The sequence below is a fragment of the Clytia hemisphaerica genome, unplaced genomic scaffold (genome assembly GCF_902728285.1).
Source record: "Clytia hemisphaerica strain Z4C2 unplaced genomic scaffold, Clytia hemisphaerica genome assembly, whole genome shotgun sequence".
Classification (NCBI taxonomy): domain Eukaryota; kingdom Metazoa; phylum Cnidaria; class Hydrozoa; order Leptothecata; family Clytiidae; genus Clytia; species Clytia hemisphaerica.
The window spans coordinates 45,793-117,881 of NW_027104011.1; the positions used below are offsets into that span (position 1 = coordinate 45,793).

The 72,089-nt window shown below is 35.3% G+C and overlaps 2 protein-coding genes and 4 long non-coding RNA genes across 6 annotated transcripts; 4 read left to right on the forward strand and 2 right to left on the reverse strand.

Moving 5' to 3' along the window:
• Nucleotides 1-8,434: 8,434 nt before the first annotated feature.
• LOC136811372 (uncharacterized) lies at nt 8,435-11,407 on the forward strand. The gene has a single exon (XM_067067972.1). The coding sequence runs from the start codon at nt 8,435-8,437 to the stop codon at nt 11,405-11,407; it is 2,973 nt and encodes a 990-aa protein (XP_066924073.1).
• A 4,902-nt stretch (nt 11,408-16,309) lies between these two features.
• On the reverse strand, nt 16,310-28,901 carry LOC136811373 (uncharacterized). The gene is made up of 21 exons (XM_067067973.1): nt 28,747-28,901; nt 24,599-24,791; nt 23,921-23,996; nt 23,618-23,735; nt 23,319-23,401; nt 23,025-23,120; nt 22,601-22,903; nt 21,478-21,660; nt 21,011-21,173; nt 19,630-20,183; nt 18,957-19,491; nt 18,613-18,742; nt 18,330-18,474; nt 18,124-18,201; nt 17,910-17,987; nt 17,691-17,807; nt 17,460-17,534; nt 17,189-17,269; nt 16,936-17,034; nt 16,774-16,812; nt 16,310-16,602 (listed from the first exon to the last, which is right to left on the reverse strand). Exons 2-21 carry the CDS (start codon nt 24,743-24,745, stop codon nt 16,310-16,312), a joined length of 3,393 nt encoding a protein of 1,130 aa, XP_066924074.1. The 5' UTR covers nt 24,746-24,791; nt 28,747-28,901.
• Nucleotides 28,902-47,938: 19,037 nt separating this feature from the next.
• LOC136811364 (uncharacterized) lies at nt 47,939-49,085 on the forward strand. The gene is made up of 4 exons (XR_010847236.1): nt 47,939-47,990; nt 48,404-48,445; nt 48,791-48,856; nt 49,012-49,085. It is a non-coding gene; the product is annotated as an uncharacterized lncRNA (long non-coding RNA).
• Nucleotides 49,086-49,170: 85 nt separating this feature from the next.
• Nucleotides 49,171-51,533, forward strand: LOC136811365 (uncharacterized). The gene is made up of 5 exons (XR_010847237.1): nt 49,171-49,442; nt 49,673-49,735; nt 50,050-50,153; nt 50,270-50,361; nt 50,650-51,533. It is a non-coding gene; the product is annotated as an uncharacterized lncRNA (long non-coding RNA).
• A 2,391-nt stretch (nt 51,534-53,924) lies between these two features.
• LOC136811366 (uncharacterized) lies at nt 53,925-55,862 on the forward strand. Its single transcript, XR_010847238.1, has 4 exons — nt 53,925-54,283; nt 54,460-54,658; nt 55,063-55,175; nt 55,454-55,862. It is a non-coding gene; the product is annotated as an uncharacterized lncRNA (long non-coding RNA).
• Nucleotides 54,426-55,113, reverse strand: LOC136811367 (uncharacterized). Its single transcript, XR_010847239.1, has 2 exons — nt 55,023-55,113; nt 54,426-54,633 (listed from the first exon to the last, which is right to left on the reverse strand). It is a non-coding gene; the product is annotated as an uncharacterized lncRNA (long non-coding RNA).
• Nucleotides 55,863-72,089: the final 16,227 nt, after the last annotated feature.

The window sequence follows — 72,089 nt, forward strand, 5'->3', positions numbered from 1 at the left end:
AAATTTCAGGCGCCATCTTGGATTTGGTTCGGAGCAAGAAAGCCACGGTCGCAGTAGAATCGGTTTTGTTTAGCCCAAATGCCACGATTGAATCGTGAAAAGTACTCTGAAATTTCAGAGTGTCGGCCATCAGAGAAAACCCGAGAACCTTTGCAGGTCTTCTTGCAGAACCATTCCCTTTAGAGCGCATGCGTGGAATGAGTGGAGCACGAAGAGCTGCTTGGAGGTTAGAAGTACATTGATTAAGTTATAGTTACAACTATATATGAGGAGAAAAAAGCGATAAAACACTGTAAGGTCAAGTAATCATCAGTATAAAACAGGATCTTTAGAGCCGCTGGGGGTGACAAAAAATGCCCCATTCGTAACAAACTTTTCAAAAATTGCTTGGAAGTCTGAAACTTTTCCAAGAAAACAAGCGGTTTCGCCGAACAAAGAATTTTTGTTGGCGTGGTAAGTTGTAAGCTTTGTCCCAGATGTCTTTTCTTTTGCCCACTCCAAGTATTTCAACTCTTTTTTTACATGCTTCAATTTTGGCATACAACTTTTCCAATTTGTTTTGACTATCTCGACTGTCCCCTGAAAGATCTTCGATTGTTAAATTAATATTGGGTAAAGTTTTTTTATACATGATAGTTTAAACTCAGGGTTCATGCAGGTTATGAATAAGCATGTGCCCCAGTCCTCTGGCCTCGGCTTAATAATATTTTCTGGAACATAGCGCCGGAATTGAGCATATGAAATTTCCTCGTCATCATTTTCCACTTCAAACTTATTCCATAGAGTTTTTATTGATGACAATCTGTGGTTCGATGGTTACATCCTTACTGACTTCATTTAACGTCATAGCTAGCGTGTCCTCAGATCTCATTATGGCGCTGGCATATCGTCGCTGTAAAATAAGAGTGCCTTATGTCCAATTTTTTCAAATTTATTTTTTTTCATTTTTAGATTCTGAAGGACATGCCTGAGTTTCATTTTAAAGAAAAATTTAGCTTATGTCCAGTTTTAAGTGGTTTATGTAATGAAAGATAGCCTGATGTCCAATCATAATAAAATATGGACATATGGCTTTTTAAGTCAACACTTTATTGCATTTTGTACTTACAAAATGTAGTGTTCAGGACATAAGGCTTTTTAAAATTTGATAGCTTTCTTCTCTTTTAAGCAATTTTCAGCAGGTTTAACATGATTTGACTTTGGTGATTTGTGTTTACTTTTTAATAACGGACAATAATATCAAAAGATGGCTTTATTTACTGAAGCATGATTTTCCATTTTTATAATATAATGGACATTTTAAGGCATTGCAAGGCATGGCAAGGCGTGCCTTGGTAGGTTTAATTTTGTTTTGTTCTGATTGTACAGATTGGGAGTGTGGAAAGACTATAAAAGGGAATCTAAAGCTAAAATGAGATTACTAAATAAAAGTTGTTTTGTTTAGAAGACAAATGAGCAAGAGAATAAAGATTAACTCCAGAGTCTCGACAGAAGCATGGAGATTTAATTGCACAGGAACTTCAGATCAGAAAGATAGATGGTCGTTCAATCACTTTGGTGTGAATTGGCGTAATGCGGGGGTATTTGGATAAGTTCTTGAAATGGTTGGAGAAAAGCTACTTGTAGCATGGGACATTGATGGTGAAAAGTCATTGTTCGAGACATCGGTTTTTCACAAAGAAAATGATAAGGCGAAATATCATAAAACAACAGATAAAACTGTACATGGAGTAGATTAAGAGGAAAATGATGCCAGATTTTTTATTACCAAAGTCTTAAAAGATGCCAAGAATTGGGAAGATTCGATGTTGATAAAAGTGTTCCTGGTGCAGCTATTTTATGGAGCACAAACTCTATCATCAAAATGCGATTAGCTGATTTGTCTGAGTCCTCTGGCACAGAATCTACACCACCAAATAAAAAAAATAATCCCTGACAAGTGGAAATGCAATATCAAAAAGAGAAAGCTGAATAGTGGTGAAGGCTATGAGCTTGAAGTGAAGGGGAAAATGGTTAAGAAACCTTCAAAGGTCATGAAGCCTCAATGTGGGGACAAGTGTCGAAAAAGGTGCACTGATGCATTCTCAGAAGAGGAACCCTTAGAAATCTTTCAAGACTTTTGAAAAACTGGCAGTGTAGACATACAGAGATGTTTTATTGTCGCCCATGTCCAAATTTCTGCAATGCAGAGAACAAGGAAAAGAAAATAATATAAAACTAAATGACGGAACAAGGAATTTGTGAGGTCATATGTTTTGGAGCATCCAAAATCTAGAGAAAAAGTACCAGTATGCCAACAATTTTTTTAAACACGTTATCCATCGATGAAAGGAGAGTCTAGTGCAATGGATCCTGACCTCAGAGGAAAACACAAAAAATCATTCAACATGTAAGGAGAGACAGGAGCAAGTTGCCGAACATATCCAAATGTTTAAAGTTGTTGATTCACATTACGTTTGCAAAGGTAGCAAAGTTGAATATTTACCAGACACACTAAACATCACTGAGATGCACAGGTTGTATGTGGAATGGTGTGCTGACAAAAACTATACACCTGAAGCTTATCCGTTTTATAAAAGAGTTTTTCAAGAGGAATTTAATCATAAATTCCAGAAGCCAAAGAAAAACCTTTGTGACAAATGTGTATGTGGTGAAGATCAGAGATCCGACCTCAAGGAGAGAAAGAGTTGAAAATACTAAATAAAATAAAGATGAAACATAAAAAGGGACTAATATGTTTATAATTATACGTTTTTTTCCATTTTTTGAATTTTTCTAAATATATAAATCAGACAAATGTATATGTGGTGAAGATCAGAGATCCGACCTCAAGGAGAGAAAGAGTTGAAAATACTAAATAAAATAAAGATGAAACATAAAAAGGGACTAATATGTTTATAATTATACGTTTTTTTCCATTTTTTGAATTTTTCTAAATATATAAATCAAACCAATCAAACATTCTGTCAGGAAATGAGAATTTTATGCGAAAAAGAACCAACAAACCGATAGACATAACGTTTAAAAAGCCAAGCAGAAAAACAAAACAGCAATCACATAAACACAAACACCAAAAACCACTCATTTATATTTGTAAATATCTTCAACATGAGCCCTGATCAATACCTGTTCGGTACTTACACAATCATCCCATTTGATTTTCATTATGGGACGGAGGTGACGTTGTTGGAAGGTACGGAGTTATCGAATTTCATGAGAGTAAAGAGTCCAAGTCTCACTCCCGTACAGAAGAATTGGTAGTAAACATTGCTTGTACACTGCGATTTTAGTTGGAGATTGTCAAATCGTGGATATCAAAGACTCTGTGTCTAAGTCTACCAAAAGCACTGGATGTGAGTTCGACTCAAAGTTTACAATCTTTGGTGACAAAGCTGCCAAGGTGCTTGAAAAGATCGACATTTTGTAACGGGACTTCATCGACGTAGAAGATTGCTTCTGGACCCATACATACAACTTCAGTTTTGCATGCATTGATCTTAATAATCAAAACCGTTTGGATGCAGCATTGTAAGCATCGAGTAGTTCTTGTAGACCTTCGGCCGAGTCGCTTAGCACTGCGATGTCATCTGCATATTGTGCCTCACGAATAAATTCGTACATTACTTTGATTTTGGCCTTCAAACGCCTCAAGTTAAAGAATTTTCCATCAGTGCGAAATCTTATCATGATTGAACGTCGGTGTTTGACATCTTTGAAAGAAACAAGGAGAAAAACTGCTGCATATATACCAAACAGGGTTGGGGCAAGCTTGCAACCCTGTTTCACACCGCTGTTGTATTCAAACAGTTTCGATAACTTACCATTCACAATCAAACGAGCTTTGACACTGAGGAATATTTTAAACGACCAGACTTACAACGAATTACATTATGAGGGTCAGTATCATTTAGACGCCTATATTCAAGACTTTGCAGAAGAAGAAGAGATAGCTTGTGTTTAAACAGAAAATAATAATTAAGTATTTGACAAAGTCAAAAAGGAAAGAAGTTTAAAATCCAAAAGAAGGGGAAACGAATGTGCACGAAAATCAGAGAAGGACATTATTCTAAGACCTTGCTTCTGGAAAACAAGAACTCGTTTAGCATGAGTAGTTTGACGTTTGCCCCAAATTTGGGATGCATATGAAAGATGACAATGGAAGATAGAAAAGTATAATGATGTTAAGGTTTTTTAGTTGACATGATGTCGAAGTTTACTCAGAGCCCCATTGGCCCTTTTTGATTTGTTACATACAAAATCAGCGTGATGTTTCCAGTTCAGATGCTCGTCAATATACACATCAAGATATCTCACAACTTTGCTTGGCCTAAGCCGATGTCCATTGGTTTTAATTTTAAAATCGTACTTGATTTTTTATCTGACTGGACGAAAGATCATAAGCTCAGTCTTTCTTATATTCAGAGGTGTTTTGTAGTTTGCCTTCAGCCAATTCATCAAGAGTTTTAGATCAATATTGGCTTGGTTTTAAAGGTTCATTTGAAAAAAGAATTTGTTCCACCATAGTAGAAGATTACGTAGTTTGCCAAAACTGATCAACTTGAGAAGAAATACAATGAAACAAATGAGAGAATCGATGTTATTACTGCTAATATGGCAACAATGGAAGGTAATGTGAATGGAGTCGTGGCATCTACACAACTAATCAGTAACAAATGTAATAAATCGAAAAAACCCATCACTGAACTCAAGTTGTTAAGGCAGGCAACCTTAAATTCTCAAAATCTCAGAGTCCCAAACAACACTCCCACCATTTTTCACAGTGTCATTTTCTGTGTCTTCATTTGTTTTTGTCATGTTTGTTTACATTTTTCAGTTTGGTCTGCAATTTACACACTTTTCTACCACTTTTGGTATTTTTCTTTAGTTTTGTGAAATTTATATGTTTGGTCAGTATTTTATTCATTAATTTATGTCAATTCAATATCTACTTTGCATTTTCACTAATTTATTTCATTTTTTGTCAAATTAATTTTTGGTCTGTAATTTATGCATCTGTTCTGCAGAATGCATAAATAGAGATCATTTCAGCCACTTGCCTCACTTCAACAGAGACATTCAAGGAGTCAACATCAAATTAGTCTCTTATCAATACAAACTTAGTCACTTTTCATACACTTGGTGTTAGTCCAACACACCCTGTGTACATGCTGCCTACACAGCTTTCACATTCAGGCCAGCTGGTGAGTTTTTCTCTTTTTGCTTTCCCTTCCTTTGCCTTTTGCTTTCTTACAGTGGCTATTAGGTTTAAGATACATTTTTCATTACTTATTTTTCTACTAGCATTCAATTATACTTAGCTTACACATAGAACTTTGTCATTCAAACTTCAATTTTACTTTATTTTCATATATACATTAGGACTTAGTTTTTGTTCAATTTTCTATTTCAGTTTGAACATATCCAATGCACTTTACAGTGTTAACCGTTGCAAACACGGCTTCCGCCTCCCTACATTGACTCCTGTTTGCTCATCTCTGACCCCACATTCAAACAGAGCCGCTATCAACCGTTATCAACATAAACTGATGCATCACCACATCACGCACTGTTCAATCAACATTCACCGACCAACCGCTGTTTGGTAGATGAGTTATAACTTGAGACCGAAAAATCGTTTCAACTTCAAGACTTATGGAAATACTGAGAATAAGACTCAACTCAACTCAACCGTAAGTGATACAACTCACTTGTCGTCCGACTCAACTCACTTGTCGTCCGACTCAACTCACTTGTCGTCCGACTCAACTCACTTGTCATCCGACTCAACTCACTTGTCGTCCGACTCAACTCACTTGTTGTCCGACTCAACTCACTTGTCATTCGACTCAACTCACTTGTCGTCCGACTCAATTCACTTGTCGTCCGACTCAACTCACTTGTCGTCTGGCTTAACTCACTTGTCGTCCGACTCAACTCACTTGTCGTCCGACTCAACTCACTTGTCGTCCGGCTTAACTCACTTGTCGTCCGACTCGAATCAATTGTCGTCCGACTCAACTCACTTGTCGTCCGACCAACTTCAACCGTCGTCCGACCAACTTCAACCGTCGTCCGACCAACTTCAACCGTCGTCCGACCAACTTCAACTGTCGTCCGACCAACTTCAACTGTCGTCCGACCAACTTCAACTGTCGTCCGACCAACTTCAACCGTCGTCCGACCAACTTCAACTGTCGTCCGACCAACTTCAACTGTCGTCCGACCAACTTCAACTGTCGTCCGACCAACTTCAACCGTCGTCCGACCAAGTCATCCAAATGGACGGTAAACCAGAAGTTAAAGCATTGTTGTTCTCGCTCATTGGCTATCAAGATGAAATCCTTGACATCATTCAAGACTTTGCTCCACCTCTAATCAAACAATCGACTGATGTCATGAAACGTTGCATCACTGACATCCAGGCGCTCCGCAAGAAGTACAGAGATAAAGATAGAGAGCTACGTTTCTTACTCCAAGACCATCAAGACTCTCTGGAAAACTACGAACAAAAATATGGTAAGCCATACTCTTCAACAATTAATGAGGTTGCTACCTATGTCCAAATTATTCAGAAACAAATTCAAGATATTGATCTTACCACTACCAAAGAGACTCAATCTGTCAATTCTCAAAAATCAACCTTTATCGCTGAAGAAGCTACACGGGCAATAGAATATCTCACCAAAGTCTTTACCGTCACCATCACAACTGTTACAAATGATGACTTGAAATTACGCAAAAAGCAACTACAATCACGCATGTCAGAAGTTAGCACTATCTCAGAAAACCTAAAGGAACTGATTGAACTCAACACCAGTGCAGCAGTCTATGGTCCAATCAAGACAAACTACGATACACTTCACAAATCTGCTCAACAGTATGAAAAGACCATAAACGATGAAATGAAATCTCGAGAACTTGATAAACTTGACTCTTTCAAAAAGGTTCAACTAAATATCAAATTGCCCAAATTCATTGGTTACGAAGCTGAGATTGATATTTACACATTCATTGACAACTTCAAAAAACTTTATTCTGATCACGTACCAACATCCTTACAACCAGACTTTGTGAAAAACAATCACCTTGGAAAACATGCGTTTGAACTTGTTAAGAACGTAAATGACATCAATGAAATCTGGCTTCGACTCAAGGACGCCTTTGGAGACCGAAAGCTACTACTTTCGCAAAAGCTCGCAACCCTCACATCCATTGATATGAAGGTTAAAGACTCAACCAAGATCACAGAATCGCTCAGCAAAATCGTCAATACCATGCGAGATTTGATGCTTCTAGCCTCAACGCATCACATCGAGAATGAATTATACTATGGGGATGCACTTACACACCTCTCAAACAAGTTGGGCCAAAGCAGACTGATGAGATGGCTTACATACAGCTGTGACAATCCGAGAGAGGGAAAATATAAATGGAAGCTCATGATCGACTTTTTGGAGAAGGAGATCAAAATCCAACAACAAGTTACCATCCTTCACTCAAATGTTGGCACCACCCCAGGGAAAGACAAGGATAAAGATGGAAGGCAGAAAGGAAGAGGATCATCCTACTTTGGTCAACAACCAAGACAACCAACACCACCTCAACAACCATCATTGTTAACATGCGTCATTTGTGGTGCCAATGATCACGTTCCGACCAATGGCCCGAAGAACACCAAGCTGATCCAATACTTTTCGTGTAAGACGTTCGTAGACATGACAGCCGACCAACGTCTGAAGTTCCTCAAAGACAACAGCCTGTGCCATCAATGCCTCTACCCTGGAGCGAAGATAAGCACAGGCAAACACAATGAAGGGAGATGTCAACACAGATTTATTTGTCAACATCCGTCACACGCTAATGAAAAGATCAAGAAGCATATCCTTGTCTGCGACGAACACAAGCTGGAACAAGTCAACAAGGACATCCTGGAACACTACAAGGACGTTTGCATCCGAAAACATCCACTACCAACCTATTCAAAGGACATCAGGATTTATCATAGTACATTCAAATCAAATCATCATCAACAAGTGGATGACTCAAACAATGCTATCTTTATGCTACAGTCAATCTGCATCAACAAGCGAACGTACACGATCTTCTACGACACTGGCTGCAGTGACTTTGTCAGTCGCTTCGAAGCAGTCAGACACCTGGGACCCAACGCTGTCAAACACTCATCATACGAAGTCGAAATGAATGGTGTTGGTGGCTCAAAGAATGTATCAAGACGTGGTATCTACAAAATATCAATTCCACTCAGCCATGGATCACAAGCCGTGATGATTGGCCCATGTATGGATCGTATCACTGAAACCTTTCCACAATATCCACTACAGGGAAAAGTTTATGATGACATCAAAGATTGCTACATCAAGGAAGGTAACAATATTCAATTCCTTCCTAGCGTTCCTAAATCAATCGGATTGGGATGAAGTACAATCGCTATTTTCCAGAACCTGTCTTTCAACTACCATCCGGACTTACCATATACAGATCACAGTTCGTCAACACAGATGGTTCATTTGGCATCATCGGGGGACCTCATGAGGTCTTCAACAGGATTGGTGCAGCACACTTATCAACACACTTTGTATCAAACCAACTTCGTCTTTTTCACAATGGGTATAACGTTAATCCAGACATTCGTTTACTCGGTTATCTATCACAAATTGGTGACGTCTTCAACAGTAAGAGTAATCATTTTGATGATGAACAATCAACAATCAACACCTTCAACGAAGCAGAACGTGCTGGGAGTGAACAAACTTTTCGTTGCGTCAGTTGCAGAGGATGTGCCAAATGCAAAAACCTCACCAACGAGATCATGAGCATCAAAGAAGAAACTGAACAACAATTCATAGATGATTCCGTCACAGTGGACATACAAAACCACCAGTCAATTGCTACTCTTCCACTCATGGACAGTCCAAGCAGATTATCTCCAAATCGAGGCATTGCTCTCAAAGTGTATAATCAACAGCTTCACAGACTCGTCAAAAACCCTGATGACAAAGATGACATCATTAACTCCGAACACAAACTCCAAAAACTTGGCTACGTCGACTATGTCAAAAATCTCCCGAAGGAAATGCAACAGTCATTGGCGCAATCAAATCTACAAAATTACATCCCATGGCGCGCTGTTTGGAAAGAATCATCAGTATCAACACCATGTCGGGTGGTATTCGATGCATCCATGACCACCAACTCTGGATTTTCGCTCAATGACCTTCTCGCCAAGGGAAGGAATAACATGAACCGTCTTGTTGACATCTTCGTGCGGTGGAGGTGTCACTCCGTGGTTTTCCACACAGATGTTCAAAAAATGTACAATTCAATCAAACTACATCCAAGCCACTGGGGTCTTCAGCGTTACCTTTGGCAAGATCAGCTCGACTCTACAAAGCCACCAGAAGAAAAAGTGATCAAAACCCTCATATATGGAATCAAATCAAGTGGCAATCAAGCAGAAAGAGGATTGAGGGAAACTGCACGACTGTTCAAAGACGAGTATCCACAAATCCATCAAATAGTTTCAAATGATGTGTATGTCGACGATTGCCTATCAGGAGCACCAACAGTCAACTTGGCCCACAAACTGGCAGACGATCTTGAAGTTGTCATCAGTCATGGTGGTTTCAGTCTAAAAGGGTTCACTTTCTCTGGACAAAGACCACAAGAATCACTATCAAATGATGGAGAAACAGTATCAGTGGCTGGACTTAGATGGTTCCCTCATGAAGACGAAATCTCACTTGATGTACAACAGCTCAACTTTGCCAAGAAGTCACGAGGGCGAAAACCAACACTGCAATCTACAATCCCAAAGGATCTAACTCGACGTCAATGTGTTGCCAAAGTTGCAGAATTATATGACATCACCGGACTTATCACTCCAATTGTAGCAACCATGAAGTTGGACCTCCACGATCTGGTCAAAAGAAAGATGGATTGGGATGACGTCCTTCCAGATAACCTCAGAAGTCTCTGGATCAATCATTTCGAGATGATGGATGAAATCAAGAAAGTCAGATTCAAACGTGCAATCATCCCAGACGATGCAGCAAACTTGGACATCCAGACACTTGAATTTGGTGATGCCAGCAAATATCTTGTCTGTATCGCTATTTATGTCAGATTCCAAAGGAAAAATGGATTGCATTCGTGTCAACTCATATTTGGTCGTTCAAAACTGATTTCACAAGAGTACACCCAACCAAGGGCTGAATTGTTTGCTTCAATGATAAATGCTCATTCAGGACATACCATCAAACAAGCCCTCAAAGACAAGCACAAGTCTTCCATAAAATTCACAGATTCACAGATCACATTATATTGGATTAGCAATGACAACCTGAATCTCAAGCAATGGACAAGAAACAGAGTTTCAGAAATACACCGATTCACAGATATCAATGAATGGAAATACTTAAAGTCCGAAAACATGATCGCAGACTTGGGCACAAGAAGATGTGAATCAATCAAAGAAATATATCAAAATTCTCACTGGATCCAAGGATATCCATGGATGAATCAAGACGCATCAACATTTCCAGACCAATCAGTTCAGGAAATCTCACTCAATGCTCAGGAGAAACAACTCATGAAAAAGGAATCAAGGGATGATGATCGAAAAGAAGTTATCAATTGCTTCATTTCCTCCACAAAACTAACACTTCCTGAGGCTATATCAGACAGGTACAAGTTATCATGCTACTTGTTGGATCCCAACTTCAAAAGATTTCAAAAGGTCATCAGAATCATGGGATATGTCATCAAATACATCAATGCTCTTCGAAAGAAATTTACCATAACTTCTAAAATCAATCCTCTAAATCAATTACCATCTTTGACCGATGAGGATATCAGCAACTCCAGACAATACTTCTTCAAGAAGGCAACACAAGAGGTGAAGCACTTCAACGATCGATCAAAGTTCAAGAAGATCTCAGAGGAAAAGGATGGAATTCTTTACTTCACTGGACGTATCCTGCCAACCGATCAAATCTCTACACTTGGAAAGGCAACATCCACGATGAAGGACCTCACTGCTTCAACCTTTTGCGTCCCACTTGTCGACAAGAATTCCCCATTGGCATATTCAATTATTATGGACATTCATTGGAATCACCCCACCGCTATGCACTCAGGAGTGGAAACAACATGGCGTTACGTTCTTCAGCAATGTTATATCTTAGAAGGACGATCACTGGTCAAGATGGTCAGATCATCCTGCCCACGATGTCGCTACCTGCTAAAGCGGAAGTTCAATGTCATCATGGGTCCTCTCTCAGAGGATAATCTCAAAATTGCACCTGCTTTCTACACCACAATGACTGATCTGGCTGGTCCATTCTTATCATACTCCCAGCATCACAAACGAACCACAGTCAAGATTTAGCTGGTAGTATTTTGCTGTGCAACAACGACATCAACCAAAATCAAGGTCATGGATAATTATGACACTCTTGCTTTTCTTCAAGCATTTACAAGATTGGCATGTGAAGTGGGCTATCCAAAAAAGCTACTTGTGGATGAGGGAAGTCAACTAATAAAAGCATGTGAAACCATGGAATTGAACCTCGTCGATATTCAACAACATCTACATTCCAAGCTCAACATTGAATTTGCCACGTGTCCTGTTGGAGGACATAATGTTCATGGTCGGGTTGAGAGAAAGATATCTGAAATCAAGAAGTCAATTGAAAAATCTATCAACAAAGAACGTCTATCCATATTGCATTGGGAAACACTTGCATCAACCATCTCAAACACAATCAACAATTTACCACTAGCTGTTGGAAATCATAAACATTTCGAGATGTCAGATCTACTAACTCCAAATCGTCTACTTCTTGGGCGTAACAATGAAAGATCACCGACAGAACCATTATCTGTGTCTAATGACTACGACAAGATCATTAGAACAAACAAAAAGATTTACGACACTTGGTTTGAGTGCTGGCTCACGGCTCATGTACCTAACTTGATGAGTCAACCAAAATGGTTCAACAACGACACAGACATAAAAACTGGAGAATGGCTAGAGAAAAAGAAAACTCGGAAACCAAATGTATCAAATCTATTACTTGACCTCTAAATGCCCATCCCAAAAATGGAGTCTCTTATATGCCATAAGTGCAAAGAAATCTGCTTAGATAAATCAAAATCTTCAATGAAAAACTTAAGAACCTACTAAACAAACTTAGCAAAGAAAAAAAACAACTTGTCTTGATGGGTGACTTCGACATTGATTTACTTAAGGTTAAACACGGATAAACAAGTGAGCACATTGATCTCCTGAAAACGACGAAGCTCGGTAATGATCCACTTTCCAACATTAGAAACCTAAACCAAAGTATGTACTTTGGATACCTTATTGCTTCCCCTCTATCTTACATCATTAACAAATCTGTTAAGCAAGGTATCTTCCCTAATGGTGAAAAGCATGACATATCCAACTATAGACCTATTTCAGTTCTACCCGTTTTTGACAAAATCTTTGAAAAGGCCATAAACCACAGATTAAAACGCTTTCTTATTGACAAAAAAAAATTATTTAAGAACCAATTTGGATTCCAGGTAAGTAAGTCAACATCTGATGCTGTATTAAAATTAACCGATGAAATCCATGCTGGCCTGCTGCACAATTTTGCTTGACCCTGCCAGAGCACTTGACACCCTTAATCATGAAAGTTTAATAGGAGAGCTCAATGCTGTGGGGATAAGGGGTCCGCTTAACGATTGGTTCAAAAGCTATTTAGCAAATTGGAAACAACTAGTAAGCATTGGAAATGAAAATTCAAGTTTGATAAATATGGAATTTGGTGTGCCCCAGGGGTCTTCTGGGCCCTACCCTAATTCTTATTTACATAAATGATCTACCATTACCATCAAATAAATCACGTCCCTATTTCTAAGTCATGAAGATACAGCCACCTTAGAGAATGTAGTCAACAATGAATTAGAACTTGTAAACCATTGGCTGATCAACAATAGATTGTCATTGAATATTAAAAAGTCTTGTTTTGTTCTTTTTTCAGGGAAAAAACATGTACAAAATTTAATTATATCGTTAGCAGGAAATCAGGTTACAAGGTTAAGTTTCGGAAAGTATTTGGGTGTCATGATAGGAGAGAGTTATATCGGATTGCCCAAAGTTACCTTCATTTTATTTTTTTATTTTTTTATCCACGGATCGCTGATAGTCACCTTTCCGGGGGTTTTGTTGTTTGGAATTGATTAACTAACAGTTAGGTAGGGTCAGGGTTGCTAGTAACGGCTTGTCACTGTGCCGGGCGCATACTCGGCGCCTTGGGCCCCGCAGGGTTGCTAGTAACGGCTCGAATTTCAGCCAGGTTTAAAAAAGGGGTACTTTTATCCATATTATGATAACATTACCCCCGTCTTTTGCCAGTTCGGTATAATATGTTATGAATTGCGTGATTTTTGCTGTGAAGGTCTTTCTTTGGTGGTGGTTCGAATCCCACTCGGTGCGAAAATTAGACTGGTCGAAATTGATGGACAAATGATTGACAGGTATGAAAACTCAGTCAGAAATGAGAAACTAAGTCTCAGAAACTCAGACAGTCAGAAAAGAGAAAGACAGGATCAGAGGGCGAGGACTTTGGGCGATCCGATGTAACTCTTTCTGTCATGATAGACGAAAAGCTAGACTGGCAAACCCATATCAATCATGTCGCAATAAAGGTAAAACAAGGTGCAGGTCTTTTAAATGAACTCATTTGAAGCTCAACTTTCGTAAGGTCGGATGTTTTGGTTTCTCGGGCGCGATGTTTGCGGGTAAGATAGTTAGCGGGCGTTAAGAAAAATTTTTTATCATGGTCACACGGACCGAAGTGTTTTTTTCAGCATTCTCTTTTTAAGAAATGTGACCACGGTTACGGGTAGTTTTTACACACCGAATCAAGTCTGTAGATTCATAGCACCATTTCACGTATGTGAATCTTGAATTTTCCTTTTCTCTCCCGTACGAAGTAATCAACCTTTTTAATGGCGGATGAATCTGTAAAGGAGAAGAATTTTTTTGATGCTGATATATCCTGGAAAATCTTATCATTGAATGCTTGACAATCATAAAGAATCTCAACCAAAGATGTTTCAATGTACACTCTGAGGTATGTGGGTCATATTTTTCTTAAAAGAATGTTATTTATTGATAATTTACCCCAACAAAATGAGTGACTATATGAGACCTTCTGAGTGTCTGACCTCTAGCATTTTATCTCAAGAAACCCTAAGTTGCCCAGTTGTTCAGTCAAAGAAAGAGGCTGTATGGACCAGAATAATTGATAAGTGATTTGGTGATTTACATCATACTAGATGATATTTTTATGAATATTAAGAAGGGCTTTCATTTTTGAGATGGAGGCAAAAATACCATAACATTAGCTGGAGGCAAGCAAGCAGTTTTTTTTTGTTTGACAAAGTTTCTGGAAGGACTTTTTTGAAAAGGAATTTAAGAGAGAGATGTTTATAGGCTTACTCGGTATCCAGACGGTGTCACTGAAACAAATTGAACGCTATATCAATTGAACGTACTTGAACACAATTTGATTGTCAAACGCAATTGAACCCGAACAATCGAATATTACTCAATCAATCAATCCACCGTTCAGTTGAGATTCGATTACGTTCAACAAACAAATCACAATTATTCGATCGTGTTCCATTACGGTTTTTTTTCAAAGTTGTTTGATTGACACCGTCTGGCTGTATTCATAAATTTTGAAGGGATGACTGGTAGTTATCAAAAATTTTATTGATTTTTCCTCGCCTCCATATAAATTTTAAGTCATTTGCCTACAATAATCAAGCACAATTGCCTACCCACCAGCACCCACATCAGTGTCAGTGCACCCATGCAAAATCAAAACATTGAAACCTGTCTATTATAGATATAATTTTGTACCTTGATTAGCCCAGGCGTAGTTAATCGATATAATCGATAATCTTGAGTAATCGATAAGTAATCGATGGATTAGATATTGATTAACCGATAGAATCGATAGATAATCAGACCTTCAAAAAATCTTGAGTATCGATCAGCGATCGATTATTCTTATCGATCACATATCGACTACATACAACCTATCGATTACTTATCAATCATGTATCGACTGTTAACAATCATCGATTACTTATCAATTATTTACTTACCTTCGATCACGTATCGTTATCGATTATAATTCGATCTTGACCAACTATTGACTACATTACCGGCCCTTTTTACGCCGGCCCTTATTCCACCAACTAGCCCAAAAATAAATAAAAATAAATTTTGTTTTTAACTTTTTTTTGTTCAGCCTTTCACAGGGTTTGAGAATGCTTCAGCCAAAATTTACCGTATGTATGCTTTAAAAAAAAGAGTATAGTAGCTTTTCTAGGCCCCATGCTACCAGGGGATTGGATTCAATTCAGTACATCCCAATCGAGATCAGCGAAAAATGTTGCTTTTAATTTCGCGAAAATGGCGAAAATTCGAGAAATCAAGAAATTTAATCGCGTGAAGGCGAAAGTTAATCCAATTAAAGTACCACTCCCTAAAATCTGATAAATAATCGATCACAAATCAATTTTTCGATATGTAATCGATTAAAAGCTGTTTGGTCGTGAAACTTTAATCGAATACTCAAAAAATTGAACTTATTGAACATTTTTATAAAAGAAACTTAAAATCTTTTAACGCCATAATTTTTTCGTTATGTAACGATTTTAGTTAATTTTACTTATCACATCATTGGGCCTCCAAGCAGTTGGAAAATGCTGAAGTATATACTACTGAAGGACAGCACTGTATTTTGATTTCATAAATCTTTTCTCTCTATCTTGTTCTAAGCTTATAAAATAAATTAGAAATTAAATTTAAGAATTTCTATTGCCTCATATTTTTAAATAATAATTTAAATGCTATTGATTTATTCTGCAAATCAAGCTGATTTGAAATAATTAATTCAAGTTGGAAATTACAAATGGAACTAGGAAAGTGATATAACTAAATGATATCATGTATATATGTTCATAAAAAAAATTATAGAAATTAATAAGTCTTATCTTTGTAGCATAAGAAAATATTTTGCTTGCTAATTTGATAAAATTCAAGTAAATGAAAATGAATATCACTTAAAAAGTGATATCTGTGAATATCACTTAAAAAGTGATATCTGAGATATTGTGTTGATTCTTGATTGTTGTATAAACCAGCAGATGAAAGAATTACTAAATATAATAAATAATATTTAGAACTATTTACAAAAGTTTATAAAAAAATAAAATAAAAATACTAAAGACACTTTTGTAAACACCTTGTGTACTTCAATTTCAATTCGCTATCATCCTTGTTTTCTTTTGATGTTGGCTTTTGGAGTACTCCAGTAAGATGCATTTCAAGCAAATTCAACTTCACTTGAACTTTGGCACATATTTGACCGTATTCTTCTTTGTACGAGCCCTGATCAGCTTGAAATTTCTTTCTAACATCAGCAAATTTGTTGATAAGATCCTCATCTGGGAACAGTATTTTCAAAAGTTGCACAGTTTTTGATTCTTCGCTGCTCTTTGTTATGGATAGGAGCCCTAAAATTGAAACAATTGAAGGACTCTAAAACCCTATGTTTAAGTTCTTGCAAATCTATACATTATAATAATTTGATCCCAAATAGATTTTCTTTCTTCCCATTTTTTATAGAGCCGTATAATATTTCGCTTGAAAATTCTAATATAAGTGAACATTTGGTATTTACTTACTTTCTTTGGTCTTTTTCTTTGATTTTGGATTTTTGGAACCTAAATTATAATTGATATTATTAATAAGGATTCTGAACTGCATCTGAGGAAGGCATACATCCCTCCCAACCCTACTTAGCCTGGAGGGCCTTTTAAGATTTATATATAATGTGATTACTATACCTCTTAGGGATTGCTGTGATGTTTCGATGTTAGATTGAGCAGCTGCTGAATTGTTCATTAACGTTAGTGTTTCTGCTGATTTATCAAAAGCATCATCACCTGGAATGTGGTAAATAAAATTTTATTGTATGTTATTGTTTTGAACCATTTTTTTTCATTTACTGGGTAGAGGGATTATTATTCAAGCATTGTTGAAGTCAGTGAGTTGTAATTCATATATCATCCAAATAAACTCCTATAAGTTTTTTTTTACCTTGTATAGCTGATTTGGACGCACAAGGAATCGATGAGTCGGATTGTGACGAGCAGGATGCCCTTAGCACAGGAGTTGATGCTGTAAAGGTAAAAATTCAATGTGACATTTTTTACTGTTTGCAAACTTTTTCCTTTATGAAATTACACAATACAATAAATTTTATCCTCAAAAATTATACGTTTTTATAAACAATTGCCAATTGTTTGATAGAAATTTAAAATCTGTCAGTACTGTTTTTAAACTATTGAATAAATGTTTCTAGACTTACACATGCTTTTGTAACATGGCTTGGCAATTGAAGGTGGATGCCACACGCCACACACTGGTTCCTGGCACTTCTTATCTAAAGGTATGTGATTTTGTTATTGTTGATGTAACTTTAGAAATTTAGCTGAAACTTCAGTCTTTCGCACTCAGGATTTGGTTATTTAAAATGATTTCTCTTTCTGAAATAAAATTTCTGCTTTATAAACCAAGAATAAAAGTATTCTTAGGATACCTTTGATACAACTCATATTTGGTGTGGATAGAGTCAGTTTGTTGAATGGAGTTGTAGGCGTCTTGTTGAGTTGTTTTGATGTAAACATAGATCTTTGTAAAAATGGTGATTGTTTTTCTGTAAATGTAAATTTTAATTGTAAAGTTACTTTGCTTTTTCTTTTATTAGGCATATAGGAAATATAATTAACTCGATGTTACATCTGACATTCATACTCACTTGATTTTTCAGGTGATATTTCAGTATTGTTACTGTTTTCATTACTTCCAGTGAAATCAACTTCCATCGTTCTTTGTCCTAAGGTAAGAAGTTATGACTTGAAAATATGTCTTTGAATTGAAAAATTCAATTATAAAATGATATTTCAGCACATATGCAATATTACTTTCCACCTGTTAAGATCTACCTCTACACTTGAAACTTAATTCTTTACCTCCTTTCTCAGGTGATGTTTCGATCTTATCAGTGCTCTCGCAACATTCAGCAGAATCAATTTCCATTGTTGTTTGGTCTAAAAGGTAAGAAATTTGATATTCCTGTTACAGGTATTTTAAGAGCCATTCTATGGGAATTACAGTGAGTGACTGCCTTTAACTCTTTGATGGGCTTTGGAAGAAAAATCAAATGTCAATGTTGTACCGTTTTCTTTTGATTCTGAGACATCAGCAAATTTGAACAGTCCACGTTTAGCCCTAGAATGTTTGTTCCCCGCTTGTTTCTTGCTTGCCTTCTTCGTCGTGTTTATGTTGCTTACTGACGTTTGCTTGTTGCTTGCTTTCTTTGACTATAAGGATAAATTTAGGCAAATAATAGTTTGGTTGACATTATTTTCACAGGAATTCGATTTTGTCGATCTCAGCTATATAAGTGTATATTCAGTTTGACTGCTAGGATGAAACTTGAGAAAATTCATTGTTTTTACCAAATCTTTCCCTTCATATGGATTGGGTTTGTTTAAGCTTGAAACTATTCTCTTCTTTCCATCTTCTTCCAACCTCAAGAATGCAGGTAGTTTTCTGTCCTCCAATTTGCTCCATTTATCTGCAAGATACCTAATTAATAGAAAATATAGCCTGATTTATTGATAATTCCAATCTTGGTAGACTTTTTGATTGAGGGAGGGTGCAGTCGCAAAAACTCATTAAAATGGCATTGTTTGTTGTTGCCCATCATTTATATTAGAGTTGGTTAGTAGAGTAAGACTAAGACTAGATTATTTTTCATATCCAGTCGTATACCGTATATTTCTGATTTTCTCATACTCACTTGTGTTCTTTTTCTGTGGAGGAGCTTCTGAAATGATGGATCGATGGATAGGTTTTGTGGTGGGCTTTTGACAAATCGAAAAATTCAATACCATTGCGTTTTTCCTCCCAAACGTCACATTCAAGGAAATCGCTGATTCTCTCCAGATGGGCCTGCCAATCTGACACGTTATCCTTGATTAAATCAAAAGGGACAACAGTGTTAGTTCTTTCCTCTTTCAGTTTTTGACCATGTTCACTGATTGAATTTTTGCCTGTGCTTATTTTAGATCCAAGGTGCTCTTTCCAATCCTTTCGAACTTGCCATCTGGTCAAGCAAGTCTTGATGACATTGTCAGGAAGATGGTTTGTGCATTTTTTGGATACGTCCTTGAAAAAGGTAAACGCTCTTTCCTCATTTTCCGTATTGCAAGATGTAAGCGCTACCAAACGATACTGGATCGCAGCCTCTCTCACAATATTGTGTTCGTATTGACCGTAGAGTTTTCTCGTAGTCAATTTTTTACCGATCGGCATCAATTTCTTCATCATCATAGCTAAAAGTAAATAAAGGGACTCTTGCTGCAAACCTATGTTATTATTATTTTCTTATTTTAACGTCACTTTGAAAAAACTTAGAAACATTAGAACAGGGAAACCATAAAACTAGCCACAGAGTACATCTTTATACTGACCATGCATGAATGTAACGTTGTGAAATCGTAAAATTTTCACTATGTCACGGTCTTTATCGTCAGCGTAGGCGATTTCTTGGATTTCAGCAATTTGTTTCATTAATTCTAAGAAATCAGGTTCAATTTTTGTTTTCACCAACTGTATGACATCAATCAGGCTTTGACGATAATCTTTAGCTCGTTTGACTTGTTTTGATCCGAAGGATGCCTTTACTGCTCTATCGAATAAATCTTTTTCATTATCTTTCAGGTGTTTTGGAATCTCCAGATATATGTTTTTGATATGGCCACTGATTCCATGAAGGGGCTCAAAACCTAACACTTCATAATCCTCAAGTCCGACCGCAGCGAGCTTTGTTTGTTTGCTTCCATACAGCAAAAATGGAAGATGGTGGATTCCATGATAGGCTTCGGCTAGCATTTTACGATAATCATCTGCTTTTTCATCACCGTACAATTGAACATCTCGATCCATCAAATCGCGAACGACTGCATTCACTTTCATTCTTTCAAGGACATCGATGGATTTATTGGCAACGCACCTCCTTCCATGGCTATAATAAATATTAAGAATTTGTAATTTAGAAGTGAATAATAAACAATGTACAGTTTTTTTGAAAGATATCTTTTCTTTGGTACAATAAGAACAGGGTTACATGTCCTGGGTGGAAAATTTTTGAAAAGAAGGCTAATACAGCAGAATTAGGACGAAAGAGGGGAACTTTCAAAAACATTTTCCCAAAAATTAATAAGCGGGGGGGGGGGTTTGGAATAAGAATGTCCTGGGTGAAAATTAATTAGCGGGGGAGGACGGCTATTAGGTACCCGAGAGTACGTCACGAAGATCCCTTGCCTCGTTTTCAAATTATTGAAATCAACTCCCAGCGGATTTTATCAAAACCACTTTCTACTGATAAAAATTTCTCAAGGGACATAATTTTGTGATTTTGGTCACTGAATTCAAATTTTTAATAAAAAGGCCATCGTATCAAAACATAACAGAGGGAATGGGTACCAATGAAGTATAAGCCCGAAGGGCTAGAATCGAATCTCTGACCTTTACCAGCCAAGAAAAAGCGAAGCCTTCGAATATGCGCCTTATCTTTGACGACGGATTGAATCTAGTAATTGCAATTTTAAATTTTGCAATAAATTTTAGTTTCAATCTGTCATTTGTGTAAAAATTCGAAATTTTGCGGTGAATTTTAGTTTCAATCTGTCATTTGTGTAAAAAACAGGCGGGCCGCGCAACTTCGGTAGGATTTGTTGGCTTTAAATCCCACCAAGGAGATTCGATTCTAGCCCTTCGGGCTTATACTTCATTGGTACTAACTCAACTCGGGTCTCGGACTACAGGTTTTGAATAAATTTATAAAACTACCTGGTCGCAATCAAAACATCAATCCGATCCTGTAATGTCTGATGTTTTGCTTGAAGTGTATGCCCGATGTCAGTATTTCTATCAGCTTTGACATCACACGACCAGCAAAAGTAGTGACCACCTTTCTGATGACCTGCTTCAACTTGGCAAGCAGGAGCATCTCCTAAAACAGAAAGAAATGTGTGCTATTCCAGGCTATCAAGCAGGTTTCTCCTTATTAATGGCGTTTTTATTGGACAAAAATGTCCTTCATCCGTCAAATTTTTCAAGCTAACCGCCAAAATTTCTTCCATTACAAGTAGATTAAATCAATAATTTTAAATGCAGCACGAATCTTAAGACTGCAATGTTTGAAATGTTCGGAAATCCCATTTTAATTTTTAGGCTTTCAGCTGGGATGAACTGCCTTATAAAGAATCTTCGAGAATTTGTAAATGCGTAAAGGTAACAACAATTTCAGGATGTACCTTTGAAAAATCTTATACGATCGACAATATTGACTCCAAGAACTTTGCAATCATGCTTGTTCCAAGCCATTACGTCTTTGAGTCGAACATCGCTATACATTAACTGTTGTCCACTAGATGGGCAGCGAGCCAAAATGTAGGGAATTGGCATCTCTACTTCAGCCTGGACAGATGTCTCTTCTCCTTAAAAAAGTAAATTACTCTTTTAAATTTCTTATGCTTCTTGTATTTTTTGGTAACACAGACGAGGAAAATTTTTCAGCCCATCCTGCTGGAATTATTTTCCGTTGAACTTTCCGAAAAAGAATTTCAAAAAAAAAATCTTCCGAAATTTTCTGGAAACCTGTTTGTAAGTTTACTCTAGACAAATTCGGCAACGAATCGCTGAAGGTTTTCTTTTGAAAAATATCATAAAAGCTCCTTTCACTAATTCCCACAAAATGATATTTCATACCTACAAAAATTTTAAAATACGAAAGTACGAATGCGACATCTCAGGTACCTTATCGGGGAAAACTTCGTCGGGGAAAATTTTCGTCGGGGAAAAATATTCGTCACTTGCTGGTAGTTGGTAAACGCATTTTAAGGCTGGGGAAAATTTTCGTCGGGGAAAAATATTCGCCACTTGGCCAAAATTTCGTCACTTTTCCCCGACGAAGTTTTCCCCGATAAGGTATCGTTTACTTTTTCCGAGGCGAAAATATTTCTTCAAAGTGCTCAAATGGAATTTCATCCCAAAATCTTCGCTTACAAGCCTATGCCCTATGCGGTTTTTTTTTTCTACGAAAAAAATCCTTTGTCCCAAAAAAGCCCTTTCCATGAAAGCTTTTTGTCAGCAAAACAAATCTTGGTGATTCGAGAATTTTAATTCCAATCTCACAAATGGCTTAACGGGAAAACTTTCTGATTTTAACATAGTTTTAGACTTTAAACTGTCGAAATACCCAGTTGCTTTTTAGACATTTGTGGGGGAGTTGAAGTTAGCGGGATGGAAATTTAAGAATGAATTATAACAATTTTATTTGATTTCAGTAAGTATATTTCACGGAGCATATTTGGATTCAATAGCTCACGCAGCATGTTAATATGTAAATGGTAAATATAATCTAAACTGTAACTCTACCTGTCTCTTTAAAGTACTCGTCGTCTTTCAAGAATATCGCCGGATCGTAAATAGCACAAAACATAACAAGCAGATGAGATGCATTTGAGATAGGAGATCCATCGTGCCAACAAGCGATGGTGCGTTGTCTTTGAAGAATTTTCAGCTGATCGACACTTCCAATTTGTTCTTGCATTCTTTCAAATTCGTTCGTTCTCGTTTCGTCGGACAACGATTCGTAAAATTCGTCTGGTTTCAAGCGGAAAAAATTTCGATGTGCTTTATTCATCTCTTCTTTGACCCAATCGATTGGAAATTTTCGTCCTTTAAGGAAAGATAAAAGCTATTTTTGAAAACAGGGAAGAGGGCGAGGGAGAGAAAGAGAGAGAGAGAGAGTTTATAAATACACAAATATCCTTTTCTCGAAATTTTTTTTTCAACTGACCTGATACTTCAAAGGTTTTGATTTTGATTTCATCGCCATCCATTGTCATGATTTCGAACGTTTGCGGAACAATCATTTCCCCGCAGCGTAACGACCCTGTAAAAAAAGAACCGAAAATATTCAACCAAGACACAGGAACCAGGACACACTGCATCTGCTTCTAACAAGCCCGTGTACAAGAGAGCCTCTGTGTTACTGCAGAAATTACATTTTTAACACTTTGAGGAATAAAATGATACCAGGTTTATTTTTTTACTAAACCATCAGGTCTCTAGTCTATACTAAAAGAGGTACTTACATCCTCTATCATTTTGTCAAGGTCTTCTTTCACTTCTTTATTGGAGGGTGCAACTGGAATCGATACATCGTCGGGCAATCTATAAAAGTATCATTTTAGCATGTGGCTTTCATATTTTTTATGGAACATACGCTATCTAAAATTATAATTAAGTGAGGCTGAAAAAAGTATTTTGTTAAAACGTACAATGGGGCTCACAGAAATTTGTGATTTGTATCTTAAAAGAATTGGTTATTTTTGTGTTAAATTGAAACCCTAATCAAATATTGAGCTTAATTAAGTTGGTGATATATACCGTAACTTTGCCTTCCTTATCTTTTTACCACCGCCGCGTCTTTCAAAACCAGATATATCAATATCTTCATGTTCAAAATATTCTTCCAACACTTGCCCTCCATTATCAGGGAATTTACCTAAAGTAAAATAAGTAGGAAGCAAGTTTTGAATTGGGAAGGGAATAAAATGTACCAAAAAATTTTGTATTTGGTAAGAAGGTAAGAATATTATAAATGTTAGTTAGGAACACAGTGCACAATTTTTTATCAAAGCAAATGTTCTGTTTCTAAAAGCATAGAGAACATTACAAAAAATGTTTTACCGCTACTATTCTTCATTTCATATTTTCTTGCCATATTGTGGAGGTCGAGTTTTGATCCGGCTGGTAGAGATTTAAGCTATTTAAAGAAAAAAGAGTGCATGCTGATTAACTAGACATCGAAATCATCACCGCTCTTACTCTTACACACACGCCCGGTCACTTTCGAAGGCCTGGAAAATGCCCTACTAGTGTGACAATGTGTGCTAGTGTGACAATGTGTGCTAGTGTGCTTTTTTAATATACGGCTAGTATTGAAAGTCTTGGGCTTAAGTGTCGAAATCCGACGATACAAGCCCATAGTAATATCTTTCGGGGTTCAAAGACTATCAAGCATGCTTAGCTGATATAAAATGCATAAAAAGGTCTAGTATTGAAAGTAATGGGCTTAGGTGTCGAAATCCGACGATACAAGCCCATAGTAATTTCTTTCGGGGTTCAAAGGCTATCAAGCATGCTTAGCTGATATAAAATGCATAAAAAGGTCTAGTATTGAAAGAAATGGGCTTAGGTGTCGAAATCCGACGATACAAGCCCATAGTAATTTCTTTCGGGTTCAAAGGCTATCAAGCATGCTTAACTGATATTCTCGACTGGGTATTTTTCTTGCCATATTACAAATACTGGTTCTATCCTTACAAAAGGTGTGCGAGCACAAGAACGTAAGTTTAGATATCAAACCTCTTCAACGCATCCATCAAAATCACAAGTGTAACTATCAAGATTACCGACGTGGTTGCGAGCCCGTTTTAAACCTTTGGCAATCTTCGTCTCATTCAAAGCTGTACGTGAACATGCTGCCGGATAACTTTCAAACCCATTTGTCATCCGAACATCAGCTCTTGAACTTAGTGAATTGGTACCACCATATGTACTATGGAACATATTTAAAGATATTAATACTTGTGTGACATTTAAAAATTTCCAAAACTCTAATTCTCATTAACTTGAGCAAATTTTAATCCGTTCAATTATAAACCTTAAAATCTTAAAATCCATTGTAATTAGCATTTTCCTAATAACCTCAATAAACTGACCTCAAAACAGCTGTCTCCTTCCAAGCTTTTTCAGTTTCTTTCTTCACACTTCTAGATTGTTGCTGTCTGGTCTTGGAGTCTTCCAGTTTTTTCATTCTGACTAGAGTGGCCTCAAAACTTGTGTTGTATTTCTCCTGGAACTCCTGGTTGATCACTGTAAGTGCTTCCTGTGCAGCATTTGAAGCTTCTTTCTCCATGCTGATCAAACCAGCCTTTAAAACTCTTTGATGGGTAACTTTATCTCCTGGTATCCTGGTGTACAACTTACCCAAAAACTTTTTGTGTTTGTTGTTGCACCCCTTACAAAACGAAATACCGTGCATCTTCCTTTCATCATCCCTCATCTTTACCCAGCTGTCTTTCCCAAAATGACTTGTCACTATTTCCTTAATTTCTCTGCCTTTTCTCCTGTTCAAATTTTGCATAAATTTTTTTGCACGATCTTCGTTTTTACGATACCACAGGTAATCAACATCAAGATCACAAACTTCAAAGAGTGCCAAGAATTCACTAAAGTTCTTTTTCAATTTTTCGCTGACATCTTCAACTGAATGTTTCTTGCCTTTTAACTGGGTTGATATGCTCAGTTCAAACAAAATAACTTTTATGAAGCCACAACTGAATGGATCACTGACACTTTTTGATTTTGAAGCCATACTGTAAAAAAAAACATAGTCTCATTACTACATAGACACCGAACAATTAAAAAGCAAAGATTTTTCAATTTTTGAAGGGAAATTTCAGAAATGGGGTACTTGAGGATTAAAGACCTATCCATGCTAGGGCAAAAGACTGTTAATCAAAATTTTCTTCAAGCCCCTTACAAGAGCAGCCACCGGCTAGGAAGTATGAAATATCTGTTCTTGAGGTCCCTTTCTCCTGGAAAAAAAAATATCTGTTCTGTATCCTGGGCTCTCCTGGATTATATATCTGTTCTGGGGGAAAGAATGGGATTCCTGGAAATGTATATATGTTCTCTAGAAATATTATGCTCTTGGAAGAATATAACAGCTATTCTCTAAGTAAGTTAAAATGCTCCTCCTAGAAAATGACACCTTTTAAGAAAACTATGAAGCTCCCTGGAAAAAAAACTGACTTTATTCATCAGGATTTACTAGGTCTTTAAATTCAACAAAATTTACTATAGACCGACCAACTGACAGAATATGAAGAAGTTTTATCTGGGTCCAAACATAACATAATATTGATGGTCAACTAAAGCATAAATATTTTAGTGATAAGGCGAAAATAAAAAAAAGTGTTTCCGGAATGCATGTTTTTTTTGCTATTTTTTGATAACTTAAAAGTAATAAGATCATTGAAATAGAACTTTAGATAACTTTTATGTACAAACAGTATACAATGTAATAACTACTAACAAACAAAACTTGATTTACAAGTGGGAATATCTAACTTATAGCTTGAACGGTCAACTTGATTTTCTTTACGATGAACGGTCAACTTGATTTTCTTTACGATGGTCTGCGGTCGGGTCAGAAAAATTTTCTACCCGGCTGGTTTCCAGAAAGACTACATTTTTCTATTTTCCCCTCTAAAATATCAACTAATGTAGTAAAAACAAGTGCGCCAAGATTAGAAAAAGGTTTTGAAAAAATGGAAACTTTGGAACCAACTGAAAAAAAAATTCTCAATCAAAAGGACTTTTACCAGACTCTTTGGGACCATAGACCTTTTCGCCTTTGCGTCCGCCATCTTGAATTGTATGCAAAAATACAGGAACGAAAATGCCATGGTTGGATTTAGTTGGAATGTATGCAAAACATATGCAAGTTTACACAAAGATTAAAAAGACAACAAAGCATCTTATAAATAAATATCATAATCATTAGAACAATAAAAGATGGAATTTCTTAATCCAAAAGGATATATTTACAGAACAACAAAAGCCTTTTAGGAATTTGTTCTTAAAGACATTGCATATTCTGTTTTCATGCCATTAAAAAATTCCACGAAGACGGAGTACACACATCAAACTTTCAAAACACGCAAACTGAAAGCAGTAATTATGACGTCACACTTTATCAATGTTTTGATTTGATCATTTGGCGGCTCTATTCCCAGGAGAATAATTTGCCGTCAGCCGAATAAGGATTATTTTTTACCTTCGCGGGTGATTTTTCAGTTTGAGTTTCTGTCTAATGTTATGGTTTTTTGAAGTGCTTGTTCTAAGAGATGAGTGAATATAATTGTTTTTAGTTTTCAAGAGAAGCAAATTTAATCTTTCTTCTACAAGATTACACTTTAATATAATGCAAATTATGCATGTAAGTTTTTATTTAATACTTTCTTTTTGCATATGTTTTGCATACTTTCTAAGGAAATTTCACCACGGCATTTCACCATACAATTCAATATAGCCTGGGTATCCAGACTCAAAATTTCAGAAAAAAAAACTCTTACCTCAACATACAAAGTTTCTAAAATTTTAGAGTCTGGTGCAACTAAAAAAGTCTGATACAGTTTTGAATGACACAGTCTGTGAGTAAACCCTTGTTGACAGAATCTCAAAACTTTGGAAACCCAGGCAGACACACATAATTACTTACCATAAAACCTCTTTTACAAACTCAATAAACTTTCAAAACCACTTTAAAGTACATCAAAGCATCAGCCACATTCATAAAGGCTCCTTTCCAGCGGCCATTTTGTTTAGAAATGAACTTGTGTTTTCTTTTTCATTTGTTTATCTTTTTTTGCAAGGTCAGCTTTTTCCATAAATTATGCGCGCGCATCGAAAAATATCACAAACCCCGCGAAAATTCTGCTCAGTGACTGGGCGCGTACTGACCAATTAGAGACACTTGCATATGCAGGGACAGATATCCCTGTAGACGAGTTACTTGAACCAGACCGTAAACCTGAGACAAGATTATAAAAAACTAGACGGTGAAATAGTTTACGGTCTGGATATCCAGGCTAAATTCAATATGGCGGATGGAAAGGCGAAAAGGTCTATTCAAAAAGTACGTACGCACTAAATTGGTGAAAATTGACCACCCCCTCCCCCCTTGTACGCTCTCGTACGCTTTGGCATTACCACACCCCTACGTGTACGTACGCTTTTGAAATGATCCTCCCCCCTCGAAAAAAAATTGAGGTCATAATAAAAATGTCTATACAAAGGTAAATTAGGGGATTTTGAGAAACATTAAAACAAGTTCAACTTCTCTTTGTCTTTGTTGATGATATAACCAGAAGATCTAACCAAACTTTGACTGAAATTTTGGTATTGAAAAATGTCAAAGTAAAGCTTACACGTCCCTTTCTATTTTATATACCCCTCCCCGTACGCTTTCAGAAGCTTTTGGTGGTAACCCCCTCCCCCTCACTCACAACGTACATACTTTTTGAATGGTCCCTTTCGAATGTTTTTATGGTTTATATATATAATAATTTTTTTAATCAAACTTTAATCGTTCGATGAAGTTCAGTTAGTTTGACTGTTCGATTGGTCCAACTAATTTGTTTGATCAGGTCTGGTATAGAGGGCTTGTAATAATGGTCTGGTATAGAGGGCTTGTAATAATGGTCTCACATCAGATATGGTTCAATGTTGTTTTTTTTATTCCAGTTCCCGCACTAAGATCCCATGCCGGTTTCAAGGGAAAAAAACAGTTGGGCAGTTCTGTAAGTAAGCACAAGATTTTCCTACCCACAAACAAACAAATCTTTTTCAATCTTAATTCAATATCAATACTAAAGATTTTAGAATAGGCTTGGAATAGGCAATAAGTGTTAAAAACATCATAGAATAAATAATTATGTTTTTACCTTTGTTGTTGTTGTTCTGTACCTTTACTTACATGTCCATTTCTTCAGTTATTCTCCATTCAAATGATTATGAAAACAGACCAATCATAGATAATTACCAAACAGGATCAGGGTGATAAAATTACAATCAAATCAGCTGGAATATACCATCAAAACACTTAAAACTGCTCTATACCAAAAAAGGCAAAACAGCCTTGGCAGCCATTTTTCAGTGAATAAAAAATTTTCCCGCCTCCCCGCTTCAAAATTTTCGAAGTTCAAAAACATAAAATTCCGGTCTGTAAAATACGCCCAACACAGGTCCGCCGCCTTGCAACCAGCCCACGGATGCTTTGTTTAGGGGTGTCTGTGCTAGAATGAAAAATGCACGTTCTTCCCACTGGAAACCTTCCAATATTATTGTTTTCATCGAAAGGCAGATAAATTTGCTACAATTTCCTGCCCTGTCACATGTCGCAGGGACCTTTTAACAGGCTGATATGGGCACTGAAAGTGCAAACAAGGGGGTTTTAAGGGATATTTTTTACAAAAAACAGCACTTTTGAGAAAAATGAACCATCTGACAGGGCTGATCACTATGCAGAAAGGTCTTGCCGACCTAGAAATACAATAATATGGACATGCGTTAGGCAAAAAAGTTTATGCTAAACGCCAAAAACCGTCTAAAAATATACTCGCTAAAACAACGTTTTTTCGCACTTGATAAGTGTTTCAGTCCTATAAACAAGCATTTTTCATTTAAGAAAAGGTTAAATCACAAAACAAAAGGGTTTTGAGAACTCTGTGAAACATAACATTTATGATATAGATTGTCAAAACACCCTAAATTTAAAACATCGAAAAACACGCAATTTTACCGCCCGCGCCTTATGGGCGTTGAGAGTTCATAATGTCATTTGATTTCATCATCACGTATTTCTTCTCTTTATTATGCTTTAGTAAATTCTCACTTGCAATATTGTATTACCTCTTCGGGTTATCCTAATACCAAAAGCATTGGAAAATTAAATACCGTAATTGATAAATTATCTAATAAAATCAATAAAGTATTTGATAAAAATAAACTGGGGAAATTTGAACCATTAAAAATATCAATTTAAAAACTAGAATGTGGTAAATTAATCTACAAATACGTAGCCTGGATATCCAGGCTGTAAATTATTTCACAGTCTAGTTTTTGATATTTTACGTTCTGGTTTACAGCCTACAGAGATTTGCATTCTCCATATGAAAATGCAGTCCGCTTGCTTGCGCTCACTTCGCTAAAGCCGTAAGGACCAATCTACACGGCCTGGAGCAATTCTGAAGCAAAAATAGGAAGTTCTCGACTTGCTAGTGAAGATAGAGCTTTCTGTTACATGAAAAGGAAGAAAACAGAGGCAAGTTCATTTTCCAAGAAAACATGGTCTGATGGTTGGCGTAATAACTAACCAATAAAGGGATCACTCTTAAGTCAAACAATGAATTATATACCTGGCATCTTGGTATACCACCACAATGTGTGTGTTACGAAGATATTGACAGATATAATCAACCGCCGGAGGCGGTTTCTTCCATAGTGGTACGCTAATCTCGTTTTGCCTTGGCTCGTTACTTTGTCTACCATTTACTTTCTTTTTTTTAACTAGATTACCCAGGTGTTTCTCTTTTTTTCCCTGAATGTCTTTTATTCGGAATTGAATAATCGAGTCATGAAAAATGACTATATTGTAATCTCAGGCAAATTAAGGCATGTCCAAATGATCATTCCAGTGATCTACACTCCAATACGCTTTTTTCGATGTATGAAGTGATATGATATGACAAGTGGAAACGGTGATAAAAAATTAAGGTAAATTTCAAAAATCTGGACAGGCCTTAATTTGCCTAAGATCTATTGAAACCTAAAAACTAAAATGTACTGGAGATGACATGTACGGTAAGTGTAAACCGCAGGTTACAGGTTGCAGGTTACAGGTCACAGGTTACAGGTTACAGGTCACAGGTCAGTGTTGGTCAGCTTTAATTACTGTAAAACACAAAGAAAATGTTTGAAAAACAGTTGTTAATGTCAAAAATATAATTCCAAAGGTATTTTATTGATCTAGAACTATTTTAAAGCTAAAAATCTACCCACGTGTTTACCATGTGATTTCGCGTTTTATGCCGTGTATAACACGGACCTGTAATACTTGTATTATATATTACATCTATGTCACACATGTAAAAAAATTATCTTTTCAATGTTATACACATGTTACGTATGTTATATACAAAGAATAAAGAAATATTCGAATATCGATCTCACCTTTGCTTTAAACAGCCCCCTAACAGGAAAATAGCTATTTCACAATCACTATGTCATATCTCATTTTATCTCCTGCATCACCTTGGGTATGATAACAAGAATTGATGAAAATAGCGTCAATGGGATTATATTTTATAAATGTTTCAATATTTTTATCCCCTGCTTTGTATTTATGGTAAAATGACGTCACCTTTTTCATCTCTCTAAAACAGCTCTCTTGGAGTATTTATTGTTTTCAAAACCTGTCGATCTATATCCACTTGCAGCGTCAGCATCCTATTATGCATGAAGAATATTTTATTGTTAATTGGCGTACAAAACCTCATACTTTGAGATAACATCATTATTTAGATAATTTAATTGTCATTTGTTGTCAATATTTGGGGTTGATGATTTGTCGTTTAAGTCTTCTAAATAATATTATTAACATATTTTGATATTACATTTCCATTTTACATATAATATTTTCAGGAACTTATGTTATGAGTTGTATGTTATGAATTGTATGTTACGAGTGCGTTACAGTTTTCCGGTCTTTGTTTTGTTAACCTGTAACCTGTGACCTGTAACCTGTAACCTGTGACCTGTAACCTGCAACCTGTAACCTGCGGTTTACACTTACCGTGACATGTAGGCCTTAATAATGTGCGCACGCTCTTTCGCAAGCGTGATGCGTGATGCCCTTACGAACTCCAGGACATTTCAAGAGCATTTGATGGGCATTACAAACACATTTCATGATATAAAATCTCTTTCATACATTTCAAATACAATTCAAAATTTAAGATAAAAAATGAAATGTCTTTGAATTGTATTAAGCACTCACACCAGATACATTCCAAATACAAATCAAATCTATGATCAATGAAACGTGTTTGGAATGTACGAAAACACATTCCCCTAGTACATTCCAAATACAAATCAAATCTATGATTAATGAAACGTGTTTGGAATGTACGGAAACACATTTCCCTAAATACATTCCAAATACAATTCAAATCTATGATTAATGAAACGTGTTTGGAATGTACGAAAACACATTTCCCTAAATTCATTCCAAATAAAATTTAAATCTATGATTAATGAAACGTGTTTGGAATGTACGGAAACACATTTCCCTAAATTCATTCCAAATACAATTCAAATCTATGATCAATGAAACGTGTTTGGAATGTCCGAAAACATATGTCCAAGGGTGCTGGTGCAATTTATGATGCACGATCATTGCAAAGTGCGAATATAATATGCAGGCAGTCTAAACATATTCTTAAATATATTGCAAATGCAATCCGTGTCCCAGAAAATATTTCCACACTCTCAAGTGAATTTTCTCAATAAACTTTTAAACAAATCCTTCTGCATTGGAAAAGAGTAAAGGTAAGCTTTAACTTTAATATTCACCCTCAAATTTGGTTATTTCCTAATAATACCTTAACCCTCAATCAAAGTACACTATTCTTACTAAAAACTTGTTCTTAAGGGCTCTGACCATAGTTAATTTTTTAGTTGATTTTTCATACTTGTCATGTACAAGGTGTCTTTTTCTGACTAATCTACGCAGCAAAAGTAAATGAATGATGAAAAAATTTGATGAAGAAGAAAATGAAGAGTTTTGCAAAGACAAGTGTTTCAACTTTGAGGACAATATTTTCGGACAAGAAAAACCATTTTGAAAAAGTTTTTGCGCTAGATGATGTATCTTTAGCCAAACTAAAAATTGATGTTCGGAAAATTTTTGTTAAAGATATTTCGTCTCAAAATCTTGAAAATAGTGAGTTTTGATCATTTTTTATTCCAATTTCTCATAAAAAAAAGAGTCCTAACTTTTGTTACATCAATTTAGAAAATAAAATTTTTCAGATTGTTCAATCTTCTGCAGACAATTTAAAAATAATTTGAAACATAGGAACTGAAAACAAAAGTTTCAGTATCGAATTTGCGAAATTAAATTCCATCAAAATGCACAATTTCACGAATGGCCTGATTTGCGAAATTTTTTTAGGAAAAGATTTCTGGCATTAAAGTAGATGACTTACCAGATTTGATGGTCCCAGAGGATAACTTGAAGATGATGCTATCATCAGCTGGATAACAAAGTAATTTGTGTGCAACACCAATCAGAAGAATTCAGTGACAAAAAGCAAATACCAACAGGTACAATATTTTACAGTATCAAACAACTCGACCAAATTATCACTTGACCATTCAATCATTCACTTGATGAACAATATAATAAAAGTCATTCCATCAATACATGTTCATGTTTATCATACTTTTATTGTTTAATTATGTCTATAATGAGAGTAACATTAAAAGGGCTTTTTATACCGGTGACTTACAAAAGAATATTCTACCGGTAGAAATTCACACTGCACTCCCTAAAAATTCAAACTGCACTCCCTGCGTTTTTAATGTTTTTTCAGTATAAGGAGACATACTCATAGATATACCGGGTTTTTAAATAAGAAACCCGCCCTCGAATGTACGCCTCTACAAAAACGAAACGCAAAAAAAGTTAAAAAGGAGTCCAGACAGACCATTCTTAATTTTTCTTACATTATCTCATTATTTTCAGCTACAACACTCGAAAAATGCTAACTTTGCAACTAACAACAAATAACATAAATTTAACAAACAAGAGGGAGAGGGAGAGGGAGCTCGATAAGACTAAAACTTCTTCTATACAAAGCAAACAATTTCTCAACAGCTATCAACTAAGTGCATTCTGTATATTTTTCTTAATCACTTTCATTGCTGTTTACCAAGTCAATCAAAAAAACAGCATTCTTCTTTGGCAGACATACTTGTTTACCAATGATGGTGTCTATCGCAATCAAATTGTTACCCCTAAAAAATATTCATAAACGATTTAGCAACTCTGACTGTGAATGCTTTTGTAACAAGCATTAACAGTGTATAGGAAAGGAAGGGGGCCAACCCTCAGGGTAGCATTGGTAGGAATGGGTGCTTTTTCCAAAAATATACAATGAGTATCGGGGTAGTTATTCAGGTAAGTGCATAGAATTATTCTTGATACAGTAGGCATCTATATGTACATACCTAGTTCAGTTGTGGGGTACTTAACCTACGGACTGGGTAAAATTACAATTTGTAAGTGCATCCAAGTCTGTAGGACAATAATCAAAATGTGTACCACGAAAAGCAACGTTCCAAAAATTATCACAGTTGATGAGATCTTTGAAACCCCTAATTATCCTTGCTTGAATGAAATATTTTACCTTTTGAAAGATTTAATATGCATCACATCAAATGTTTCATTTCCTATCTTTATAGTCGGAGCATCGTTAGTTCGTGTTAGCAAATCAATAATGGCCAATAATTTATTTCCATTTACCTTGAAAGAAAATAAACTTTAAGTCACACTTAATTCTATTTTGTTAGATCTACCACTGCAGATGGTTATATTCCGAAAGGCTTTTGCTTAAATGAATAAAATAAAACTAGCCAGTACTAGCTGTGTTTCTAAACGCATCTAATAAATAAATGAAACGAATATATTGCTCAATATAATGAATGTTTTGTTTTCGTAAAAATAATTTTTGTGAGAACTTTTAAGAGCCTTTTTCTGAGAAAATCAGACCAGGAAGTGATACCCTCAGATTTTGCTCATTTTCATATGTTTTGCTCATAACCATGACAAAAGATTCCAGTTAAATTTTTTCAGAAAAGTTCCTTGTCGATACAGAGATATGGACCGTCGAAATTTAGCCCAAAACGGTCATTTTTTGGGATTTAAAATGAAAAATGACTTTCAAATCAAAATTAATGACTAATCAGGTCTGACAAAAACATTTTTCTTGATTTTTCAAACACGCGTTTACCTGTAAAAAGTATTTAATTAATCCATATGCATTTTCGTTATTGTACGTGAAATATACAGCTTTGTTATCTCTTGAAGACGATCTTGTGTAGTTTTCCGATTTCAACAAAAACTTTGGAGTTTGTAATTTTTGAAACTCCAGCAAAATGTCTCTGATTTGAGAAAAAGTTATGATTAGATTGGACAAAATCACAAAAACAAAATCAAAAGATAAATACTTGATCAGTCCAGCAAATAGCAAAAAATAGTGTGCACTAAAATATGGAAGACAAACAAAAGAAAGAAATTTTGACAAAAATTTTCCCCGATTTGAACTACCCACTTTTGCTTCTCATGCTGATAACTAATCTTACTGGGGTTTTAGCAATTTTAATAATGCAAATAAACCCCTTTATACATCTTATTCATAGGCAAAAGAACCTACGTACTAAGTTTATTAAGGACTTGAAAGGTTTGGATGACCTGCACTATTATATCTCTTACCCTGGTTGAACGAACTCTTGAAGGTGTTGCACTTCATCAATTTCCTTTACATGAGTAAATGGTCCATAACATTGCAGTCTATTTTCAGAATCTCTACACAGGTAAAAGTAAGCATACACAAAATATAGTTAAGTTTAATGTCTTTTTCGTTTTCAGTGAAAATTGTCTTGTTATCCATTTTATTATATTTGGCTTATCTTTCGTGTAATCAGCACTTTTCTTTTATGAAAGAACAGAAAAGCTTTTTCTAGTTGCAAATTTCACAGGTTGCCCTAATGAACTTGTGCTCATATGAACATGAGATTACGTCATTCTTTGATTGCGCAATTAGAGTTGAGAAAGGTTTATGAATCATTTGAATTTTTTTGCTTCATTTTAAACCCACCTTTTCCCGGTCAATTTGTTGTAAAAATTCCATTCCGGAGTCAATGCTTCCAAACTGGAAATTAATTTTGGGAGCCTCATATCCACATTTACTGCACTGATAACCTGGGCATAAAATTTTTAAAAATAATTAGAAAATTGCTTTTTTTAAAATGCTGATTATTCTTCTGCTACTTATAAGTCTTTGTGATTAATTGTAGGGGTGGGGTCATTTTCCCTTTTTCCAACCCCAAAATCACTTTATAATGACCCCCCCCATTTTATGACTCCAATATCCCTTAATTATGACCCACCCATTTTATGATTTTCCTACCTGAGTGTCCAACCCCCTGCTTAATCAACCCCCTACCATTAAGCCGAAAAAGTACAAATTCCTTTTAGTATAAAAGTATAAATGGATTATGATGATTTGAGCCATTATAACATTTATATATAACATTATTCATCCCTTACCAATGACACTGAATGATAATAATAGATGGAAATTACCTGTTTTTCTATATTTTGGGTTCCATGAAAACAATATTTGAAATTGCCATTCCAATTTTCATAGTTAAACCCTGACATTGAAGCCCAGAGTGGCCCATTTATCCTGACTTGATTAGGGTAATGCTCTATGTTGTGAAAGTTGGCTTTGCACTCTGTTTTACCTGAGGGTAGAAAAGATCATCATAAAAAATAATCAAAAACATTAAAAATTTCCAGTATTTGCAGAACTACTTACACAAAGCTAATTATCACAAACGTCTCTTCCAAAATCAAAGCCCTCATTCAATAAAACTAACCTCTGTTATAAAGTTTCAAAATTTTTAAACCCCATTTACAATGAATACTGAAAACATTAATACCATAAACTTCCTTCATGTCTACTGCAAATCTTTTGAGACATTTTTCTGCAAATTCCAACTCGGTTTCAGTAATTTCTTCTTTTTGAAGTATGAATATTCCATTTACAACAAGGAGAAAATGGCTAAGAAAGGAAATAAAGTATTGTGTATAGGATCGTGTGATTCAACTTGGGCAAAGAAATTAATTAGAGGAGGACGCTTATTAGGTACAAAAGCTATTACGCAAAAAACTAATTCGAAATCAGTGTGTTCTTACCTAAAGTAAGGATCTGGCAAAATTCCATTTAAGATCATAGGGGCATAGTAGAACATCCAATTTCGACACTCATTTGCTAAAGAGAAAAAAACGAATGTTATATTGTTGGATCATCAACTGGACTTGTGAGATGCAAAAACTGCCATTTCAAGCTACCTTTCAAATGAATTTTGAGGAAGATTCAAAGAAAATTGTAGTATGAGGACAAAATATGATAATATAGGAAAAAGTACTCAGTAATTAGGAAAAACAGGACTTTTTTCAAATTTCTCCAAGATTAGTACATTTAGTAAAATTAGGACGTCTAGGAGCCCTGCAATAGATTGTCTAAATGGGTTTTCATTTCACCTATGCGAAAACTTATAAAAATTACATACTTTTCGATTTGAATCAATCATAAAAAAATGTCAACAAGATGAAATGAGTTTTTTGGGTTACAAAATACCTTTAAAATAATTGCGATGTGCGACCAAACTTCGTGGCAGTCTGGTGACTTCATCAGGTGGTCTCAATGAAAGCAGTGCCTTATCAATAATATGAACGTCCTTGCCAAGATACCATGGTTCTTTTGAGTGTGCAGAGTCAAACCATAACCTATTTAGTGATCTAAACGAAATAATAAGAACTCTCTATGCATAAAAACGCCAAATTACGTCATATACCAAGTGATTTCTCTCAAATTAAAATTGTACAACAGTGCTTAAACCAGTCCCCATCAGTGTGCTACCAGTGTCTACAGGTTTACATCTTTCAGCTACCAGTTTCAGCACCAGTAGAAAAAATAAATACACCACCAGTACTAATCAGTGTAAGAGCACATGTGAAGTATATTGAAATGGTTTGGCATGACACAAATAGGTAATAAACACAAAATCTTTGCTCTCAAATAATTTTTATGTGATCCATTGTCTTTACTTGAAAGAAAACAGCAATTATTCAAAAATTTTATATTTTCTTATAATCATTATCCAATCTAAGTTAAAAGTAATTGCATCGGTCAGAATTCAAAATCACTTACTTCGCTACACCTTGAAATATGCCATGCATATAGTCGTACGGTATATTCCAAATTATATCAATAAATGGCAGTTCACCAAGGATCGAGTATCCACGTATACCAAAAACCTGAAATTCAAAGAATTTCTGTCCAACTATCTTCTATCAGGAGATTTGGGTGGCAGAACAGATTATATATTGTATTATTCGAAATTCGAAAAGTTCAAAATTGGATCAAAGTGCAAAAATACAATCAAAACAATTTCGGAGCCAAAAGGGTCTTCAGACGGTAAAGTGAGAATTTTTTGAAAAAAAAAACTTCGATCTTAAATGAAATTGTCAACAGTTTGCTAAATATTGATTTCTGCCAACTATCAATGTTTACCCCTCTGGAACGTTCCAGAACGTTTATTTCATTGTTTTTCTTTGGAACGTTCCAAACCATTTGTATTTAAAATCGCTTGTGATGACACATTTTTTCCCAAACAGACAAAAAACAATACTAACTGTTTCATTTGTTTCTAAAGCAAGCATAGCTTGTCCAAGTGTTCTCAGTTGACTTCTTTGTTCTTGATTTTCAACGAAAGGAAAAACTACATTTGAAGCCACAGCCTCTCCCTCAATTTCACAGCAGCTGCAACCATGGTAGCCGTTGAACTGAACCGTTTCTTGAACCAAACATTTTGCTAAGAGAAATTCCAGTTTCATTTGATTTATATTATAAAATTAAGTTTGATATCTGAAACCTAAAAAGAACTTCTGGAAGCACTTTTTTCGGTTGAAGGGTTCTTAAAATTCATAAGATCACTATTTTAAATTTTAATAAATCTTGTTTAAAAATAATACAAGAACTGGTATTCTGATTTTTACACTCATGTTCCATTAGGCAAAAAAGAGTAATCCACAGAATAATATATACAAATTCACCTGGTAGATCGAACAGTCCACCAGTTATTGCCATCTTCCCCTCCATTTTTTTGCCACTTTCTTCCTCAATCATTGAAAACCCTAAGAGAATGACAGTACATACTCAAACTTTTACCATCATTACCTGTGTGAGAGGACAATACTTGATATAAACAGAATTATGCAATCAATATGTAGGGGCTGAAACTCTGAGTATGAAATCTTATTATGATAACAAAGCTCAATATCTTGTGACTTGGTTTCATGATATTTTTAGGAAAATTTTGAAAAGATTTAGTTGTACACCTTAGCATTGCACATAATTTTGGTATTAGTGTATTAAATTTTGTACATTTCCAAGCCTCTGCGCGAAATTGAACAAAAATTAGTACGCGCAAAAATAGTACTTTTATTAAGGTATAATTCATATAAAGCTAAATAGGAGTAAACCTTCAAATGTGAGCTTCTTCATTTCCTCAACTAATGGTCGCAAAAATGTCCTCATGTAAGGCTTGTTATAACCAAACCAGAGCCCAGCAAAGATTCTGTACTTTTTTGATTTCCTAAACAAATAATATTTACCTTTCATTATAAATGTTGAAAATTTATCTATTAATAATCTTGTACACAAAAGATTTTCTTATTGAGCAAAACAAATTCTAGGCTACGGCATATCTCCTTCATTCTGCTTGAGCTTCTCTTCTGGATATACGCACTGCCACTACCTACCTCACTATTGTTTTTATCAAGCAGATTTAAAAAATACAAACCTAAATATCGTTCCTTTAAAAAACAATTACACCGTAAAATTTGGACTATAGAAGAAATCTATGGGCTCTTTGAATTTCATGATAATCTGGCTATCCCTTTAAAAGTATACTTATTATATACCTCATTTTAGGTGGCAGTTCATTGATACGCAGATAAACTGGCCATACTGAAAAAGAACTACTATTGAAGAGGCTGACGCCATCAGTGTTCATTTGACATGTTAGGCTCAATTCTTTGTTGAAATATCCAAGTCGAATGAGTTCTTGGTAGGATTGCCCATCATATACATCCCTGTAGACTTGCTCTGTTTTCAGAGTAGGTTTGTGAAGTGAATCTCTGACGCCAGGTTCTAAAAATTGTCCAAAGGTAAAAGAAAAGAATGTAAGGTAAATTTTTCTATATTAATTTACAACTTTTTTCTGGTCACAAAAACATTAAAAATTTATTTTCATTTGCCAACACCACACAAAACAGCTTATACCCAGTGGCGGCCTGGCAGGGGGTGCAGGGTGTGCAGTGCACCACCCAGAAAGATCTGATAGGGGCGCCAAAAGAGCTTTTTAAGGGGGGCGCCAAAATTTTGTTGATGTTTAATTGGGCAATTTGGCGCCCTTCGGCACGTTTATAGCGCCTTTTATGAGTACAATGTTAACTTTTTTCGCCTGCGGCGCTTTATTTTACCCTTTTGCATCCTTCCTCTCTTGAATTTTTTCAAAACTTCTATCAATATTGAATCCGAAGTAGAGAAGTGTTGTGTATCCATCGGGGTTAAAGAGAATGCTCACCCCCAAAATGAGAGATTGCCAAAATGATCAAAACTTGTTGATTCTTGCTGTGGTTTTGTGGTCTTATACTGACTAACTTTCTCCGTTTTAGAAGATCTCTTAAGCTGTTTGACCTTTCTTACACCAAATTTTTTTGCCTGCGGCGCCACAATAACAAGGAACCCTTCCTCCCAACTTCTGAATTTTTGGGGCCTCTTTCAGCCATTGATCTTTAATAGAGAGTTGCGAAAGTTTAAATATTATCTGGCAATTTTTCTGATAAGAGTTTTAGAAAGCAGAAATGTAGACTAAATCGACTTACCAGGTATAAAATTTCCATTTCAAAGATTAGGGGCGTTACTTTCAACCAGTCACTGCTCTTACAGTTTAATATTTTCACTTAATGATGGAGGGTGCAAATAAGGACAAAAACGCCAGGGGCGCCAATTTCATAATTTGCACCACCAAGAAATTTAAGCCAGGCCGCTACTGCTTATACCTGCTTGAGAGATCTGAATGAGAGCTTCTTAACAATGCCAATTTCTTGAGTAAATAGTATATATATTGGTAAAAATATAATTCACAAAAATATATACACTTCAGGTAATTACTTCTTAAGATTCTTTTAAGTTGAGTCTCTACACTGTTATAAACAAAATGGTCATTTTCTTGAGTTTCACAGTGGGTGCACTTGTCTTCAGGTCCAGTCAAAGATGTAAAACAATTCTTGCAGTAAAAGAACTTGGTAGCTTCATCGTCATGTATGCCCAGTACAGAATACATTTGGCTGATAGTTGTTGGGAAATTGTTTGGCTTGCATAGGTGAAGCGACGTCAATGACAAGAGATCCTTAAGGGCTGCCTTCGTCAAATTGTGTCTCCTTGCAAAGACCATGTGAAGGAGAATTGAATTCTCTAGAGAAAGATTAACCCCCTTACATAGTGGTTTGGGTTCAACATGTGGATGTGTAATGTTAAAGATAGAGTCTTCATCATCATCAAAGCCACAATCATCAGCATTGATGTTTATCGTCTCGTAATCTTTAGCTGAAACATTATAATAATAAGATTAGCTAGCCAGAGATTTTCTAGAAAGGCCAAGGAAATTTAGGTACTACTCTTGTCTCCCGAATAGACGTCCCCCGCTTATTGTTAAGAGAAAAAAAAACCAACCCCCGCTCTTATTAAGACCCCCCTGCTAATTAAATTTGAATAGTTCAATATTTTATTACAGTACAGTATCGATAGACCTGAAACTTGTTAAAATTTTCCTTTTTGTTAGTATTGGTTCTTATTTTACTTGTTTATTTTTTTGTTGTTAAAATTAATATCAGTTTAAAAAAATTCTGTCTTCAAATTACCCCCCCTCTTATTCCATCCCCCCGCCCCCCGCTTATAAGAATTTATAAAATTTTTCTACCCCCTGCTTATTCGGACCCCCCGCCTATTTGGGAGACAAGAGTAGTTTACCGTAATAATGAATTAAAAATCTGATAAAGCAAAATTTCATTAGTCATTAAAGATCGATTGCTGCATTTTCAGCATTAGCCCATTAGATTTTGCAAATTACTACCGTCAACAACAGCTCTAACTTGGGACAGTCTGATAAAACATGGGACAGCAATTTGGCCATCATTTTACCGAACCTCCAAAGTCATTTAATTAACATAGTCCCAAATCTCATAAAAAACAAACTATGTCAGATAGTCACAAATTAGAGCAGTTGACGGTTACTTCGCGTAAAGCGGGCTGAACAGTGATGGCAAAATTGACGCCCATAATACCAGCCACTTGATCGTTTAAGTACGTTATTGTGCTGACTGTGCATTCATCAGTCCGGGGTAAGTCTTAAAAAAGTAATGTTAAAATCCCGGGACATGCAACAAGAAATCCCAGGAGTCGTTCAGTTATAAGTACATATTGCGGACTGCGACTGCATGCACGTTCAGTCCGGGGTACCGTGAGATTGGGTAACTTGCATCAGTGGAGGCTAACATGCATAGCCCTCTAATGAATGACCTGTCTGGTCATTAAATTACAACTACGCAGCTCCGCTCGCAGCTCTACTCTACCATTTTTGTTTTGATTTAACTTGTATTTTAATGACCAGCCAAGTCTTTCATTTGAGGGCTATGCATGTTAGGGGCGACGTCCATTCAAAGTCGCCACGCGTAACGGAAAAGAACGTTAGTGGGTAGGTATATCGGAATGTTGAGAGTTAGCTGTGGCATTATGACCAAAATGAAACTCCACTAAAAATTCCAAGGAAAAATCAAAAATCGCTTATCGTAGCGCTCACTTCTTCGCTTTTTCCTTTAGCATACTATCCCAAAATCCTTTCCCTGAGCAATTAGGGGTGGTTTCAGAGTATAACATTCTTGCTTGGGAGTTTTAAAACAAAGGCCGTTTAAAAATTGTGATGGAATTTGGCCGTTGTAAACCTCTGAAAATGGCGACCTTTGTAGCGGGCCGTTGTTTTGATTTAGCGGGAATGAAAGCTTTGGTAAAATTTTGGTCAAATCATGAAGACCGTTAAGGTGGTGGGTAGGTATGTTTGAAAACTAACGGTCTTTTCCCGTTACGTGTGTGGCAAGATTGAATTATGGACGTCGCCCCCTTAGCCTCCACTGATGCAAGTTACCCAATCTCACGGTAAGTCTCAAAGGAGTAATGTTAAAATCGCCGGACACGCAACAAGAAAATACCTGGAGTGCGGGGAATCAGCTTGTTAGAAATATTCAATAAATAAGTGCATATTTGTATTCCCCTAAAATATAAAAGGCTTACAAATTTTATTGCTATTAAGATGAAAATCTTCCAAATCGACTATAGGAAACTGAATATCATTGTTGTAGTGCCATTGTAACTCTGCTTCTTGATCAATAATAATATTGTCTTGTGGTGCATCTCGAACACTATCCTCCAGCGTGTTGTCCAATGATTCTGGAGCTGGAATAACTTCAGCGGCATCATTCATAAAAACGTCTATTGCTTCTGGTTGCAAAAGAGCAGAGCATCGGCAACCTCTTCTTCTGAGCATGCAGGGTTCGATGAAGGAAATATTGAAGATGCTTCCTTTAACTGGAGAAAACTGTCAAAAGACAGCCTCTTTATTTGTCAGCCATGTATTTTTTCGTAGTTTACACCGTGTCCAAGTCGGAATCCGTCTAGTTAAAACTCTCAACGCGGCTAAAGCTACCATCTTTGTTATTAAAACGAGCTACGTCAGCCGTGACTTATTTGAGGTGTTTATATAGTGGCGTTCAGATATCTTTCGGTTACCCGTGTTCATAAAAGTATAATAAATCATCGGCGGGAACTTTATCTTAGTGCCCAGTGATTTTTTTCCAACACGATTTATCAGAAACAGCGGACGGAAGGTTGATGAAAGTGAGCACAGGAACGAACGCAGGAAGACCAAATATACGTCTATCGGATTTTTTTTTTTTTTAATTAGTTTAGAACTCCATGTCATTTTGTCGTCACACCCTTTAAACAAACAATCCAATGGGGAAACGTAAAAGTGTGAAGCGGAAGCTAGATGTCACTGAAGGTAAATTTGTGTTGAAACGAATTCAAGCACCCACAAATTTATTATCTATATCCCGCCCCTCTAGTGTGGCATCAACTTGATTGTCACAACATTGCTGAATTATCTTCGCATTCCCTCTGTAGTCACCTTAAAGATAGGCTATATAGAACACAGTAAAACATTGATTATCGATTGTGTATATGCTTTATTTGGTTTGTTATATAACTTGAGCTACTTTATCTTAAATTTTTTATTTTTTTTATTATTGCTGCTTTAGACTTTTCATTTGTGCGTGTAAACGTTATTCTGCCCCTGAGGCAGTCATTCCTTTAGTTTATTTCTTATTTTTATTACGAAAACGTTCCGTAATATTTTAAAAGTTTCCTGTAATATTTTTAAAGGATTTTATACTGATGAGTGGCGTAGAAAGCTCCCATTTATGAGCTCTTTTCACTCTCAGGTTTTTATTCACTGTAAATAGTACTACAAAAAGCGAAAGAGAACTTAAACTTAAACTTAAACTTAAACCCTGCCTATTATATTTTCACCACAAGTTTGGGCCTATTTCCTTCAATCACCAAAATTGCTTCTTTTTATGAGACATAAAGGTAACAAGCTAGTTTATAGGTCTAGTAGCAAAAAGGTGGCTGAAAAATATCACTTTGTTTTTTTTTAAAGAGGCCGCTGGAAAAAAATTGTTTGGTTCCCGTCACCCGACCGACCATGATTTCTTCTGAAAAATGAGAGTCGAGAGAGACTGAAAACTCCACCATCACCCTCCATGTTTCTTTATTTTTTTTGAGCCGACCGACCATGATTTCTTCTGAAAAATGAGAGTCGGAGAGTCTGAAATTCCACCATCACCCTCCATGTTTTCTTTTATTTTTTGAGCCGACCGACCATGATTTCTTCTGAAAAATGAGAGTCGGAGAGACTGAAACTCCACCATCACCCTCCATGTTTTCTTTTATTTTTTGAGCCGACCGACCATGATTTCTTCTGAAAAATGAGAGTCGGAGAGTCTGAAATTCCACCATCACCCTCCATGTTTTCTTTTATTTTTTGAGAGAAATTTATGCGGATATTTTTGCTGCCAAACATTCTGAAGTTAAGATATGACGATTTGAAATTTCAGATTTTCGTACGTCACACATACCTCACTTTGAAATTCTATTGTTTTAAAGCAGAAATTGAAAATTACAAATCTAAGTATCTCAGATTTGAAAAATAAGTAGCCCATAAAATCTGGAAGTTTTGCTATGGATCAAAGGCCAGCCCGCCAATCGTTTTATTCATTGTTCATTTTTGTTAAAATTTTAGAAACTGGTGTGAAATTGAAAATCCGATACAACGACGGAATCGAAAGTGAACTAAAGGATGCTGGGTTTTTTTGTTGCAAGGCTTTGGCAGAGCTGTCTAAGGCAGGGCTGGATTTGCAATCTGATGAGCATGGGAATGTATTAGGAATAGCCCCTGATGTAAGTTTTCCTCTAATACTTATCGTTTTTTAAATTTTTATAGATTCACAGTTTACTGACTTATGTATCCATCTGTTGATGTTAGGAAGTTTTTGCTCAATTGATGAGATTTGACAGATATGATGGTATCTACAACAAATATAGATGTTATAGTTATTGAGATATTCACCAATTTTGACCTTTTTCTCAAAAATCTATATTTCAGAAAATATAAACAGGGCATTTGGAATGGGGTTTGGCTTAAATTTTATCCTATTGAAAATGTCCTCCAATAAATGAATTTACAAATTTTATTACGTCAACATTCCTTTTATTTCAAAGGCATTGGAATGTTTGCCTACAATCCATCCAACATTATATTGCGAGAAACAAAATGTTCTTGCATTGTTTGAGGGATTCTATTATCCTGCAGAAATCATGGTAGTGTCAAAGAGGAAAGCAAAAGCTACCAGTGATCAAATAAATTGTGAGTTGATATTTCTTCCAGTATTTTGAGACAAACTCCTTTACATTGGAGGCCTGCATGCATAGTAGCATAGTTTTTTGTAGAAGTTTTCTAGTGAATTATATTTTCTCGTATTTGTAGCGCCGATAAACTGATAACTGCGTCTTGTTTATAAAGAGCTGTTTGGAGGAATTTTTATTTATAAAAAAAATTTTGCTTCATCCATTACAGCAGTTACAGAAGTTACAGCAGTTACATCAGTTAATGAAAGAAACAAGAAAAAAAAGAAGTCACCAGAGTCGGAATTAGAATTAAAAGGTATATAAAAGACATTCTTTGAATTGTATTAAAATTTTATTAAAATTTTTAGAGCCAGGGTGGGGAAAAACGAGGGGGGGATGGAAAATTTTCATTTTAGGTATGGGGGGATGGAACCTGAAGGACACTATGCCAAGGTAAAACACCCCTGAAACACTTCACTCCAAGGTAGAACACCCCTAAAAAGCTACACCACCTGGAATATTTTCAAAACCACCCTACACTCCTATCAGACATGTATCATGGAATTTTGTGTGCATGTTAAATTTTAGAGAATGAAGCATCAAGCGTCATCCAACCTGTTTAATTTTCTTGCCTATTCACGTGTTCTTTTTATTTCCCAATAAAGATTATTCCCTTTTATCCAGCCAAGGCAGAGAGACAGAAATTGCTGAAGGAAAAGAGAGACCTGAAGAATGCCAAGCAAAAAGCTCAGCTACAGCAGAAGTTACAAGATCTAAATAAGTATTTTAATAATGTGTTTTATTAAACAAGAATTCAGTTTAGCCCGATTGTTACAGTAAAAATTTGTTTAATTTTTTTTAAATTTGTGTATAGCCTTAAAGTTTCTGTTATTAGAAAGAGGGTAGTCTAACTTAAATTTTCAGGTATAGCTTTTGAATTTTGTTTAAGTCATCAGGTCAGGTAGTTCTCAAGTAAGCTTTTGAAGTTAAAATTTGCTTTTCGAAAAATCTAAAAAACACGTAATTAAAAGGGCTGTTAAATTTATGCAAATGAAAAAAATAGCTTATTTTTTGACATATTTAACTACTTTTACGACTTAATTGATTGTTAAAACAATTTTAAAACAATTTTTTCGCTCATAACAGCCAGTTTTTAGCAAATTTGGCAATTGTTAGAAATATTTGACAAAATGTTCATTTCGAAAATGATACAGTAGCCTGTTTTTCACACTTATCGAAAAGTGAATTTTGACTTCAAAAGCTTTTGACAACTACTTGACCAACTTATAAAATTATACCTCAAAATCTAAGTTAGACTATCCTCTAATAAAAGTGTTTTTGAGTTTAGATTCGGTCTCAGTGAGTCACCAAACGTCCAAAGTTTTTTTGAGTCACTCGGTATAATTTGAAATAATTCATCTTAGCTTGCCTCACCTCAATACATTGCCTGGATGTTCCCAAAGTCCAACTGGTAATAAAGCTGAAAATCCCACAACTGATGATGGAAAAATGACAAGCCAGCAAAGTGATGCCCAAATACAAGACAAACGTCCTGGATGTTCCCAAAGTAATAAAGCACAATTACAAGCTGAAAATTCACAAGGAAATGAAGAAACAGTTTCACAAGGAAATGAAGAAACAGTTTCACAAGGAAATGAAGAAACAGTTTCACAAGGAAATGAAGAAACAGTTTCACAAGGAAATGAAGAAATAGTAGTGGAAGACCAATCACAAGACGAACAGCCTACTCCTGGTGATGAATCGATTGGTCATGCCCTATCACAAGGCATTAATGTTTCCAGTGATCTGGACGGGACTCCTCTTTCAGTTAAAAGTAAGAGTAATTCTAAAGTTCTTTTTATTCTCTGCTTTGATCCAAATTGTAGGTCCTCTAACTTAAACAGCTAAAATGAATCTTACTGACTGTATAAATTATTTGAGGACCTTCAGTTTCATAGTTTCCTCCTGGCTCAATTTTTAGCTTCCCCAAAAGAAAAATTATAGGCCCTTTGTAAAATCCACCAATAAATCCCCCCTCTTTTGGAAAGTTTTCGGGAAAAAAATCCCTCCTGCAGAAAGGGGGAGTACACTATGAGTTTGCTGGCTAGGTTGACCCTACTTCACCAGACTTCACTGGTTTTTTTAAACTTATTAAGAAAATAGTTTTCCTTTCTATTCATTTGTAGGAGGAATTTCGGCACCAAAAAGTTACGCCACTCTTCAAACAAGTGGTGGTCAAGGATATTTCACAGGTATTTACCCTTAGTTCTTAGGTTTTTCTTTAAATTTGGATTCTTCTTGGGTTTTTTCCACCCAGGACAGTTATTTATATTCAATGTATACCCTGTCTATTATGAGATTTGAGTGTTTTCCTGTAATTTTTTACTTCAGAAAGGGAATTTAGCCCAATTTACAATGAATTTCCCATTTTAAAGGCAATTTTTGTGGCAATTAATTGAGTGGGAGGCAGTCAAAGCACAGTGTTTTCCAATCTTAAAACCTTAAAGATAGGCATTTTTCAAGTTTGGTAGATGCCAAGAACAGGGTATGAAAAAAATTATTATTAAAGAAATATTGGAGGTGAAATGCTATTACTTTGTAAATATAAGGTGATGATTAGAGACCTTACTTGAGTACACTTCTCTTTTTGTTTTTTTTTGTTCAGGACTTTTGAATTCCAGCACAATGAATGCAGCTTGGTTAGAGGGTATATTCTATTGATTTATGTTTTTGTTTATTAACATTCTATTGTTTAAAACAGTGTAATTTCTTTTGAGACACTCAAGTGATTATTTATAAACATAAACTCATCTGAATCTCTCTATTCAATGACTGTTGTTTATACTGTTCTAGTAGTTACTAGAATTTAACAGTGTTCAAAATTCTTCCATCTCAGACAGATTTTCTCTCAGAGGTTTTGAAAGATGCATTTCCGCGATCTCAAAAACAGAAGAATCTGGCTTAGAGTTGTGTGTAAAGCCTAATTTTTCTCTGAGAATCTCTGCTTTGAGCACTAATTTCAAAATAATGATTTTAATATGTAATTATTTAGAAATCTCAGGCGTAAGACCAAGAGCAGACGAGCCATCACCAGAAATTCCTTACTTACAGCCTAAAGGTACTGCATTGAACTTTCTATCTTGCTTAATTGTTTAGAGTTGCACTGCGAAAATTAGTTCCCTTAAGGTAATTTGAAACCATATCAACCAGACATGTCATCGGATATTTTGTTTTAAATGAAATGGCTTCTAGCTCTTCATTTTGTATTTTTAGATGCCTCTTGCAAAAAACTTTGCGCGGAATGTTCAAAGAAAGATCTGATGATAACAAACTTGAAGAAAGAAGTAACAGCGTGTATGTTTCATATTCCAACCCTACCACTATTTACAGCAGCGGTCCAATTTAAAAAAATCAATTGTATTTAACTAAAATATGATACAGATTTTGACCCAAAGTTGTTATCCCCCTCTCTTTACTTGATCCCTCCAAAAACCCCCCTTTTTCTTCAGAAAATCTTAGGGGATAGGGGATAGATAGGGGATAAGGATCCCTATAAAGACTTTTCAGAAAAGTTTGACTCCCTGTTAAAAAGGGGGCTCACACTATGCAGGGTATCAGTAAACAAACCTTGTTAAAGCCTAATTTTAATAAATTTCTTTTTAGTGAAGCAGAAATTAAATCGGAATTTCAACTCATTCCAAAAGGTAATACTATTGGGTACCTAATAAATAAACTTTGCAGCTACGAGTCTTATTACACCCACGAAATTTCTACTAGAAAAGCTTCACCACTCCCTCTTATTCTACCCCTTCTGTGCTTAATCGTAGGGGAATTAAGCCCAGAAGATTAAGTATTATGCAGGATCAAGAACTGTGCTACAACTTTGCACTCAGATTATAAGTCTCTTTTTTATTTTTTTTTGTTGCCTGTTTAGGAACTGTCTAAAGAAAAACGTCTATTGCGAAAACCGTTCTTCCGCATCCCTGGAAATAACAAAGTGAGTTTATTCTTAAAATATTTATGATTGACCAATAATTGGCCTCTTCCAGAAAAAAAAATTGTTTATGGAGGTAGAGGATTATAACAATTTTCCTTTGTTTTTAGACCCCTAGGACAACGGGTTTCACCCCCCCCCAAACAAGCATCACCTGACCCTCAGACCCAAAATTACCCCTGGGCAGAGCAAATCTACACCCCAAACAATTCAAATTTTGACGAATTTTTGCTACCCCCAGGACAATATCTTCCAACCGGGGTGAACAAACAAACATTTTCTGGAAGAGTCTATTATATAATTTTTCTCCTTTTCAGATGGAGCTCGTCAAAGGAAGCGGGATCTTCCTGAAGAAGGACACCATTTGTCAGGCGCACCTTCTTCCAGAGTTTGGAAAATGTTTTCCTTACCTACTTAAAAGGTTGGGTTTCTTTATTCTATTTTTATGTTTTTGAAGGGGTGAGAAATTTCTAATAAAAAATCTGCTTGTTATCCGCTAAGATTTACCTTGATAAAATGTGCTTTATTTCCTTCTAGATTGTTTTCCCAACGTGAGCTGGTTACCCTGAACCACACAGGGGTAAATGGGATGGATGAATTTCCCAAAGATTTGTTGAATGTCATTCAAAGTGAGTTTTAAATTTGTTATTTCATATGAACCATCAGTTTCTCTGTTCCTAAAAAGATTTTAGTGATGCATCTGAACTAACCATGGAATTCAGTAGAAAAATTAGCCTATGGCTCACAAATTCTTTTGGATGGATTATTACAATGATATTGTGAAATTTAAAAATCTTAACAAGCACCTGTTATCAATGGTTTCTAAAAACATGGATACTCAAATCTGACTAACAAATAAATTTGAGATTTTTTTGATTATGCTATACAATAAGGTTTTGATTATTTTATGTTTTCAGTCTTTTGTAAAGCAAACACATACGACGTAGTCAGTCGCTACGATAAAACAAGGACTGAAATCGACAAAAGCCGCATTAATGAAATGTGCACAAATGTTGTTCAGTCTGCCCGCCACTATTTGAAATTCGGCAAAAAGTGGCTAATCCAATCTGAAGAAGAAGAAGAAGAGAAAAATGAACCGCACAATGCCACACTTTAACGTTATGCTGTTAATTAATTTTGGCGGTAACTTATTTTGGAAAACTTGAACTTCTACTTTTTCTTCTTTCTCAGCAATAAAGACAATGTTAGATAGCAAGAAATAAAATTTATTTTTTGAGCGTCCAAACAAAAAAAAATCAAAAAAAATAGTTTTAAGTAGTAATGCGAAAAGTATTGTCTCGAGGACCTATACAGTACACCTTCCCCGCAATACAAATTCAGCGAGTGACAAAGTTTTCCTCAACTAATTTTTAAGGAACCGTCTAGTCTATAGTTTGTTTTAATTTTGAAAGTAACTGTATGTACATGTTTTTTTTTTATAAGCAAGTGTATGCCCCTTGATCAGGCTCGTGCATGCTTAAGTTCTCAAAGCATCCAGGCATAGATTATGCTTATTATATGCTTATGAATCATGCTTATAATTCACCCCGAGCCAAGTTTTAGTTGAATTTTAGAAATTTTGTAAAAATTTGTTCAGATTTGGGAGCAGTGGTAGCCGTGGAATGTCTTTTTTTTACTTGACCTCAACCAAACCATTTTAAACTGATAAAAAATGATAATTTGAAAAATATTTCAGACTGACACATATGCTTATGTTATGCTTAGGAATTCTACAAATATGATCCTTCATATGCTTATAAGCGTTATGCTTATAAAAAAAAACATGTACTCGAAGATAAAATATTTTTAGAGCACCCTGTATATATGAGTTATTACTTTATGTCTAGCTATTTCAATTGTAATTCTAAATTATTCATTACCTTTCTATAATTGGTCAGCCTAAGCTGAGCATTCAAATAGGTAAAATTTTCCAGTTCCATAAGACGGCAAAAAATAAATCCGATTTCCCGATCTCACTTCGATTTCTAAACTTTCTTCCGATCGGGTTAACTTTTTGGGTACTTTTAGCGTGCGTTGTTTTTACAGATCAATCGATCTCACTTTGATTTCTAAACTTTCTTCCGATCGGGTTAACTTTTTGGGTACTTTTAGCGTGCGTTGTTTATCATAATGTGGTGTTTCAAGATGGCGGCTCAAGCGATAAGTCAGATGTGATAAGTCAGTGTTGTACCAAATTATTTCCAGTGTAAATCTGTTGCAAGCTTCAATTTCTGTCATTTATTTTTTTAACTTGGCAAATCAAAGACATGATTTTCATCAAGGGTATTCTTTTGCTACATCTTTTGAAGGTTTAAAGCCGTTTGCTCAAGTTTTTGTTTATGTTGAATTTTCTGATACTTTTTATTGCTACTTTTTATTAGTTTTTGCAATAAAACATATTTTTCTTGTTTGCCTCTAGGTGGGATTGATGGTGTTATAATGTTATTGGAATTTGATAAAGTTTACAAAAGTACAGCTACTGTCTAAATTTGATAAAAACTGGATGCAATCGTGCTTTTTTGGACTTTTTTGGTTTGGACGTGTTTGATAAGGCGAATCGCAAAAAATTGTTTGGTTCCAGTCATTTCTACTTTAAAAAGTGGGGGTCATTCAGTTGGTCGGTCGAAAATATTTTTCTTTTAAGAAGCAGCTACATCTTGTTGAAAGGGAATCTGTGTGGACCGATCCGAATTAAGAAATTGAGAAACCGTGGATAAACTGGTTTTCGGTTTACTCTCCATTAGCATCGGGCTCGCTACTTCGATTTGAAAACTTGTAAACACAGAGCGTGCAGAGGTCGACAGTGGAAATCCAGCAAAGAAGCGGAAAAGCTTTCAGACTCTCCAACTCTACCTGCTGACTGTAAATTAGGGTCGGTCAGATGACGGGAACCAAATGATGACATCACATCTCCTATTATTGGACTTGCAAAATTATGACAAATGGTCTTTGGAATTTGATCAATTATATTAATATTAATATACACAGTTCTTGTTGAAATTGATCAAACTATTTTTCATGCAGTTCCGGACGCAGATTATGTTTTTCTAACCTTTTCTAACCTTGGCGCACGTTTTGACTGAATGATGGAATGGAATGAACGGCGATAATTAATTGCTACTCCGCTGCCCTGTTGAATTTATTTATTATGGTCGTGTGTTTATTCCACCAAGGCGGTAAAGCGATCGCCCAAATTCATAGACCGATCAAAAGGGAGTTTAAAGCAAAATGGGGGAAAAATGAGCTTCCCTGCATAGTTATGAATTTTAAGTTTTGCTTTCGATTATCATTTGCCACCAGCAAAGTCTTCAAGATGGTTGTGTGCATGTTGTGTAACTTGACGGTACAAAAATACAAAATTTATTTACGCAGACTGGATGCAAATTATGTTTTTCTGGCCTTGCCAAATTTTGGCTTTGACTGAATAGCAGTCAGTTTTTACGTACCTCATTGGCCTTGCAGACAACTGACAAATGGTTTTTGTAATTTGACCAACTCTACCAAAATACAGTTCCTGTTGAAATGTTATAAATATGAACTACGTTTTGCAAAGTTTTTGATGCAAATTGTGTTTTTCTGGAGTTTGCGCTTTGTGACTTAAAGTTTGTAGCTTGTTAGTTTAAAGTGTTATTGGAGTTTTATCAAGTAAAACAAAAAGTACAGTTTCTATGTATATTTGATGGATATCTTTATTCGAGTCTTTATTTTGGTTCTGACGTTTTGGCAATTTTCTTATTTATTATTTCTAGATAAGATCGATGGATATTGTCTACATCCAACAGAAAAAATGTATCATTACTGACTGGAATGAAATTAACAAAAAGTTTAATACACGGGTTTCGAATTAAATCTGGCGCGAGAGAAAAAATCAAGTAAATAAAAGGAGCGATAAGGGGAAATGCCTTATAAAAGGTTGATAGATTTCCTTTCTTCTCTTTTGAAAGCCAGGTGTTCATTCAAAAGATGTTTTTCTATTTTAAATTCAATAAAAGAAATATGATTAAACGATTGACTTTTTATTTTAATGTTTTTTGTTTTCATAATGACCCATAAAGTCTGTCAAAATGGAAAAATGAGCTAAAATTGCTTGATACACGGCCAATTTTCGTTCTGTTTACTTGATATTTTTCGTGCAAATTTACATGGGATCAAAGCTAAAGCTAAGCAAAAATTTAATTCGAAACCCGTGTATTGGTCAGCCCCGGTGACCCTTCAAATCGGTTCCGCGATTTTTTTTCCAGCAGCGCATTTGGATTTGTGTTTTAACTCCGATTTTTTCCCGATTCAATTTTTGGACAACCGGGTTATAATGATATGTGTGCGTCGGGATGCGTTGTAATTTCATAATGATTTCATATAGCGCGTCGGCGTTATTGCATCAGCCGTTATCTCCCTTATATTGCGCCACCTCTTCCGAAACGTACTGTGGACAATTTTCTGAAATATTTGAGTAAATTCGCAGTAGTAGCTGGCTAAGTTGTTTCACAAACGTGATGGTTGAATGGCTGGAAGAAGAGTTCAAACAGTCTCAACTTTCATCATTTCATTGAGGTGAGAGTTTTTGATTTATATCAAAGTTTATTGATTCCTTTTCAAAGTTATTTTCAAAGAAGATAGCCTCAAATCTCTCTATTGACAAAAGAATAATGGACAAAATGTATATATGCATGAATTTGGTGTTGAAATGAAAATGTTGGTAATTTGTTGATTGTTTATTGTTGTTTTAGTATCTGGTGTTACATGTTTATAGTATCGAAAAAGTCCATGGCTTTGCATCGTTTGAGCTTGGTATTACCATCGCCTTCCTGTTTTTGTTGTTGTTTGGTACAATGTACTCAATCATTTCACTCATCATGGATAGGTACTTTTAAACCATCGGTTCGTTTCTTCACACCTGAATACTGAAAGAGTTCATAAAAGTGATAGGTAAGCTAAAGGTCTCTTTTGATCCATCAAAATTTGCTAACGCAAACACTTTAACGTGTGTTTCTAGGTATATCTTAGAAAGCAATCATTTTATAGTCCTTCCATTTTCATTTGAATAATGTCTTTTTACGAGGTTCGATTATTCGTCCAGCCATCTCTCAAAGAACCTTAAAAATCTATGATAGTCTTTTGTCTCAATGAAAGAATAAGAGAGATTTGTTAGCTAGTTAGCAAGCGTTCTGTTTCATTACTTTAACGTACAAAATATATGATAAGAAGTATAGGACTATACCGTAAGCAATTAATCATGAATGATCTAAGTTTTAAAGAGTGAAGTGATTTGGTTCATGTTGTTATTATTTACCTGTGTATGGGACTTTAATATCTTCATTGTTTTGTTGCAGATATGCTATGCAGGGATCAATCAATAACCAAATATCACGATTTTTTATCAACGAAGGAAATATTGCTTCCCATCCAATAGTTTGAATATCGACACTACAAAAATCGAAACAAGGTACTATAAACATTGAGTTTAGTGGCTTCACTTTTCCTTATCCGGGAAAGGTTAAAGATTTTGCTCTAGCCCTTCAGGCTTTAAAATCAATGAAGCCTCAAAAGTGACCTACATTAAAAGTTTGAATAGTGGTCAATTGATATTTTGATGAATAATATAATTTCAAAAAAGTGAGAGTTTACTACAAAATGATTACTTTATACATGCTACCCTATCAATAAAGTCAACTCTTGTTTTTAATTTGAAGAAAATATTTTAAAATATCTTTTTTTTTACAGAAATTCAATAGGCGACCATCTATTTGCAAAATTTTAACGCCACTATTATGCTGGAATAATTGAAAATACACACGTTCACGTATCCTACTGAACACTATCACGTTTCACGATTATATCGACGAATATTTTTTCAAAAGCTTATTCGTTATTGGACTATTATGATGCTGCAATGGATTTTTGGTTTAGTATACCTACCCTGTATCTAATTCAATGTCTTGTTAATGGAATTATTGCTGTTGGAATGACGTTGGTATTGGACAATAATTAAAGACTTTACATCAACTAGAGAGTATTACATATTTTAAATGTATTGCAAAGAAGTAATTAATATTGTACAATAGTAATATTGTTAATATTTATAGATGATTATCTAAAACAACATTGTTAAAAATTTATGTTAAAAATGAAATTTTTTCAAACCTTGTTACACATTTTTTTATAAGCAACTCCATCATCCCAGCAACTTGGGTCAGGCCTGGAGTTGCTAAGGGTTTTTCGAAATCCAGGCTCAAAGTTGCTTGTAGGGTTGCTTAAAAATTTTCAAGCACATTTTTGCATTTTTCCTGATTTTTCGAAGATTTTCAAGGCTTTTTTTCTAAGTTGTGTCAAAATTATTTTTTATTGCTGAGGAGAAAAGTTGCTAATTTGGATTTGAGGCCTCAGGGTTGCTAAGCAAGGTCCTTATTTTTTGGGCCATATTGAGGCCTGAGCCCTTAGCAACTCGGTTGCTTATAAAATAAATGTGTAATCGACCCTGACAAAATGTTGACGATTTGTGCACCCATTTTGCCTAAGCCACCTCCAAGAGTAGTTTATCGTTATCTTGTGATCACATCGTTTTTGCTACTCTCTCTAGATCTATCTTATCCTTTAGGGCTGACCTTCCAGCGCAGCTGGTTTATTATTCTTATATTTTAAATTTAATTTTTTTTATGCCCTAATTGGGCATGGAATTTGGAATTATACTTCCCCAAAAAATTGAAGGATGGGATTTTCATGTTCCTTTACTCTACTTCTAGGTACCTCCGGCTAATTGTTTTCTAGAAAATTAATTTTTAATTAATTTCCTTTATTATATAATATTATATTATATTATTTATTATTTAATTTTGGGAAAATATTTTGAACGTTCCCTTTTTGTCCTAATCCTTCTATTAGCCTTCTTTCAAAAATGTTTTCTTTCCATTCCACCTGGGGCAGTCCATATAGTATGTACGCAAAGATTTTCTTGAAATTTGGTACCCCTCCCCCCTTGTACACAGAGAACAATAGAAATGATGTCATTTAAACAATAGATGAATGCTTTTGCTAAACCCTCCTCTCCCCTCTCCCCCCCCCTTCACTGCGTACGTACTATATGGATGGCCCCCTTATTAATTTTTGAGATTTTTCTACTCACTGCTGACTTACCCGTTTATTAGGTACTTGAGAGTATGTGTTGTCAATCTTGAGTATATGTCCAATATAAGCAACATAATTTCTTTTTTCTGACAGAATTTCTTCATTCACCTTGAGGTACCTTGAACATTTCGGTCAACCAAGCTTTCATTCTTTGGTTTGTTATATTAATTTATTTGCCATACCGTTTCTATATATTTGAATTGCTTTTTCCACAGATCAAGAAATGAGAAATTGTAAAAAAAGAAATAACAAGAGATTCTTGGCTGGTTCATTGTTGCTTTGTCTTGAAAATCCGATTTAAAGAAATCTGAATCGTTTATGGTAAGTGAAATATATTCTTTTACTTTCACGAAAGCAATAAATTTAGGTATGACGATAGATACTAGGATTTGTAGGATTAACTTACTTTTGCAATACTAAATTTCTCAAATTTGAAGTTTAATCATTTTGCTGATTCATAAAATTAAAATCATAAAATTTTAACTGGTGGCACTGGTTCTGATTTTTATTTCTTGAAATACACTTGTCATCAAGTTCTCGTCTTCGATTAAGTAATATTTTTTGAAAAATTTTTAAAATACTCTTTTCTTACTCTAAAAAGCTCTCTCGGAATAGACTGAAGGGTGGCTGGAGACATTTTCTACTTTTCCTGGTGAATTTTAAACAATTCTAACCAATTTTAGCTGTTCCTGCCCCCTTGCGGAATGCCTTTGAACTTTTTGTAATGTGTTTGGATTGTGCAATTATGAAAGGATTTTTCAATAAATAAACGTTTCAAGCACAATCCAAACAATACCATCCAGACACATTCCATGGAAATTTGAAATCCAATTTGGAATATGCATGAAAAGTTTTTAGGATACGTTTCAAGTATAATCCAAGCAATCCCGTCCAGACACATTTCGTGGAATGCTTTTGAAATGTAATTGGATTGTACATAACAAATTTCTTGGATCACGTTTCAAATACCATCCACACGATACCATCCATTCACATTTCGTGGAATGCTTTTGAAATGCATTTTTGAAATGTAATTGGATTGTACATGACAAGTTTCTTGGATCACGTTTCAAATACCATCCACACGATACCATCCATTCACATTTCGTGGAATGCTTTTGAAATGCATTTTTGGAATGTAATTGGATTGTGCATGAAAAGTTTTTTGGATATACATTTCGAATACAATCCAAGCTATACCATCCAGAAACATTTCATGGATGGTATTTGAAATGCTTGACGGATTGTAGATGGAATGCTTTTTGAAATGCATTTGAGATGTATTTAAAATGTCTTTGAAATATACAGTCCAAATATATTTCACTATCATAGGGGTGGGAAGGCGGTCGTTTCAGTGTGGTTTACATCCACACTGTGACCTACAATCCTTCAAGAAATATTTGAGACAAAGGGGAGTTCCCGGTGTAATTTTGAACACCACAATTGATTTTTAGGCGCCTTAAACTACAGTTGGAAAGTAGAGTTTTAACTCTGAGTTTTAACATGAGACTTAAGACTTAGGAGCTTAGGATCTCAGGTTTTAAAAGCTCAAATTTGCTCGAATGAGGCTTGGAATATAGCCTAGAAGCCACCGAACACCTCTAAAATCGAAACATTCAATGGAAGAAAGTGGAAGTGCTAAAATAGCAATTCTCGCCCGAACTTTAAATTCTGAAAAACGTTAAAATACACTAAAATCTCAATATATTTCGTGGGAGATTGTCTGAGAAACTAAAAAATGCCAAATTCTGCTCAGCGGGGTTCTTATTCCAAGTTTAAAGCAATTTTTCTGGCTCAAAAATCCCCTTTCTTCAATTTTAGGGGCTAAAACTCGAAAAAAAGTCAAAATTTCATGAAATTTTCACGTTTTTGACTTTTCGTAAATTGGACCTTTGCGAAATATTAAATATTTCATAAAAAAGTGATTTTGGCCAGGAGCAAACCCTTCAAAATGGTCCGAAACATGCTTTAAGACGAATTTTAGAGGTTTTCAGGTAATTTTGGATCCCCCGCAGAGCAGAAATCAGCATTTTTCAGTTTTTCAGACAATCCTTCAAGAAATATTTGAGACAAAGGGGAGTTCCCGGTGTAATTTTGAACACCACAATTGATTTTTAGGCGCCTTAAACTACAGTTGGAAAGTAGAGTTTTAACTCTGAGTTTTAACATGAGACTTAAGACTTAGGAGCTTAGGATCTCAGGTTTTAAAAGCTCAAATTTGCTCGAATGAGGCTTGGAATATAGCCTAGAAGCCACCGAACACCTCTAAAATCGAAACATTCAATGGAAGAAAGTGGAAGTGCTAAAATAGCAATTCTCGCCCGAACTTTAAATTCTGAAAAACGTTAAAATACACTAAAATCTCAATATATTTCGTGGGAGATTGTAGTTACAGTAATTCTCAGATTTCATTAATACTCAGTTCTGCTCAGTTTGCTCTGTTACCGTTTCGTAGGAACGTAGAAAGCGAAAGAGGAATATTAGACTGGCGGATCTCAGCTGAATACTTAGATCAGAGGCTAAATCATTATGCTATGATAAATCTGCTGTCAGGAGTTTTCCATAATTACAAATAAAATTGCAAAAAAGATTGAACTTGTCGCTTATTTACTTAAATTTTCTTGATTTTCTTGTCAATTCTTCGCCCTCTTCTCTTTGAGGCGGCCGCTCGGGCACGGGACGCCAAACCGGGCTCTAGGCCGACTTTTCAACCTCACTGTTATTCTCGAGAATCGCGTCTTTTTTTTTTTCCAAAAAAATAGTATATAGAGATATTTCCCAGAGCCTCAGTTGACTGGGTCTAAAAACGTCAAATATTATTGTTTTGATACAATATCGTCCTATATATAAAGGAAAGGAAATGAAAAATAAAAAAATTCCATAATAAAAATTTAGAGTCTTGCATTTGTGTGTACAAGTGCAAAGTCCTCTAGTGGTAGGTGTTCGGTGTTCTTCGTGTGGGACCTGCTTCCTCTGACACACATGAGGACAGATCTGAGGATGAGAAAGGATAGTTTACATCTTATCACACTAATAAAAATTGACCTCACTGTACCACTGTTTTTCTGGCTATTTTGTCAGCAATATGCTTATGAAAGGTCGAGCTTTCTTTTCCCATCACACCTGTTACAGAAAAAATTATTGGTGTGAAGTTTCCTTGCTCGGCATTCATAATCCTATTGTTGTATTGGCGTTTCTTTTCGCGTTCTTGTTTCGCTAATACAGTTTCTGTTTTGTTATTTTTGTGTGATTTGGCATTGGTGTTGCTCACACGGATGTCAAAATAAGCATTTTGGGCTGGCCTCCATACTCCTCTGGCTCGGACATCAGGTCTAGCGTTGTCTCCATCGAGGCCATTGATGGTTTCTCCTGCTATGGGTTGTAATTGTGGCTCGGTTTCAACGTCAGCATGCACTTTTGCAAGGAGTCCTGCTTCAAAATCTCTAACATTGTTGTGGCGTATTGTTACAAAACCTCCCTTTTTGCAGTTGAGTGCGTGATTCACATTGTACTGGTTTCCACATGGGCATTTCGACCTTTAAACTTTTTCCGTATCTCAGTGCAACCGCGTCTCTAAACTCTCCTTTGTTAAGAGAAAACCCATGCTCTTTCAGGGGTAGAACAGTTAGCCAAGCTGATGCCCCTGGCTGCCTTGTATCCTTAACTGCTTTCAATGTTTCTGGTGTTAATGACTCATCCATTTCTTGTGCTTTTTCTTTCAACAAGTTTTCTCTCATAATGGCGGCTTGAGGGCTAGTTGAAATTTTGGAATTCTTTTGTCAAGTGTAAAAGTCTGACTTTGAGAGGAAATATTTCAAGTTGCATGCAACTAAGGTCACATGGGTTTCATTTGATTTTCTGAACGTACTAACGGTGAAGTGTCAAGAGCAGCCGCCGGCGCGTTTTTTCGAAATATCTGTTCTGTTTTACTAGGAGGAAAGATTTATGGGTGTTTTCCAGGAAACACGTCATCGCTGAACACCCAGTCGAAATCTAGGAAACAGTACACCAAACCTGTTCAGAAAATCCAGGAACTGTCTCGAATGGCCTTGTATCTGTTTGAAAAATCTAGGAGCCCCATGAGGAAAGAACACATCGAATTTTCCAGCAGCCATTAAAATATGATGATATACCGTATTACTTCGGATTTAAACGCCCCCTCTTTCAAACGCCCTCCTAAAAGCAAAATTATTAAATAAACGCCCCCTTCGAATGAACTCCCCGGCCCCTAGGGGAGGGGCGTTTATTAGAAACTTGATACTTTAAATATACTTCAATACTGTAGTTCACAGCCTCCCTTAGTCTCCTCCTTCTCCCTTTGTTTGGTCACATTCTTTCCTTGAGGATTATACTCCTTGCCAGTCCTTTAGCTCACCAGTTCCTTTAGCCCCTTTTCTGGCTTGTCGGTATGATTGAGGCTGTCTATTTTCAGTTTTTTAAACATTAAAATATATTATAATACATTGATAATTAAAACGAAACTTATATTTTATGTATATTTTGTTAGTGTAGTGTAGGTCAGGGTCTTTTTGACTTTATCACATTTTTTTTGCCTACCTTTCCTTTTGGTCCCCTTTCCATTCCTCCTATTTTCAGGGCGATTTCCCTCCTATCAGGATTTCCTGAAGAGTTGCCTGAAGTGGTCTCCAGTCATGCATGGATAGGCCCCATAGCTCAACTGCAGCCTTCTTCAGGCATAGTAGGTCCCCCTTTACCCTTCTTTGGGTAAATTTTCATCTTATATATATGATAGTACACGGTATAAGGATTATTTTTTTATTTTACCTTAAAAACGAAATTTTTACTGTACATTGTAGGTAGACGCTCTTATTTATTTTATTTCAAGGGACAGTAGTATTATACCAAAACGTTATTTGGTGATGAAAGAGAATTTAATAAAAATACCAGTGTTGATTGGGTTTGAAAAGGAAGATTATAGTAATTTCTTGTAACCAGAGCAGTTTTCGATGCAATTTTAGTCGTTGAACCAAAGAAATTTTAAACTAAAATTCTGATAAATAATTAAAACAAAGAGTATATTTGGTATTTCCTCTAAATATTCGACTTAAGACTAAAATAATTTTATAAACACCCCTTACTTTTAAACGCCCCTCCTAAAATCGAAAATATTAAATAAACGCCCCGCCCTGCGCGTTTATTCAAACTAATATACGGTATTCGAATTCAAAATTATTAACACTGACAAGGGCACTTTATTGACCATTTACTCGGGACCCGCTAATTAATTTTTTGAAAATGTTCCATCCAGGACATTCTTATTCCTAGAGTCTACTTTTGGCTGAACTTTGCTTTTTGATGATTTTTTATGACGCTGATTCCAGTGAAGTAGCCTAGGAGCGTTTGGCGAGGTCGCCATTTTGAGAGAAAATGTTAAAAATCCAAATAAGGGGCCGTCCACATAAGTACCTTATTGATTTTCGGGAAAATATTTTTGAAAGTTCCCTCTTTTGCCCTAATTCTGCTTTAAGTAGTACCCGAGGGTACAACCCAATTCAGTAGAAGCCGAAGGCTAGAAGTCAATCTCTTTGGTGGGATTTGAAGCATTGAGTTTAAAGCCCGAAGGGCTAGAGTTCACTTTCTAACCTTTCTCAGGCAAGAAAAAGTGAAGCCTTAAAAAATGCGCCGCATTTTTGACGACAGATTGAATCTAGCAATTCCTTTGTTTATGATTCATATTTTTTTCGAAATTTAGCGGTAAATTTTAGTTTCAATCTGTCATTTGTGTAAAAACCAGGCGAGCCGCTCAAGGCCGCGCAACTTTGGTAGGATTTGTTGGCTTCAAATCCTACCAAGGAGATTGACTTCTAGCCCTTCGGGCTTATACTTCATTGGTATAGCCTTATCAAACGCACCTATAGCCCGGGGTTCACTTAAACTTAAAGGTTTTTTTATAGACTGGATGGCGCGATTAAGATTATTTCACTGGACTCAGCGTTATAAAAAATTATCAAAGCAAAGTTCAGTGTTAGGTGTTGATTTGAGGGGGCGTCGTTTTTTAAGATTTTTTCTCAAGAGGAGCGTTTATTCGATTTTCTGTTAAGCCCGATGGAGTTGCTAGATAAAAAAAATATCGCAAAAATTATTGTTGCTAGTGTTTTCGAAAGTCCGCGAAGCTTTTGATTGGTCTTATTATTCTTATTAATATTATTCTTGATTTCCTACCGAAATACGGAAGAAGATGGCGAATAAACACTGAACTCGAAAAAGGTGGCTGGATGGACCTATCCAGTGATTAAAAGCTCAACTCGCAAAATTAATAGAGATCGACAGCTTTATTTACCCCTGCTACAAAATAGACCACAATTAAGACCCCTGCTACAAAATAGACTAAAATTAAGTGGTGAACTTTCAAAAGATGCTTGTCGATGTCATAGAAATATGATTTAGAAAAAGAGGGATTCAAACACCGTTCCCAAAAAATCTAAAGGAAATTTCTTATTTCATGTCATTGAAAAAAAAGAATTTCAAGAGAAACTGGAGAAAAAAAGAACACACAAATGTTTTTTTTAGTTGGTGGCATATTTTCTTTTTAAAAAAGACCTTGGGGACTGCAGTCCCAAGTTCCGGACCCAGTTCCCCAAGGCCTGGTCCGTCGTGTCGTTGGTGGGCCCGTCTTTTACAGCAAGGAGGAACTCCTTGTATGTTCGTTCTAGAATAGAATTACAGAAAATTGTTATTAAGAAAAGGAAAACAAAAAATTCAGAACAATTTTGGATTCCTTAGAGCCTAAATTCCAGTTCAATGTAGGAAGCCAATCCTTATGTTCAGTAGCATCTTTTGTGGGACTCAACCGCATGTGATTGGTTTGAAAGTAGAGTATTTTGATTTTTTTATGCGGGGGCCACCAATTAGGCCTAGCAAAAGATTTTATGATCGATATCATCAAATGAAATCATGAGCAAAAAGAGTATATTAAAAAAATTCCTATATTCAAACATATAAAGAAAAACAGGCTTTCAAAGTTCAAAATTCTATCAGTTAAAGTACGATTGACTTCGAATTTTGTCTAAAACGTAACAGATTCCACAGGATTTGAACTTTAAATTGTCATATCTTTCTGTGTGTTTGAGTATAAATAAGACTTGTTTCAGTAAACCTTTTTTTCTCAAAATTTCATGCTCCATCATCCAATTAATGATAACAATCATTTTTGTTGGGTTTGACTTTAAAATCGTTTATTTTTTACTTAGTGGGGGTTGTAGAAGTTTTGCCTACAACGTCAGTTTTTTGGTCTTCGCTTCTCAAAAAAGCTTCAAAATCTTCTTTCGAACTAATCAAATGCGGTTGAGCCCAACCAAAGATGCTACGGATCATAAGGATAAGCCCCCTACTAAGAGACACAAAAAAGATAACCCCATTTTAATTTTTGTTTATAGACAATGAAAAAATGATTTTGATGGATTTTGAATAACTTACCAATGCATTTTTCTACCCGATGCTCCTTGACGAGCTCCTTCGTTTCCCTCTGCGTTTCTTGGAGTGCTTAAGAAGAAAAGAAAAAAACAGTTACAGTCACCTGAAGCAGTGGGTAGTATTTAAGGAAAAGGAAAAGAAAGGAAATGGTTTCTGTGATACAATAGATGATTTTGAAGAGGAAAAATTCGTCTTACAAAATTCGTTTGACGCACCGAAAATAGCAAAATGTTCTTTTAAGTGTAAGACCGATACTTACATTTCAACATGTTGGCCATCTCTTCCAATTGAAACTTCAGGCCCACGATTTCTTGCTTAAGGTCTTCTTCCGACATGTTGTTTTTATGTTTTATCCTGTGAAAAGTTTTTAAAAATAAAAATAAATTGAATGTTACCGAATAGGATCAAAAGAATCAGTCGGAACAAAGACCAATTAAGAAATGACTCAGGTATATATTTCGTACAAATGAAACTATTTCAAACTCATTTAACTAATTAATGCACTACAGAGACTCGTTGACTCTCGAAACTGGGCATACTGGATATCTTCTTTCTGTACAGTGTCCCAGAAAAATCAAATGCTTTTTTTATTCTTTTCGTTTGAATTGCCGCTGAAGTTTAGAAAGCTTTCGTTTGAAAGAGAAAAAGAATCAAAAAGATTTTCTGGTGAAATCATTATTATGAGCATTTGACTATTTTTTCTGGAACACTTTCTTTCATATTGATCTCCTCCTTGTGCTTCTACGGTTTCTCTAAAAGAAAGTAGGAAGAAAGTAAATTTAATTCCATAAAACTTTGAACAAATGTTTGATGTTACTTACTACTGGTTCATTAGAAATTTCCAAACTAAAAAAAAAAAAAGGAAAATCCATAGGAATGGTTTTATTACAATCTACTTACATGGTTGTTTTGCATTCAATAAAACTTGACCAAGAGAGACATTGCGCCACGTAAAATACTACGCCAAGAGTTGTTCTACAGGAATTCTCCTGAAAATAAAACAAAAGAAAAAGAACCGAAGACAAGCAGTTTTGGATTCAAACAATAGTCAGCAATGCAATAAAAATATGACACAGGTTACGAATTGAAAGGGAATCTAAAAATAGGAAGTGCCAGCTATTTTAGTGTTAAAAAGTGAAAATTTTTTTTTGATAGTATGCGGGAATTAGTTCAAAGAGGCATCATCCTGAAAAATGTTTTGAGGCTGAAATTCAGCATCCAAGTCTCTTATTACCTCAAGAACCACCAGGAAAAAAAACCCGAAAAATTGCCCATTATTTTCAATTTTGAAAATTGCTTTTAATTGATAATTTTACACTCCCTAATATCTTTAAAATAAACACAAAATGGTAATCCAATTCAAATATTTTCAAAAGATCAAATGATCTATTTGTTATTGGCTAAAGTCACTTACCTCTATTACACAACCACCCTTTCATAATGTGTAAAATTTTGAGCAATTGACAGGGTCAAAAAGTCGATAAAAAAACTAACTTAGACGTCTCGTATGATGCAGAAGCAACAAAATTAAAAAAAAAAATTCTTGAATTTTACATTCATTTAAAGAAGATAATTTAATTTTAATTCTCGAAATATTTCGTCATTCTAGCCTTAGCCTTAAATTTGAGTGAAGTGGCAATTATAGGCTCCTTTAATTCGGAATGTAAAGAATAGATATACTTATTTTATAGCAACCCTTGTAATTTTACACAAAATGACAACCAGACAGGCTCGTAAGCTCCACACCCAAATTGCAGGAATGTCAGATTCGACTGCAAAATAACACAATATGTACGAACAACAATGTTCTCAGTACATGACAAGTGGCAGGAATGTCAGATTCGACTGCAAAATAACACAATATGTACGAACAACAATGTTCTCAGTACATGACAAGTGGCAGGAATGTCAGATTCGACTGCAAAATAACACATGTACGAACAGCAATGTTCTCAGTACATGACAAGTGGCAGGAATATCAACTCAACTGCTGTGTTAAAACATATGTACGAACAACAATGTTCTCAGTACATGACAAGTGGCAGGAATATAAATTCGACTGCTGCATTTTAATAATCATCGAACGACAGGTTCTTGATACACATTAGGGCATGAACTTAAGCATAACTGTAAAAATAACTCCTTCTTTGTCTTAAAATAGAGCTTTAAATATTAGATAGTCCTGACTAAGTTAAACGTTAAAGTGAATGTTTTAACAGAAAACAACAAACCAAAAGTGGCATAATGAAAATACAAATTCATAATATAAAAAAATAGTTTTTATAAGATAGACCAATCTGATTAGTTCTTTAACAGCTCTGAATGGCCTGAGCCAAATTTTTTATTTTAGACTTTTTGATCAACCAACCAACCAACTCTTTCAAAGTTAACCAACCAGCATGTAAAACATTTGAATAAAAGACTCGACTCGCCCAATTGATCATTTCGCAAATACATTACAATAAAAATGCACTTTTAGCCACAGTGAAAAGTCCAGGATCATTTAGAAAAAGTTAACCAAAATCATTGAAAACTTGCATTCAAATCTTTTAAATAAAATCTCAAAGATTACACATCTCCAAACCCAGTAAGTCTTCACCATCAAACAATTTTTACAATTTCCAGTTAATCTCAATCATAAACATAGTGAAAAGATCATTGTTTAGACCACAAAAGGCTTTTGGATTGATTGGATGACGTGATTAAGTGGCCTGGTGTATATTGGCGACGTTTTGTTTTTAAATGTTGACAGAATCTACAGATCACCCCAGGTCCTTTGACAGCAAAACAATTCAATAGAATCTTGAAGATTTCACACAGTGATTTTGAAAGTTTTAATTCAATATTATAGAAATCAGGGTCAATAGTGGTACTCATAATGCCAATTGCTTCTAGTCAGCATCAAAACGAAAATGTCAGCCAAGATTAGACTCTATCCTGGTGAGATGTAGGTAAAATTTTAATCAAATAGCTGTAAGTTGAAATGTAGCATTCAGCACAACTTGTGCAAATCATGAAAATTATAACATTCAAATTCAGTCTCTGAAAAGTTGCATGCGACAAAGGCACAACATTTGCACATTCGAGTTAATTGGAAGCTACCTATAAACCGTGCTGAACATGCCAAGAGACAGGAGTAACGTACATGCTATTGTGCTATTCCATTTCAATTTAACTTTTTCACTAAAATAAAAGCAAGTCTTTTAAATTGGGAGAGGTAAAGAGACTCCTAGCTGTACAAAAACAAAACAGACTAAAAATTGCAAGAAAAAGAAAAAAATTTTGGAAGGAGTTCAATTTTATTCATCAGATGGTGAAAAAAGCTTTCCTCTGATAGGAAATATTATTTGGCAAACAGTGGGCTTTTAAGTTTTAAAATCAGTACTCTTAGGTGCCAAATAAACAGGGGTTTCGAATAAAGGGGGGGGGGTTGGAAAATTTTGGAAATTTTAATAAACGGGGGGGGACCTAATTGTACTTCTGAAACCCCAAAAATAAGGTAAAATATAGGCTAAAATCAGGATAATAAAAGCAAATAAGAGGCCTTCTCTTTGACAGCTAAAAATATTCTTAAAAATTAATAAACGGGGGGGGGTCCTTATGAGATCGGGGGGGGGGGGGGTTGGAAAATTCTCGAAAAATTAACAAGCGGGTGGGCCTGTTTATTTGGCACCTAAGAGTACCCCCAATTTGTTTCATTTAAGGTAGCTATGATATTGAATGGCTTATTCGAGAGATCACTTCTAATCCTAGTCAGGAGATTTCTAAGAAAATAATGAAACAGAATGACCCTGGACTTTAGCTAGGTTAAGAAAATTAAGAAAATATTTAAATTCGTTAAAAATGATTGTGTAAATTTTTTTTAAAGTATATTGAAATAAAAGGCTACCCTTATGCTCGTAAATTCTGATAAATTATTTATTTCTAAAAAAATTATCCAGAGTCCATTTGTCTATAGACACTTTCTATATGCTTTTCTAAAGAAATCAGATGGAAGATTGCGTTTTGTCTGTAAACACTTTAGTAAAACCTTGAAATTTCAATAACTCTAGTATTTAAAACATTCGATTCCATTAATTTTTACCAAGATTCATAAAATCAAAATTAAAGTTTGCTCCTTGAAAAACAGTTAACCATGTATTCCCTAGAAAATATTTAAAAATAGAAAATCCTCCTTGTTTTTCTCGATATTTCTCAGTATTTCAACAATCTTTGTATCTTACTTAATCAAAAATTTGGCCAAGAGAAGTTTGATTCAGGTTCAGGTCCAAAAAGCACAAAAAAGATTAATTTAGGAAAGTGGGAAGAAGATACCGTGACTGATATTGATAAGATACACTAAGGGAAAACTCATAATAAAAGGCTTCAAAGAAAACGTGCTGAAACTCAAATTAAAATGGCAAAATTCAATTTCCAAACCTGAGATATTTTTTACAGTTATGACATTCAAAGTGCCCTTCTCCAGCTTCAGCAAATTTACCAGCAATCTTTTTAAGACAATCAAGATGGTACTGCTGATTACAATAGTAGCATTTGATCATTTTATCTGAGGCTGGTAAAAAGCAATCACAAAATACAGGGATATCTACTACACATGGATCCTTAAAAATTGCACTTTCATTATCAAAATTATCTCTAGGAAAGCGCTCCATTCGATTTGAATCAAGACAAGATTCAAGATGATTTCTGAACTTATCTTGAAGATAACACTCTTTGTCTGGTTTAAATCCACATGCAATGTCTAAAGCATAAGCAAGACAAAAGAGCCCACAGTCTGAATGACCTTTTTGCTTCAACAACTTAGGAAAAGTAACATGCAGGTAGCAATCTTCAATAAAGTGGCGATAAATTTGACATAATTGTCTTTCCAAATGGGAGTCAGCTTGACAATATAGACTGTCATACACAAATACATTCCCTTTTCTGCTCATAGACAAAACCCAATGGTTACCTTTTACATGATGAATTTGAATTGTTTCATCAGTTACACAAACTGTTTTAAAATTATTTTTTTCTGAAAGCGAAGAAATGTTAGCACCAAAAATTGAATCTTGTAGACCCTTTAATTGTGGAAATTGTTGACGTATAAGCTCACAAGCCTTTTCAATTGTTTTGTCATTTAACCACCTATCTTTAACAGATGATGGCATCTCAACAATTGGAGTTCTTCTCTTTCGAGGGGGACTTTTGGTCAAATCAAATGTTACATTACTTTGATCACTTTCACACATTTGTGAAATACTGCGTTTTAAACCTTTCACTTTCTTTCCCGATGAAGATAAGGATAAACTAGACTCTTTCAATTCAGTTTTCTTGGGAATGGTTTGGGCAGGTTCATTTTTTTCACTTGATTTAACGTTTTTTGAAAAAGTGTAAATAGATGTTTGACGCTTATTGCATTTACTGGTCTCATCTTCATTCGCTTTACTCATATCAGCAAAAAGGGGTTGAGTAAGTCCAGTTCTTCTATTGTAACGTACCGGGCGATCAAAACAAGAATAATTCAACCAGGCTGTCACCTCAGAATTTTTGAACTTGCAATGATAAAAATATTCTTGACTTTTAGGATCGAGTTTCCTTTCAATGATGCTATCTATTTCTTGATACTCAAGAGGTGTCAAAGTTTTAGAAACCTCTTTGGCAAGAGTCAAATCTTTTGAGTTTCTAAATTCATTCCTGCGATCTGTTAAACAAGTTTTGAACTGGGGTAGTATTTGAAAAAACTTTTGGCAATCGATAGGCAATAATATTGTGTTCAGTATTGATGTCTGCTTTACCTGGCAAAAAGTTACAAGCAATATGACGACGAGCTCTGTCACGAGACACATGCTCACGGGGTGTCAAGGCTTTTAAAGCAGCCATTAAGTGCATCTTAATCAGTTTGTTTCCCTGCACTGCATGAAATATATGTCTTTCCAGTTTCTTGTTCTTAAAAACTTAATATTTTCGAACGTACGATTGCGGAAATATCGATTTTTCCTTACAGTTTTAAGAAAAGATTCTTTTTCTTTAAGTTCTTGAAAAAAGATAATCTTTAAATATTTCTTGCTTCGAAAAGGTGGATAATTTCTTTTGTCGTTTTTCATTAAAAAGGAAATATTTCATGTTTCCAGATTGACTATCTTTTCTTCGTTTGTATTTCAAGAAAATATAAAGTTTTCGTCTTGAAATTTAAGCGAAAATATTTTTCATGAAAATATCAAATTTTCATGCCGAATTTATCGAAAATACAATCATCTAATACAATAAAAAAGGTAATAATTTCGTTTTTAAAGAACATTATAATCTCTACGTCGGGATAAAAGTAAGGAGCAGATTTTCTTGCAGCTGATTTGGCAAAAGTAAAATAAATATTTCAATTTTATGGGAGCAAGATGAGAATGTGTTCTTTAGGATTGATCTCTTGATTGACAAGATTATTTTTTAATAAAAAAATATTATATTGTCCAATGACCCCTGTGCCTGTTAGCGTGATGACAGGAAAAAGAAGAGGTGTCCTCTGTTGACCAAACTAGGTGCCGCTTTTCTTTTTCGCACCTTAGAATTAGAAGTTTTAAGGCGAAAGGAGAAAGAAATGTCATACATCTTTTACTTTGTTTCGTCTCCGCTTAGAAATTGCACTGTATAAACTTTCATCCCCATACTGGGAGAAGCTCCACCGGGGCTGTAACACTGTGACAGGGGTGTAATTAGCTCTCTTTGTACTCTATGATATACAGATTTTTCAAATTCTAGATTTTTCTTTTAAATCTTTAATTTTGACAATAAAGTCAGATCAACAACTGTTGAAAGTGCAAACCACACTTCGCGCAACCTCAGCATTATTTGCATCATTTGTAGGCCAATTTTGTAAAATTTGTATCCCTACTTTTAAAGAAACTCAATACATCCCTGTCTCACAGCCCCTGTGGAACTTTTTCCCACATGGAACCACAATTTAGCAAATGGAAAATTTAGCAAAAATTTCATCCTCTAATGAAAAATTTCAGCCCCACTGGGAAATTGACTTTGAATTCATCCCCATATAAAAATTATATTTAAGAAATTGCGTTCAAAACCATTCTATTATATTAGGGACCGCGAAAGACGGGGGTAAAATGGTTGGAATCGACCAAAATGTTGTTTTTAGGTTTTAGACCACCTATAACCATGGGATAAGTTTTAGAAGCATTCTTATCATTAAATAAATGTCCTGTAAAAGTTTGGTGGCCATAACTTTATTTTTTATGAAAATATGAGCAATTTTGTAAAATTTTGAATGGCAGACGACCTACCAACAGAAAATTGGATTTAGACAGGTGAGCGCGTCCTCAAACCCCCATGATGTTATACATTTTTGGAACTGGAAGAGATCAGCGATGATTGTTTTTTTTGTCTCATTGACCCAATCAAATCCTACAAAAAATTATTCAGTTTTTTCTGGGAAAAAGCCACTTTTGAGGGTTTTAGCTGTCCTCCCCGGCATTAAGACAAAGATAATATGAAATTTCAACCTTTTTTACATATTGTTTGTTGTTCAAAGTCCACGGAGAGTGACAATCTGCCAGCTCTCCGGCATACAGGATATTTTCGATTCATTCGTACGGCAAACGAAAAATTTGAAAAAAAAATTGATAAAAAATTAAAACTTTGTCTTGAGAACCTTCGTGCCAAGTTTCAATGCTATAGCATTAATAGAAGTAAAGTTATTGCAAAAAATGTATTTTTCGACATAACCCCCGGATTTTCACTTTTAAACCTATTTAACCATGATTTTTCCAAAAATCCTCGAAAATCGTTCCAAAGAAAGGGTCATTTTCAG

What these genes read in the sequence shown, in the direction of transcription:
- LOC136811372 (XM_067067972.1), top strand. Translation starts at nt 8,435, where the DNA reads ATGAAGTACAATCGCTATTTTCCAGAACCTGTCTTTCAACTACCATCC.
- LOC136811373 (XM_067067973.1), bottom strand. Translation starts at nt 24,745, where the DNA reads ATGACAAATGGGTTTGAAAGTTATCCGGCAGCATGTTCACGTACAGCT. An exon ending in CATATGAAGGGAAAGATTTG is followed by an intron (nt 18,475 to 18,612) that starts GTAAAAACAATG and finishes TTATCCTTATAG; the next exon opens with TCAAAGAAAGCAAGCAACAA. An exon ending in GCCATGTTACAAAAGCATGT is followed by an intron (nt 17,270 to 17,459) that starts GTAAGTCTAGAA and finishes TTACCTTTACAG; the next exon opens with CATCAACTCCTGTGCTAAGG.